At 39.4% G+C, this 54,589-nt stretch overlaps 5 protein-coding genes across 8 annotated transcripts; 3 read left to right on the forward strand and 2 right to left on the reverse strand.

Moving 5' to 3' along the window:
* Window positions 1–4,218: 4,218 nt before the first annotated feature.
* ldhba (lactate dehydrogenase Ba) lies at window positions 4,219–17,354 on the forward strand. 2 transcript variants are annotated; one of them, XM_085902254.1, is made up of 8 exons: window positions 4,219–4,296; window positions 10,696–10,831; window positions 11,496–11,613; window positions 11,679–11,852; window positions 13,537–13,710; window positions 13,837–13,954; window positions 15,674–15,797; window positions 16,732–17,354. In XM_085902254.1, exons 2-8 carry the CDS (start codon window positions 10,703–10,705, stop codon window positions 16,897–16,899), a joined length of 1,005 nt encoding a protein of 334 aa, XP_085758380.1. In that variant the 5' UTR covers window positions 4,219–4,296; window positions 10,696–10,702; the 3' UTR covers window positions 16,900–17,354. The 2 variants fall into 2 exon arrangements, with proteins under 2 accessions (XP_085758380.1, XP_085758381.1); XM_085902255.1 differs by lacking the exon at window positions 4,219–4,296 and adding an exon at window positions 5,047–5,365.
* Window positions 17,355–19,927: 2,573 nt separating this feature from the next.
* On the forward strand, window positions 19,928–33,659 carry gys2 (glycogen synthase 2). Of its 2 annotated transcripts, XM_085902211.1 has the most exons (17): window positions 19,928–20,146; window positions 20,851–21,032; window positions 22,548–22,739; window positions 23,195–23,380; window positions 24,020–24,164; window positions 24,233–24,350; window positions 25,599–25,719; window positions 25,808–25,914; window positions 28,066–28,125; window positions 28,205–28,283; window positions 29,935–30,048; window positions 30,170–30,296; window positions 30,576–30,671; window positions 30,754–30,917; window positions 32,079–32,159; window positions 32,703–32,956; window positions 33,406–33,659. In XM_085902211.1, exons 1-16 carry the CDS (start codon window positions 20,023–20,025, stop codon window positions 32,922–32,924), a joined length of 2,118 nt encoding a protein of 705 aa, XP_085758337.1. In that variant the 5' UTR covers window positions 19,928–20,022; the 3' UTR covers window positions 32,925–32,956; window positions 33,406–33,659. The 2 variants fall into 2 exon arrangements, 1 of the variants encoding a protein (XP_085758337.1); XR_015063121.1 differs by lacking the exon at window positions 33,406–33,659 and having other exon boundaries at window positions 30,840–30,917; window positions 32,703–32,770.
* Window positions 33,288–36,308, reverse strand: spx (spexin hormone). The gene is made up of 6 exons (XM_085902214.1): window positions 35,579–36,308; window positions 35,295–35,375; window positions 35,071–35,128; window positions 34,922–34,984; window positions 33,827–33,913; window positions 33,288–33,484 (listed from the first exon to the last, which is right to left on the reverse strand). Exons 1-6 carry the CDS (start codon window positions 35,657–35,659, stop codon window positions 33,420–33,422), a joined length of 435 nt encoding a protein of 144 aa, XP_085758340.1. The 5' UTR covers window positions 35,660–36,308; the 3' UTR covers window positions 33,288–33,419.
* A 152-nt stretch (window positions 36,309–36,460) lies between these two features.
* Window positions 36,461–40,456, reverse strand: strap (serine/threonine kinase receptor associated protein). 2 transcript variants are annotated; one of them, XM_085902213.1, is made up of 9 exons: window positions 40,036–40,456; window positions 39,244–39,379; window positions 38,755–38,836; window positions 38,609–38,681; window positions 38,436–38,535; window positions 38,217–38,354; window positions 37,455–37,591; window positions 37,148–37,297; window positions 36,461–36,928 (listed from the first exon to the last, which is right to left on the reverse strand). In XM_085902213.1, the coding sequence occupies exons 1-9, from the start codon at window positions 40,145–40,147 to the stop codon at window positions 36,870–36,872; spliced, it is 987 nt and encodes a 328-aa protein (XP_085758339.1). In that variant the 5' UTR covers window positions 40,148–40,456; the 3' UTR covers window positions 36,461–36,869. The 2 variants fall into 2 exon arrangements, with proteins under 2 accessions (XP_085758339.1, XP_085758338.1); XM_085902212.1 differs by having other exon boundaries at window positions 36,461–36,931; window positions 40,036–40,453.
* A 1,149-nt stretch (window positions 40,457–41,605) lies between these two features.
* Window positions 41,606–52,675, forward strand: LOC147040021 (protein bicaudal D homolog 1-like). The gene is made up of 11 exons (XM_085902759.1): window positions 41,606–41,836; window positions 45,968–46,180; window positions 46,350–46,502; window positions 46,852–47,156; window positions 47,232–47,397; window positions 47,848–48,330; window positions 48,690–48,868; window positions 48,995–49,388; window positions 49,494–49,688; window positions 49,886–50,037; window positions 50,340–52,675. The coding sequence occupies exons 1-11, from the start codon at window positions 41,612–41,614 to the stop codon at window positions 51,259–51,261; spliced, it is 3,387 nt and encodes a 1,128-aa protein (XP_085758885.1). The 5' UTR covers window positions 41,606–41,611; the 3' UTR covers window positions 51,262–52,675.
* The last annotated feature ends 1,914 nt before the right edge of the window (window positions 52,676–54,589 follow it).

Genomic DNA, 54,589 nt, shown 5'->3' on the forward strand with positions numbered 1-54,589 from the left:
AAGCTCAAATTACTTCTGCTTTTAAACATCCCATTGACCCCATGACACATACTTAAAAGCCTGGGTGACAAACAAAAACAAAGAACAAAGTCACTTTTTGGTTCTTTTATCACAAACAAGGTATTTTAGGTTGCTGACATGTTTCGGCATGAACTTCCGCCAACAACAATTAAGAACAAAGTCATCGTTGGGACGTGCACTCATGCGTTCATTCAATTGATTTGAAAGCCTCGTGCCATGAGGCTTTCGAGCATACTGGTATTGCTCTCGGTCAAATGAACATGGGGCCTTTTTGTGTGTGTGTGTGTGTGTGTGTGTGTGTGCGTGTGTGTGTGTGTGTGTGTGTGTGTGTGTGTGTGTGTGTGTGTGTGTGTGTGTGTGTGTGTGTGTGTGTGTGTGTGTGTGTGTGACTGGAGGTTGTTTTTCTGCTGGAAAAGTATGCTAGGATACAATGACAGTTGAGTCACCACAAAGACAAGCTTCTGGTTTAGTTTGGTTTGGTTTAGTTTGGGTTTTAGACTGAAGCTAATGCTAACCTTGAGTGCTCTTTTAGCATAATTTTAAGGTGCAAAAGAGAATATTAATTTAATTTTTATTCATATTATTATATCTTTTTGTTGTTTGTTTACATCCGGCTTTTAGCATAGATTATGATTAATAAACAAACCCCAAACAGCTATTCTTATACTATGTATGTATGTATGTATGTATGTATGTATGTATGTATGTATGTATGTATGTATGTATGTATTTATTTATTTATTTATTTATTTATTTATTTTTAAAGATAATTTATTGATGTCAAATCAGATTTTCTATGAATAATTCTGTTGAACCACAATTAAAAAACGGTGCTTGATTTTCTTTTGTTAATTTTAATTTAAAAAGCATTCATTTTTAGTATTAATGTGATTTAATGTTTGTTTTTATATCAACATCATTCTTATTCTTTCATTCCCTGACAACAATTTTGTCCCTGTGTGTATGTGAAAATAGAGAACATTTCAGGCATTGTGATTTGATGTTTGTTTTTGTACCAATATCATTCTTATTCTTTCATTCCCTGACAACAATTTTGTCCCTGTGTGTATGTGAAAATAGAGGACATTTCAAAGCCTGTGTACACGTCAGTACAAAAGAGAATATTAATTAAAATTTTATTAATATTATTATATCTTTTTGTTGTTTACATCGGCTTTTAGCATAGATTATAATTAATAAACAAACCCCAAACAGCTATTCTTATATTATTTATTTATTTATTTATTTATTTATTTATTTATTTATTTATTTATTTATTTATATTTAAAAAGGATTTATTAATGTCAAATCAGATTAGATGTAGTCTTTGTTTTTTAAAGTAATTCTGTTGAACCACAATTAAAAAACAGTGCTTGATTTTCTTTAGTTACCGGTAATTTTAATTTAAAAAACATTTATTTTGAGTATTATTGTAATTTTATGTTTGTTTTCATACCAACATCATTCTTATTCTTTCATTCCCTGACAACAATTTTGTCCCTGTGTGTATGTGAAAATAGAGGCCATTTCAAAGCCTGAGAATAAAATAATCCCGTGAGGCATTCCATGACTCTTTGTGTGGTTATGTAATAGCACGACAGCCCCGCCTCCTTCCGAGTCTAAACCCCCCCCCCCCATTCATCCCCTCTCGCTCTCACTCTTTGCATGGTTCAAATGCAACGGTCCTCAAACATCCACACAAAAGCTTCTGATGCAGCCTTTAAGAGATGAGCTCCCTCTAATCCCATTGGATGGAGAGGGAAGCGCTACCTCGGTTTCCTATTGGGTAGAGCCGCCATCATGGTGTGACGTGTGCAGCCTCAGCAGGGGGGTGCAGGGTACAACATGTTCCCAAGCATGGATGACACCAATGATGCAATGGCAGAGTTTGATGGGAGATTTACCAATTTCAGTCTATTATAGGGATGGGACTCTTCACCATCAAAGCGATACGATACATTGCCAACGATTCGATGCATTCACGATTGATTGAATTCCCTATGATAAGATGCGATACGATTCTCCCATCTCCTGCGATACAGTACGATTTCATTTTAAAACAATTCGATCCAGTGCGATACGATACGATGCGACTGCATTTTACAGGTCGTATCGATTTTCCGATGCATATCAGTGAATCTTCCCAACCCTAGTCTATTACAGTTCACCGGCCTATCCTACAAATAGAAAAAATAACTTTGAAGAAAAAAAATTCTGTGAATACATGACTGAGGGTGTCGACGCCAAGTATTGGTATCGGTTCATTCAAGGTAGCAGCAACTGAATAAAGCTACTGATACCAGCCACCAATAGTTAAAGGGACAATAAAGCGGGCCCAACATTGGCGCTTATTTGATAGGTCTGTATTAAAAACTGATGTCAATACTACGAGAAAAAAAGAATTCATAAGTAATTTTGCAGTATTTTGGGACAGAATGGTGGTGAATTTACTGATGCCCACTTTTTGGGCAAAGTCTGCTTGATTGACACATCAGCCTGACTACGCCAGAGAAGGAAGCAAAGACTGTTACTGTTATTTTCTGGTTTGCTTACTATGCTTAGTCAATGTCCTGTTGTTTTAAGATACAGTATTTTTTTTTTATGTTTAAGGCAGCAAAGACGCCATTGTGGATGGGTTTAGCAACATGCCAAAAGTCTACTCCAAAAGGATGAAAATATTAAGCTTGGCATTTGTCGTGTTCCAATTTAATTTAGGATAAATAACTGCAAGACAACCCCCGGAGGTTGGCTTGTTGGAAAGATTTGACAGCACCAGACTTCCACAACAATGGGGGGGGCGACCCTTTTAACTGAGTGTCGCCGTTTAAAGCGTCTCCTTTTCGGATAGGCGGAGGTGCTACGTAAACGTCAGGGGAAATGTCAGTCAATTGAATATATAACAACGTATAAACAATTCGGCTTACATAAAGCCTCTCTTATATAAAGTCATTGGGCAGTAGGCGGGGGACACCCTGAACCGGTTGCCAACCAATCACAGGGCACACAGAGACGAACAACTATTCGCACTTGCACTCACACCTAGGGGCAATTTAGAGTGCTCAAGGATGTGGGAGGAAACCTGTGCCCGGAAAATACCCACGCGGACACGGGGAGAACATGCAAACGCCACACAGGGAAGGCCGGAGATGGAATCAACCCGCACCATCCTAACTCTGAGATGGTCGTGCTAAACAATGATTTCCAATGGGAAAATTGTGATTGCTTCCAAGACATGGAGGGGAGGGGTGTGTGCCCATATTCCTAATTAGAAGTGGCCGTTTTTAAAGGCATTAGCTGTTTCATTATTTCTGCAAAATGAATTGATAAACTAGAACATGCTACCTTTTTTCATTTTCCTGATTAAAAAAAACCTGGGCTAGTTCATTAAAAAAAGTAACATTGTCAGTTGTGTGTGTCTTTAAGCACGTTTCCGTTGTTTATGTGACTTTGCTTGATAAGAGCGTCCAAACCGGAAATATTTTTGTCTCTTGCACGCACGCACGCAACACACACACACACACACACACACACACACACACACACACACACACATAGGTGTCAAACTCAAAGCCCGGGGGCCAGCTACGGCCCACCAAATCATTTTATGTGGCCAGCGAAGACAAATTGTGCATTGACTTCAAGTGTCAACACTGAAATGACAAATTGTCTTCACGCATAAAAAATAGAAAAATTGCTAGAATTATTTTAGCGTTCATCTTTTTCAAATATTTCAAAAGTTTTTACTACTCTCGGATTTCCAAATGAGTTATTTATCAGTTTGTTGTGTAGTCTATACTGTATATATACTATGACAGTCATAATGCCCCTTTCAAAGGAAACTATGACTACGATACGGCCCGCGACAAAAAATGAGTTTGACCCCCCCTGCCCTACACCATCAGCGCCTCCCAACCGCAAAGGAATTAGTCGCGATCCGTAAAGAGGAAGTGACGTCCTGGGATTTTGTTCAAAGCGCTCATTGGAATACTCCAAATATTTCAGAGGTGCTAAAACCCAGCCATGGCTTGCTCAGTAATCCCTACAAGTGACAATACGATATTGTCACAACTATTTACCACCCTGTCTGCCTTGGAAAAAAAAAAAAAAAGAGTGAATACCGTCACGTAGGACTGACTCCTCTTGCTCACGATCTCCCATATTGGCATCCTCCCAGCACCCGCCCCCCTCCTCCTCCTCCTCCCGCAATAGTTCCCCGCCAGCCTCCTCTCACTCGACACCTGCTTGAGACAAGGATTTTAAAAGCGCTAATAAAATGTAAGTCGCCTTATTATATATTAGAATGTTCAAACGCGACGTGTGCGCGACGCCTCACCAGCATTTATGTTGAAATGTGCTGCTAAATGACACATCACATAATCTGAGCACACGCGTGAGAAAATGTCAATAGGCTGGTTTGTGATGTTTTGATTATGACGCGTTAGTGTGTGTTCAGTTATTTTCTTTCAGGCGATGTTTTCTCTCACTGCTCGTATTTCGACTATTTGAACAAAAATCATGTATGATTCGCACATAAATGCACAGTAATGCAAATAGAGGGGGAATGTGACGCATTCATGCCAAATTTGCATCCTCTTATATAATTAAGATCAGTGGTATTTGAATATCAAACATGTAATAATCAAAGAATGTTTTTTTTCTTCATTGCCTTCTAGCCAATGTGTCCTTGAATGGTCCTAATCCAATGTAGTTGTGCGCCAAGTGTCCCCATTTTGTGACCAACACAGGCATGTGACCTTGATAACAAAGTTGAACCGTCACATGAATGACATTTGTATCATTTACGTGATCCGTGTCATTTATTGGCACATAAATAATATTTGCACAATTTACTTGATGGATTTTCTCTTTTGAGTAAATTTGCTTCAAAACCCATTTGGACATTGGACGTTTTGGGACTGAAGTCTGCTTAATTAGGATGCAGCCGCCTTAAACAAACCCCAAACTGTCACGCCCGTGCCAGAGGCCGCTCAGCCGGCAACTTCCCTTGGCCACACCCCTTCATTACAGCAATGACTGCTACCTGCTCCCTCATGTATTTAAACCCTGTCCGTGTGTTTCCTCTCCGTCGATGTCTACTGTTTCTTCCCGTCTGTGTCCGCACCTGGTGTGTAGTCGCGCCTGGTGTGTATTCACCGGGTCTCGTGTGTAGGCTCACGGTCAGAACCTCTTCCTAGTCTGCGCTTGGTACGAAGGGAATCCCGTTTTCCCCCTCGCTGTCCGTGAGCCTTTTTTCCGCCGGTTCCTTTGTTCACCTTCCCTTCAATGAATCCTGTTTCAAGCTGCATTTGGTCGCCTTGGCTCAATTCAATCTTGACACAAACAGGTAAAGGAACAATAGAAAATGAATGGAACCGATTTAGAAAGCGACAATAATTTGACTTTCAGTCTTTGAAGTGTTGTCACAGTCATATCATCATAGGCGGTCGCTCTGGGTCCAGTATGACTGTTCTCCTTCTTGGAACTTGTGGGTCTTCAGATGGGGGCAAAGAGGCCCATTCTGGAGACACATACTTTTGTGCAGTGTGGACAGGGATGGGCAGCGAGGGGCTGTGGGTCTAGGTGAAATCTTTTTGGTGGAGGCACGCTCCTTTCTACGTCTGCGTTTTGTCTTCCACACCAATGTGGAGATCGTCATTGTATTGTGCGGTTCCATCTCGGACAAGTTGTCTCCAGGACACTTTGTTGGTTGCTGTGGCCTCCCAGGTTTTAGGGTCTATTTGGCACTTCTTATTTGCTTTGATGTTGCCCTTAAACCTTTGCCCGCCAGGGGCACGTTGTCATGTAAAAAGCTGAGAGTATAGGACTTGTTTTGGAAGGTGAGAATTGGGCATGCAGAGCACATGGCCAGTCCATCGGAGTTAGTGCTGGGCGATGATGGCATTGATGGTGGGGATGTTGGCCTCCTCTAGAATGCTGGTGTTTGTGCACTTATCCTCAAGTATTTTCTTTCCTGAGGCATCTTTGATGGTATACTTCTAGGGCAGGGGTGTCAAATTCATTTTTTTATCGAGGGCTGCATTGTAGTCAGAGCTTCTTTCGGAGGGCCATTATAACTGTCAACCCAAATAAGTGTATGAGCACCTCATATTATATACAGTAAAAGCTACAAAACAAACTGACAAATAACTGGTCAAATATATATATAAAAAAAGATATTAAAAGTGAAGACAGTTTGCAATTCTAGTAATTACACAAATTTGATGCACAATTGGTCTTTGCCGGCCAGATAAAATGATGTGGAGGGCCATATCTGGCCCCCGGGCCTTGAGTTTGACACACGTGCTCTGGGGCCTTGAGGTTCCTACTGTATGTGGTCCAGCATTCTGATATACATTTATTCGCTGTGTTTGTTGTTTATGAGGATCCGTACATTTCTAGGTTCCAAAATAAATGTATGTTTCTGACCGCGTAGTGGTGATCCCTCTGGGTGCGATATCCCAGACAGGAATGTTTGAGATAGGCTGTAGGGCACCTTTTCTACCCCCCCTCCTCGACTGAGGTGAGTGGATCCTAAAAAGGGCTGCTCAGTAGTGGCTAAAGCTGTCGAATAGCTTTTTCCGCCCCATCCAAGAACTTAACAACTGATTCAACATCCACTGCAGAACTGAAAATGCTACTATTCATCTTAATTCTTCACGTTTACGAAAAGATTTTTACACTACAAAACAGCATGAAAAGTAAAAAAATATCCCCTCATCGGTTAAGTAGCAATTTAAGTATACACCATACGGTGTTCAAAGCGCTTTACGAAGTGCAAAACAAAGCTCTTCATGTGTTTTGTGGAAGGTTATTGTAGTTAACAAAAAGTGACGAAAAACTAATCATGACAAAACATGTTAACGAAATGAAAAGAAAAAAAAAAGAAACTCACTGAAACAAAATCTTATGTTTATCAAACTAACCTAAGCTAACTACCCCAAAAAATGTCAGTTGTCATCGTTGCCAGTCAATCATACATGAGATTCCAGAGTTATATTTTGGTATTGCTTTATGTCTGTACAGAAGAAGGAGCGCAAAAAAGAATAGACAAACATACCAAATAGTAAAATAAATAAATAATAATAATAACAATAAAAAAAAAAACTAATTAAAAATAAAGGGACAGTTTTTCTACATAAAAACAAACCTGGTTTAAAAACAAATTAAAACAAGTCAAAGAGAAATATTTACAATTCTATCTATGGGGTTCTATTGCGTATCACTGATGTAGACTAACCAATGTACGTTTGAAATGGGAGGGAATGACATTCTGACCGGTCGGTCACTGATCCCTCATGTAATAACTCAAAATTCATTTGCCTCATTCTGATACAGTCGGCAGCCCTCCTCTTCCTTCCTCTCCCATTGAGATGATTGCACAGAGCAGGGCGAGAAGCTCCAAAACAAAATTAGGCAAGGCAAATTTATTTGTAGAGCACCTTTCAGCAATCAGGCAATCCAAAGTGGTTCACAGAAGACATGAAGGCATCAAAGAAAAAGAAAACAGTAAAAGCATCAAGGTACAGTTAAAAAACATTCAAAACAGTTGATTCAAATTAAAATCAGTAAAAATCAAATAAAACAGGAACGGAGTTACAGTGCAGTATAAGTTAAGGTAAAATCAGCACTAGGGCGCAGCAAACAAAGAAGTCTTCAGTTCTGTCTTAAATACATTGAGAGTTACAGCAGACCTGCATGTCTCTGGGAGTTTGTTCCAAATATTTGGAGCATAGAAGCTGAACGTTGCTTCTCCCTGTGAGGTCTGGATGGTTCATAAGGGATCAGCAGGTCAGAAATATACTTAGGTCCTAGACCATTCATTATAAACCAATAAAAGTATTTTAAAATTAATTCTTTGGCAGACAGGCGGGCCAGTGTAAGGACCTCAGAACTGGAGTGATATGATCTATTTTTGTTTTTGTTTTAGTGAGAACTTGAACGGCAGCATTCTGAATCAGCTGCAGCTGTCTGATTATTATTTTTTATTTGATTATTATAATTATTTTTTTAGAAAAGCCTGTAAAAACCCCCTTACAATAGTCAAGTTTACTAAAAACAAAAGCATGGACAAGCTTTTGGAACTCTGACATAAGGCCTTTAATCCTTGATATGTTCTTCAGGTCGTAGTAGGCTGACTTTGTAATAGTTTGAATGTGACTGTTAAAATTCAATTCTGAGTCCATAACTACACCACGATTTCTAGCTTGGTTTGTGGGCTTTAACATCACTGAGTGAAGCTGAGTGGTGACTTTTAATCATTCATCTTTGCCTCCAAAAACAATTCAGTTTTCTCTGGTACATCCAGTCATTGATTTGTTCAATGCATTTAATCAGTGTCCGTATGGGATTATAATCGCCTGGTATTATGATATAAATTTGTGTATTCATTGCTCATTGCTGAAAACCGGTAGTCATTATTCCTGCCCCACCCCGCAGTGACGAGGTTCCTGAAAAATCACGCTCACTTTTTCGTTTTCAATCAAAGCTCATTAACACCTGGTTTTCATCATCAGTCGCTTTCAAAAACCGCGGCAACATTTCATCCAAAGCCTCCAAAGTACAGATTTCATTTTGTGGTAGTTTACTCCTCTGGATAGATTCCTGTGATTAAATTGTTTACTTTTCACTTACCGATCATCTTCAGGTGGTACAGTTGCAAACCACGCCTGCTCTTACCCAGCCCAGCTCGCAAATTGCTCGTGGACAAATAAATCTGTTGTGAAATACCTGTATTTGAGAGTTATTCTTCTTATTTTGGCTGCTGGTCACCAAAGAATTATTTTTACAGCATCTCATTGTATGTGCAAGTCAAATATTCTGATGATAGCTTGCACCTGAAAGTAAATTAATTTACAGTAACAAAGGACCAACACAATGTAGTACAAGAATATCAGCTAGCTAGTAAATACACAAATCAAATCATACAAACCTAAAATATAATGGAAGAAAATACCCAGATGAGAATGCCAACAAATGTTATCTATTTTTGCACACCTAGTACACTGCAGCTCTCCATATTGACAATAATAATATTGCCAATAAAACTGTCAAACACCAACATTTGTCTGTTAGGAATTTGCTGTTATAGAGATGGGGCAGAATTTTGATACCTTTGAGCAAACCTGCAAGTATGTTCTAGCCCAGTGTTTGTCAACCTTTTTTCATTCACGGCACACCTTTTCATTGGAAAAAATCTCGAGGCACACCAACAAAAATCTGTTAAAACCTAGCCACTATATTAACAATATAGTCATTCTTATCAAAGTGTCATGAATAGGAATCAACTCATAAATGTATTTTACCTTTTATATTTCTTCTTTCAAATAAAAAGTGTACTTAAAGTGCAATTATATTTGGGAAAGATTTCACTGTTACAAGATGAAAAGTTGCATGTACAAAATGTCAATCTCAGTATATTTTATTCGGTGTGAAACCTGTGCATGTTTGGATGAACACAGAGCTGATATCCGTAATTTGTTTTCAAAAAATATTTTTAGACCAATTAGGTGAAATTGGATAATTTTCCACGGGACATCTGACGATCACTCACGGCACAGTGGTCGACAAAACTCTGCTCTAGCTTACTTACAAGTAGTTTTGCTATTAGGTATCATAGCACATCCGTTCAAGCTTAGCGTAAGTCCCGAGTCAACAAAGACTTTTTTTGGGTAATAAAAAGTGCCTTTATATTTGTAATAAAAAGAAACTGTATTCTTAAATGTCACTGTAAAAACGCACTTCCAATTTGTCAGTCCAAAAAAAACCTAATCCTCTCAGGTTAATTCAAATCAATTGATTTTTTTTTTTTTTTTTTTAATCTGCTTTGCTTTGGTAAAAGCCTCTGAATGAAGATACTTTTACATAACCACTACAGGTGCAAAAGTGTGAATTTTTGCGTGCAAGCTAACACTGTTAGGAGGCAAATGGCAGCTGCAGGCAAGCTGACTTTCTGTCTTTGGTTTGCGGTCGTTCATTATCCTGACAAGCTAATCCCAGTGGGAAAGGTGACGGTTTTTCGCAGCAAAGCAAATATTCTATGAAAACAGGTGAAATGATTTCCTCATTAAAAAAGACAATTAGTTCAAGTTCTCCCCAAAGAGCTCATTTTGTTACACAGCATTGAATCATTGAAACTTTTTACTAGCATAGTAAAACTGCCACATATCGCCACTTATTTCACATAATGCATTGCGTGGCGATGGACGAGCCTGCCACATCATTTTTTCACTTAGATGTTTGGGGTGTCTATATACTGAGCCCTCTGTAAGCTGAAAACTTTTATTTCCATCAAAAGATGTGGCATCCTTTTGTTCCTGAGACAAACTGTCCATATCAGTATCGATATCCAACTTTTTTTTTTTTTCACCATTGAAATCTGATGTGTTTTCTAAGTGTTCCTTTAATTTTTTTGAGCAGTGTATGTGTGAATATAAAAGCCTGATTATATCTCTTTTTTAAAAAAAAACTTTCTGACTGTAAATTTGTTTTCTACATTGTGACGCTGATTAGACAGATAGAATACTTAACTACCTAGGCAAATAAAAACACTGCTACAACGGTTGCGGCGAACCAAAACAGCAGCACCAGCAGAGCTGAGATTTTCAGAAAGATAGTTACTAAAAGTCTAAAAAAAAATAATGACAACATTGACTCATTTCCGGGCCTTGTCTGCAGCTCCAATATGTCGTCGGTGCTGCAGAAACTCATCAGCCCTCTGCCGGGTAGCTCTCCAGAGCCCCCCAGGAACAAAGTGACAGTGGTCGGGGTGGGCCAGGTGGGCATGGCCTGCGCCGTCAGCATCCTCCTGCGGGTAAGACACGAAGCATCAACAATACTGTGATGATGGTATTAGCATTACAGCGACAAAGCCATATAAAAAAACCCATAGACATCAATTTTACTTAGGAATGAGCAAGTACCAATACCAGGTACTGATATCAGGCCAATATTGGCCTTAGAGTATTTCAAGGTATCGGGTACTCATGCAGGCTGTTGATACCAGCCACTTACCCTAATGGCAAAAACATCTGACATCGAGAAGGTCCACAAATTTTTGTGCATCAAAAATAAAGAAAGGTCTTTGTTTACTATTACATTTGTTATCATGTGAATTAAAATGTTATGTATCAGAAGGACTAGTGCTGTTGGTAATCTTGTTATTTGACCAAGTACAGCACATAATCACATTTTTGCAGTATTTTGTCACTGAAATTGTAAGGGAGTTTCAATTATTTCATATTTTTTGTCACACAGCTTTTTCTTATCACAAGTTGCTAGCGGACTTTTAATAGGGAGGGTTGCGCCACAATGGGAGTGGTCATAAACAGGCCAATCAAACCGCCTGATTGGATTCACCACCATATATCATATACTTATATCGTGTCTTACTATAGCATTACCACCCAGTTATATTTGAAAAAAAAAATCTCTCGATTGAATATGACGTATGTCGATTCTTGTGTTCACTTTGGAAGGATCTGTGTGATGAGCTGGCTCTGGTGGATGTGATGGAGGATCGCCTGAAAGGAGAGGCGATGGATCTTCAGCACGGCAGCCTTTTCCTTAAGACCTCCAAAATAGTCGCAGACAAAGGTCGCGACGCATTTCTTTCACAGTCATTACACGTCATTACAAAGGCTCTCATTCTCTTCCTCCAGACTATGCAGTGACTGCCAACTCTCGCTTGGTGGTAGTGACTGCTGGAGTCCGCCAGCAGGAGGGCGAGAGCCGCCTCAATTTGGTACAGAGGAACGTAAATGTCTTCAAGTCCATCATCCCTCAGATAATGAAGCACAGCCCCCAGTGCACTCTCATCGTTGTCTCCAATCCTGGTAAATGAAACACAGCTGAATGCGATTCGCAGTTTTCTTAGGAATGGGGTGAATGCTGCAAGCATTCACACACACCATTTTATTCTCCTTACTACTTTGACAGGCTTCTACTTTATATATATATATATATATATATATATATATATATATATATATATATATATATATATATATATATATATATATATATATATATATATATATATATATATCCATTTTCTGAACCGCTTTGTTCCCACGGGGGTCGCTGGAGCCTATCCCAGCCGTCATCGCCATCGGGCAGTAGGTGTCCCGGTTGCCAGCCAATTGCAGGGCACACAGAGACAAACAACCATCCGCAGTCGCACTCATACCTAGGGACAATTTAGAGTCTTCAATCGGTCTACCAAGCATAGGATGTGGGAGGAAACCGAAGTGCCTGGAGAAAACCCACGCAGACACGGGGAGAACATGCAAACTCCACATAGGGAGGGCCGGAGGTGGAATCGAACCCGCACCCTCCTAACTGTGAGGCGGACATGCTACACAGTGTTCCACCGAGCCTCTCTCTCTCTCTGTCTCTGTCTCTCTCTCTCTCTCTCTCTCTGTCTCTGTCTCTCTCTCTCTCTCTCTCTCTCTCTCTCTCTCTCTCTCTCTCTCTCTCTCTCTCTCTCTCTCTGTCTCTCTCTCTCTCTCTCTCTCTCTCTCTGTCTCTCTCTCTCTCTCTCTGTCTCTCTCTCTGTCTCTCTCTCTCTCTCTGTCTCTCTCTCTGTCTCTGTCTCTCTCTCTCTCTGTCTCTGTCTCTCTCTCTCTCTGTCTCTGTCTCTTTCTCTCTGTCTCTTTCTCTCTGTCTCTCTCTCTCTCTCTCTCCCTCTCTCTGTCTCTCTCTCCCTCTCTCTGTCTCTCTGTCTCTCTCTCTGTCTCTCTCTCTGTCTCTCTCTCTGTCTCTCTCTCTGTCTCTGTCTCTCGCTCTCTCTCACTCTCTCTCTCTCTATCTATCTATCTATCTATCTATCTATCTATCTATCTATCTATCTATCTATCTATCTATCTATCTATCTATCTATCTATCTATCTATATATATATATATATATATATATATATATATATATATATATATATATATATATATATATATACATACATACATACATACATACACACTTATATACTTATATATATACTTCCGAGCTATTACTTTTCACATTTAAAAAATGTATAATTTTCCAACAATTCCACATATGTCGCCAAGAAATTTCCCATTCATTTCCAAAGACACGTTCAACATAACCCATTCACGTCATTTCCATTCAATATTCAAAATGTTCTGGTAATTCAGTTCACCTTGGGAAGGATTTTCAACATAATGAACATTCCTACATGCCACATTATTCACCAATACAACAGCATTCCGTATCATTCCATATTTTTCAATATTGTTCCTTCCATATTTCTCACCAACATATCCCACATTTACTTACCACCAATATCATTTCACATCATTCCACTTGATTCCATATCATTTCGTGTCATTCCACATTTTCCACCAAAACAATGTCTTTGAACTACAGTTGATATCTATCGTAATATTGGATTTGAATATGGTTGAAACATTGGCGGCAATCCCAATTTGTGTCACCTTAACATCATTCCACTTCTGTCTGCTTACTTGTCATTGTTTGATTCTCACAAACCCGTTCACAGTTGACATACTCACCTATGTGACCTGGAAGCTCAGCGGCCTGCCCAAACACCGCGTGATCGGCAGTGGCACCAACCTGGACTCTGCCCGCTTTCGCTTCATGATGGCCGAACGCCTCGGCATCCATGCTAGTTCCTTCAATGGCTGGGTGCTGGGTGAGCATGGAGACACTAGTGGTGAGTGGCCACAAAAGACACAACATTCCTTCAAATATTTTGGAAATGTGGACTCAACAGACCCCACAGCACACTTTTCTCAGATGACCTCGAACCTAAAGAATGATTGCGCTTTTTCTATTCCAGTGCCTGTGTGGAGTGGTGCAAATGTCGCCGGGGTCAATTTGCAGAAGCTCAATCCTGACATCGGCAGTGAAGGTGATAAAGAACAGTGGAAGGCCACACATAAAGCTGTGGTGGACAGGTACGCCGTGTGAACGTTCATCCCTCCATTTTCTGAACCGTTTAGTCCCCACGGGGGTCGCGGGCATGCTGGAGCCTACCCCAGCCGTCACCGGGCAGTAGGCAGGGGACACCCTGAACCGATTGCCAGCCAATCGCAGGGCACACAGAGACGAGCAACCAATCCGCACTCGCGCTCACACTTAGGGGCAATTTGGAGTGCTCAATTGGCCTCCCAAGTATGTTTTTGGTATGTGGGAGGAAACCGGAGTGCCCGGAGAAAACCCACGCGGACACGGGGAGAACCTGCAAACTCCACACAGGGAGGGCCGGAGGTGGAATCCAACCCGCACCCTCCTAACTGTAAGGTGGACGTGCTAACCAGTGCGCCACCGAGCCGTGTGAACGTGAAATGCATCATTTTCAAATGACTTCTTGAACCCATCAAATCTTTACCGCTAACCCAGTTGCGAACCAAAATATCAACACCTACATAAGCATTTTATTCGCTTTCTTTAATTGTGTTTTGCTATTTTAGCACAATATCGTTGATCAACACCGCCTTATTTTATTTTATTTTATTTTTTATTATTGTTGAACAAATGAAATGCAATTGTGCAAAACTGACAAAATGTATTTGTTTTGTGGTATTTTGTTATATGGCATTTCCCGGTACTGGCTTAGCATTTCATGAATGTAGTTTTATGAACTAATAATACGATTATAAAGTTGAAAGTCTTGTGTGATGCTCACACATTCCTGGATTTCTACATGTACCTGTTACGGTTATTCCAATAATAGGCAAAATCCTTCCCCTCACTGTTGAGGCGCCAAATTCTAACTACCATCTCTGTACTGGATGTGTTTATTATGCAAAAGGATTAGTTCGGCCCTCTTATGGCCCCTCCTCATCCTGGCAAGAATTTTCTGTGGTTCATTCTCAGTAAAAGGTACCACCGAGTTATGTTAAAAACATTTGAGACTGTAAATTGTACTCACAGTTGACAATAACTTGACGAGTAAAAACTACAAAAGAACATTTGGGCTAAATTCCCTTGATGCATTATGTGAAAAATTCCTACTTTTAAAATCAATGACCAGTTTTTTTTTTCAAAGCTTGCTCCTCGCAGTGTGACTGTGTGCTAACTGTTTTGGTTTTTTTCATGACAAATTTTAACGCTAGAGGATAGTATTAGTTAACCTGTGTACGCTTGTCTCTGTAACTTAGTGTCGTAGAATGGCAATTGAATGATCGGAGTGAATGTTATGAACTTCTGTTTCCATGCAAGTTTCATATTGATGAACAGAAAACTAGAAGAAATGACAAGCATAATCATTATATAATATAATATTTCTGTAAAATTATGAATATAGTTTTTGATCAAGCTGTATATAATGTCTTCTACTCACTGAAATTTTGATCCAACTACTGTGGTTAGAGAGCAAAGAGTCAATAAACAATCCGATTATGTTCACAGACAGTCAATACATGAATTGACTGTATTTGATGTCGCTGTCTGTGGGGAACGTAGAGTGCCTTTGACATTCGAGGTCAAATGGTCACGTACAAATGGTCCCGTGGGGTTTTGTGGGAGGTTTAATGTGGTAATTAGAGCTGGGCATTAAACACTTGTGCAATTATTAAACACTTAGCGGTAATGGTTTTCTTTTGCTCTGAAAATGATTTTCATTTGATTGTGCATTGTTCAATGACAACATGACTTGTTACATTATGTGCCAGTGCCTATGAGGTGATCAAGCTGAAGGGTTACACCAACTGGGCCATCGGCTTGAGCGTGGCAGACCTGACGGAGAGTATTGTTAAGAACATGAGTCGTGTTCATCCAATTTCCACCATGGTCAAGGTCAGTCACACACGCACACTCATTCACTCACAGTGTCCTTTGTCATTTTTTTCGGTGTATTTTCGTCAAATGTGTCTTGGAAATAACCAAAATAACTTGCCTCGTCGCAGAGTTATGCCACATGCTGCACTGGATTTACAGATGAGGTTTTTGCTAGTCGTGGGACTTCATTAAAATCCCTTCGAATCCTTTTTTCTCAAATACCTTTTGATCTTTCCCAACTTTATTAGTCTTGACTAGTTAATACTAGATGCTTCATTTCTTATGAGTCATTTACCCAAAGACTTTAAACCAAATGGATGTGGTCAGCATAAAATGGCTTAATTAGTCGCATATTTCCTATTTTTGAGAAAGGTTGGAATTAATGATTTCATTTCAAATTTGGGCTGTCATAAACAACATAGTTCAAAAAATGATTCAAACTAAAATTGAAAAACTAGAACAAAAATCTTTACAAAATAAAATACAAATTGAAATCAATTTCAAAATCTAAAGTATTGCCAGAATAAAATACAGCACATAAAACAAAAGTTAACTGACTCTACATCTTAGATCTTAGGTTTATAAAAGTAACCATAATTATAGCAAAAATGTTTTTGTCTTTCTCAATTCATATCATATATATGAGCTTTCCAGTATAATTTTAAATTCATTTATTTATTTACAGAAAGAAGGTCAATTGATTGAGAATCAAATGTTTTTGCACAATAGTTACTGACGTCAACAAAAAAAAAAGGAAATAGTAATCCATGTAGTTAGGAAAAAACACAATCTAATACTAAAACGAATTAAAACGGAACTTAAACCAAGCATTTTCAAGATGAAAATAACTCATAAAATTGGTTTCCATAGTAATTAAATTGAATAAAAAAAATAATTTACTGTAACCTTGATCCAAATACTTTTAAAGCCAACTCCACATGTGTCTTCTTAGGGCATGTATGGCATCGGGGAGGAGGTCTTTCTGTCTCTGCCCTGCGTTCTGAATAGCAGCGGCGTGGGCAGCGTCGTCAACATGACCCTGACGGATGATGAAGTGGCTCAGTTGAAAAAGAGTGCTGACACTCTCTGGGGCATCCAGCGGGACCTCAAGGATGTTTGAGGGCCATGAGACCAACGTGATCCAGAGAGAAGCCTGTCATGCACATTTCTCATTTGATTAACTTCCTCTTAGCATTACTTTAGAGCACAATGTGTTTTTAGATGGTGTCATGGAAGCTTTCCTTTCAAAACACAAGCACAACCTAAACTAGTAAAAAACATTTGATCAGGATAGTCTATCTCAGTGTACTTTAAGCACAACCAAACTGGGTCACGATTTGTCCCCTCTTTCCCTGGTGTCAAAGAATCACAACCCAAATGTCTAGATCAGAACCCAAAACTCAACATGTGCAATTTTCCTTGTATTTGTATTATCAAGCAAAAGTTCTAGAGAACATTTCAGTCTTTACAAAAGATTCTGAATGAGTGTCATAGAACCCTAAGCACATCGTCTTTTGAAGAATGCACTGTTCGTATCGTATTCTGTAATGAAATCACTGAATAAATTACTTTAACCCATGGATAATGAGTGCTTTCTATATTATTTTTTACATTATTAACATGACATTTCTTTCAAATATAACATTTGTATTGACAGCCCACTAGTGAGTTCAGTCAAACATAGATTTGGAATGGTTGAACACAATTTAAAATCGTAGTTGTAGTTGTAGTTGATATGGTATCAGTGTAATAATCCTTTATATTAGTGTGGTGTTTTCAATACTTTTCAATACCTGAATTTTTTTTTTTTTTTCACCAAAGTTGTCATTTGGGTTTGTTTCATTGCTGGAAATAAATTACTATGAATTAATGAAAAGAAGGTGAAAATAATTGATTGAAGTGACCCTTAATTAATTAATAATTGGCCTACAGTACAGTATTTAAAAAATCAAAACAAAACAGCAACATTAACAAATAGATGACGCTGAAGGGCATTTTACTGCCACCTTGCGTCAACTTAAGTCACTACACAAAGTACCGTAAAGCTTTTGAATAATTTTACATTGCTCTTGATTGTTCAATAATTACTAATATTATGTATATTTTTTTATTTTTTCACATGATACATTATTTAGAGTTTTACATGGGAAACCCGTGCCAAAATCAGCCTCAGGTCAGCACTTCCAGTTGTCGGGGAAAGAACGTAGGAGGTGAAAATCTGTTTGTTCTGTCTCTTTTAACAGCTTTCCTGAAAATTGAAGCATGGTTGTAGCGCTTGCCGAAGCGAAGGGCGAATGCGTTGACGTTGAATTGATTCCTGCGGTCGTTGCACAGGAGCTTCTGCTGCTGGGTGTCGTTTTCTCGCGGGGAGAAACACAGGTTGGGATCTTCCAAAAAGTCCCCCACCGCGCTTCTTCTGGAACGGACGGAACCTGATGGATTTGCCGGAGAGTCAAGCTCAGCCTCGTTTAAAAAAAAAACATGTATCATCCTGTCAAATTTAGTCCTAAAATAACTAGTTTAGTTACAGGATATAACAGTCGAACCCCAAATTTTAAACAAATCGAATAAATAATAAATGAACTATTGTTGTTGTTATTTTTATCACTGTCATTGCCATTTCTGTTGTTATTTATGAATGAATGTGATACCTAAATGGAATAAATAATAACAAATGAATTATTACTATTATTACTGTTGTTATTATTTTTATCACTATCATTGCCATCTTTGTTGTTTTTTATGAATGAATATGTGATACCTAAATTTGTATGGTTGTGACACCATACTCTGTTCACTAATTTTTCGTTTTAATGTTATTATACAACCATATATAATTATCTACATTACATATGTTTATTTATAGTAATAACAGTGTGTCATAAAAAAAAATAGCATTCTATCAAAGTCACGTGGTTTAGTCACACTGGATACAAATTGAGATAAATGATGAATGTTATTGTATGTTATCATTCAATCATTGTTATTAGTTCCAGTTTTATTGACTTATCTTACTATTTATAATAGCTATTTGATGTCTGTACTTGTTAGCTGTGATGTAATTTACTCCAGAATTATTACATGGTTATTTTCATTGCCATACATTACATTTGTCTGTGTTTCTTAGCCAACTGATGCAATAAAATCAAAATTCTGATGTCATAGTATCCAGTATCTTACCCGTTTCCTGCAATTCATTCTCAGGTCGAAATCCTGCCAGAGATGCTCCAAGACACCCTTCATCTTGACCAACAATCAGCCCACACATCATAACTACAACTGCAAACTTCATCTTGGGAGGGAAAAAAAAAACTTATTCTTCCTCTCTTGTGTGCTGAAAGCTTCAAAATATGTTGATATTTTACCGGCCGTCATCCGTTTCGAGTTGTTTTATATCCCACTCGAATAGGTGACCTCGCGCCCTGGTAACTCACAGCCAATCCTGTTTGTCGACGTTTTCAGACACCGTACGTAAATTGCGGAGCAGAAATGCATCATTCATTTCTTTTTCTCAGAAATGTTCACATCCCCGTTTGGGTTCACCCATTTGGATAAGTGACCGAACCAGTCATTCAAAGCTGCCGGCCGTAATGTCATTGCTGGGTTTCAACATTGACATATGCCAAGACAACTCATTTGAAATCATTCGAGTAAAATGCAAAGACATTTCACATTCAAGTCATTTATTGGAAATCAAACCAAGTAAGAATCATTATTTTTTATGATGCTACAGATTTGTTTACTGTTGTATACCAGAATCAGTTTCACTTGAGTTTCTTTTACATACTGATCTGCACAGCTTACAAATTTCGATGCAGCTCTGTTTACCTTCTGGTTTTTAACCTGACGGCACTTGTATTGCTGTCTCTCAAAAGTTAAGTTCCGATTTTAAATCACCGTTTTGGCCCTCCCAACAAATACAAGAGTTAACTGAACTTTCCAACTTCATTTCACAATCTGCTTTATACATGACATCACTAAACCAAAATTTGCTGTCACGTGGTGTGTGCGTGTGAGTGTGTGTGTGTATACGTGTGTGTGTGTGTGTGTGTGTGTGTGTGTGTGTGTGTGTGTGTGTGTGTATACACGTGGGCTAAAGGTTGGCAGCAGTAGGCGGGGCGGCAGTTCTTTACCCTCTATCTCGTCCTACTGTCCCCTCAAGGTCTAATACTGAGTCCCCAAATTTGAAAAATCTCCACAAAGCTTTCTGCAATTTGATCAGAGAAATTTTTTGGGATTGAAGATGCCACTGTCACGGTCTTTGTCGATGACATCTTTAAGTGGCGTATTGCCAGCTTGGGAGGAGGATGAGTTGCCTGTTGAGGATCTGCTGCTCTTCGAGGTTGCCTGGGAAGTTACCAATAAAGGTGAGATATCAAATTTCAGGATTTGGGTTTTCAAAGGTAAGAGGAATTGTTACAATTGTTTTTTTTTTGGTCCACATTTGCTTAAAATTTAGTACACCGTGTTTTCCATTTAAAAAGAAATGTTCAATTCAATTCATTTGAAGAATCCAGATTTTGCGACTAAGAGTAAATATTGAACGACAGAGAAAGTCAAGCCAGTCCAATGCCTTTGAAAAGTTACACATTAAGCGACCAGCCGTTCTTTTAGGTGGACTTCACTATTTCAATGTGGTAGGTTTTACTAATAACATATAAGAATGAATAGGTAAGTTAATTGAATAGAAACTTATGTCATAATTGTGTTGTAATAATGTAATCATCAGAATGTATTCCGTCAGTTTTAAAACGGGTTAAATTTTTTAAAATTATTTTTAATGATTAATTATCAGTATTTTTTTTAACTGGTCACATTGTCCAGTTCAGAGGCCATTCAGGTGTTTATGCTGTCCTCTGAGATTAACGTCATTACAACGTCATTGTGAGCTCAGCAAGCAGGAATGGTCTTTCATAACAGTGATGTTTTTTTCCAAGTCAGATAGTGGAGGTGGAAAAAAAAAAACAAACAAACACTTGCACATGTTTTTAACCTGTATACTGGACCACGTGAGATATGGCAGTTGAACAATAGTGATCCATGAAATATGTTTTGGTTTGCGTTGGTACAGTCGGAGGAATCTACACTGTGATCCAGACCAAGGCCAAGATCACGGTGGATGAATGGGGGGAGAACTACTTCATGTTGGGGCCGTATTTTGAACACAACTTTAAGACACAGGTGGAAGCTTGTGAGCCACCTTTTCCTCCAATCAAGAAGGCCATGGATGCTCTCATCCAAAATGGCTGCCAGGTGAGCAGAATTTCTTGACAGACATGTCCCAGTATGAATAAAATGATGATTTTGGAGTTGAGGATTCTGCCAGCAATATGGAACTATTTATTTATTTATTTATTTATTTATTTATTTGAAATAAATTAGGGCGGCTCGGTGGCGCACTGTTTAGCACGTCCAATGGATGGATTATAATTAAACGATATATCTATGTTAAAAAAATCACTGGGTTTAATAACAATAATAATACAACACGTTACATAATAGCAACATATTTGTATAGGTAGTTCTATTTTAATGGTCTCTTCTTATATGATGTCGTTAAACATCCATCCATCCATTTTCTGTACTGCTTTGTCCCCACGGGGTTCGTGGGTGTGCTGGAGCCGATCCCAGAGGTCAATGGGGCAGTCGGGGGGGGGGGGGGGGGGGGGGGGGGCTGAACCGGTTGCCAGCCAATGGCAGGGCACACAGAGACAAACTGTCGTTAAACAGTTAGTATTTATTATTTATTGAATTATATAATATTATGAGATTTCTTTCACATTTCTTTCTTCAGCTATACATTTAACCACTAGATGGCAATTGTACACCATGGATTACCTTTACAGTAGGCGTTCTGCTGTCTGCTGTGGCTATATGTGAGGAGTAATTAAATCTATTTAAAAGAACAAAAAATTGCCACCCAAAAAAAAAAAAAAAAATTCTTATTTGAGTTTGCTTTTTTAAAAATTTCTACAATTTGGACTGATTCAATGGCGGTTCGGTGCCGCACTGGGTAGGACGTCCGCCTCACAGTTAGGAGGGTGCGGGTTTGATTCCCCCTCCGACCCTCCTTGTGTGGAGTTTGCATGTTCTCCCCGTGTCCGCGTGGGTTTTCTCCGAGCGCTCCGGTTTACTCCCACATCCCAATAACATGCTTGGTAGGCCGATTGAAGACTCTAAATTGCCCCTCGGTATGAGTGCGAGTGCAAATGGTTCTTTGTCTCTGTGTGCCTTGCGAATGGCTGGCATAGGCTCCAGCATGCCCGTGACCCCCGTGGGGACAAAGCGGTTCAGAAGATGGATGTATGGACTGATTCAAACCCTTCCAGTTTTAATTTTCTCAGTTTACCCTTACTGATACCAATATATCCCACTCAACAAAAATCAAACATTTTCAAACTCAACATACCCACAAAAAAATCCAAATGATTATTTTTAATTATGTTTTCTATTCTTTTGACCAATTCAACTTTAAACTATTCAGTTGATCCCAACCGACGCCAATAATTCATTTACCAAAAATACAACATTTTCCGAATTAAAATACCCACAAAAACAAAATATATTATTCTTAAACATTTCTACATCTTTTGACTGATTCAAACCATTCCAACTTTAAACTGCTGAGTTTATTCTTAAAATGCTAAAAACTCTCACTTACCAAATGTTCTACATTTTCACCTTTAAAGTACCCACCAAAAAATATGAAAAATGTATGATTTGTATATGTTGACGCTCAAGTGACTTTTTGTTGTTCTTTGTGACAAGGTTTATTTTGGCCGCTGGCTAATTGAGGGCAGTCCCTATGTGATCCTTTTTGACATTGGTTCTGCCGCTTGGAACCTGGACCGCTGGAAGGGAGACCTGTGGGAGACCTGCAACATTGGCCTGCCATACCAAGACCGAGAAGCAAACGACTCTCTCATCCTCGGCTCACTGATTGCCTGGTTCTTCAAAGAGGTCACTAGTATTTTTTTCTTTAATAGCCAACCAAACATCAACATAGTTAGTATGTTTCAATTAACTGAGGCTAATTCTATTTTTGGAAACTTGAGTTTATTTTCTCAACACTCAAGTCTGATAGAACTATCTCTAGTGAAATCGGCCTAAAATAAGCAAAAAGCTGCAACAAAATGCCACAATCCAAAGAAGTTCAAGAACAGCATTTTGGGACACGGTATGTCTCTTTATGTCTGACGTAACATAGCATTTCAGAAAAAGAACATCATAAGTCAAACATTGTATTGGTAGTGTCATTTTCGGCTGCTTTGTTACTTCTGGGCCTAGACGAGTGAGTTGGTGGAAACAATGAATTAATTCTACTCTAAACCAGAAGAATCCAGGTAGTGATATTATAAACATATGAAGTGAACTCCGTCCAGGGTCGAAAAAGAATTTAGCTTTTTTGTTCCCAGTTAACAGATCAGCTTGGAGACAAGCCTAATGTCATCGCACATTTCCACGAGTGGCAAGCAGGTCCGGGCCTCATTCTCTGTCGCTCTCGAAAGATCCCCATGGCAACCGTCTTCACTACTCACGCAACTCTGCTGGGACGATACCTCTGCGCCGGGAATGTTGACTTCTACAACAACTTAGATAAGGTAAAGTTTAAGTCAAGGTTACGAGATCACCCCAAGAAATTTATAAGGAACGTTTCCATTGTCATACGCATTATTGTTGTCATTATTATAGTTCAATGTTCCTTGTAGTGTTATTTCATGTAAATTGACCACAGACTGTGGACCTTTACAAGCAGAGTATTGTGAAATATTTTGAAATGTGTGTAAATGGGTTGGAGTGGGGTTTTGTAATTGGCCCATTGGAAAGGTCAACATGGAGTTAAAGGCCACTCACCGACTGAGTGGATAATTGACAACAAACTTATACTCTTCGACCTGAACAGTGAATGCACATTTTCTTCATCAGTTTTATGGATGGAATCATTTGCCGTATATGATCCATTTTCCCACTTTATTGTGAACACAGTCTGCTTCAAAAAGTCTTAAGGTATTTTGTGACAAATGTTGCTTGAGTTAAGACAGATTGTCACGATTGTCACAATACATAGATGGATTGATATGAATTGTTCGGACCAATGCAGTGTGGTTATGGCGCTAGTATTAGATGGAAATAGCATCTTTACTCCTCCAGTCAACGCTGCAGTGCATAAGTATGTATGTTCAGCATCAATTCATTTTAACTTTCACTTTTTTTTTTTTAACGTGTGTGTGTGTATGTAGTTCAACATCGACAAGGAGGCTGGTGAACGTCAGATCTATCATCGCTACTGCTTGGAGAGAGCTGCTGTCCATTGTTCTCATGTCTTTACAACAGTTTCGCAGATCACTGCTGTGGAGGCCAATCATATCTTACATAGGAATCCAGGTAGACATGAGTTTAACTTTACGATAATGGATGTGAATTTGATAGATTATTATGTGTTTCTGGAACAGATGTGGTGACTCCTAATGGACTAAATGTCAAAAAGTTCTCAGCCATGCATGAGTTTCAGAACCTACACTCCATCAACAAGGCTCGCATCCAGGAGTTTGTCAGAGGACACTTCTATGGGTAAGGTGACTTGTTGATTGAATATCAAAAAACACTACTAATACTTGTCCTTTCATTATTTTTGTTGGGTTTTGATGTGACATTTCAATTTGATGACAGGGTTTTGATGTGACATTTCAATTTGATGACAATCACAAATCATGTATGGAACATTCTGTGACACGGCAGTTAGCGTAGCAGCTAGCATAGTGACAAAGCTATTGCCCACGCAGCTTGAACAATACAGTTAAGTCACCAATAACGGAAAAAGAAACAAAACTTCCCAAGGGTCTTTATATTCATTATTGAGTCAACAAGGCTAGCTACTATACCTGAGGTACAATATTTAAGGCTAGCTACTATACCTGAGGTACAATATTTATTGTTAATTTTCAAGAAATTGCAAAGATTTCAAAGTAGGTATGACTGACGACGTTTTTTTTTTTTAGGACACGAGCCGTCATTCGACCATGTTTTGCTTTGACCTGCAAGCGCAGACTTGAGATAAGAGTATTGTATTGTGGCAGTGAACTAAACTCAACAAACTTTGTACTATGTGTCACTCTAAAAGAGGCTTCGAACGGTTGTTAATAATAATAATAATAATAATAATAATAATAATAATAATAATAATAATAATAATAATAATAATAATACATTTGATTTGTAAGGCGCCTTTCATGGCACTCAAGGACGCCGTACAAAGATAAAATAACATACGCAATCACATATAAAAACAGTATAAAAGCAAGGAAACATCTGCAGCAGAATGAGGGGTTCAAGTATATGCTTGCTTAAAGAGGTGGGTTTTTAGGTGGTATGCGAACTGTAAAATGGAGTCAATGTTTTGAATGTCAGGGGGGATAGAGTTCCAGAGACGAGGGGCAGAGCAGGCGAAGGCTCTAGCTCCCATAGTGGACAGACGGAATGGGGGGACGGTGAGGGTAATAGTAGATGCGGACCTAAGAGACCGGGTGGGAATGTTAATGTGGAGGAGGTCAGTCAGGTATGGAGGGGCGAGGTTATGGATGGCCTTAAATGTATAGAGGAGGATTTTATAGTTAATGCGGTGTTTTATAGGAAGCCAGTGAAGTTGGAGCAGAACAGGAGTAATGTGATGATGGACAGGCGTTCTGGCGATGATGCAGGCAACAGCATTTTGAACCAATTGCAGTTGATGGAGGAGTTTGTGGGGGAGGCCAACAATTGTCACATTGAATTGTCACATTATAATTTGTATAAAAAAATAATAATCATTTATTTTAACAGACATCTGGACTTCAACCTAGATAAAACACTATTCTTCTTCATCGCTGGCCGCTATGAGTTCTCCAACAAGGGAGCAGACATGTTCCTCGAGTCACTATCCAGGCTGAACTACCTGCTTCGAGTGAGTCTTCATTCTGAGAGCAATTCCTCTGTTTGGACCAGTCTGCCCACTGTGTAAATTGTTTCTTTTTGGTCAACCTCCTTCACAGGTCCACAGAAATGATGTCACAGTGGTCGTTTTCTTTATTATGCCAGCAAAAACCAACAACTTCAATGTGGAATCCCTGAAGGGACAAGCTATACGCAAACAGCTCTGGTATGTGATGCAGTTGTTTAATTTCATGTTCAAGATTTTTAATTTGTAAATTGTCATGCATAGTGGATGGAGATGCATTAACTTCTGACCAATCTCACGACTGAGCTACATTGTTGACCGTCAGTGTTTCAAATTCCTCCACCCTCACTCTTGCCCCTCCATCCCCTTTATTCATGTAAATACGTGTATTGTCGTACATGTTGTGTAATACTGTAACATCTAAATCCGTAAATCATACATATATATAAAAAAAAAATGTTTTCGTTCCATTTTTTCAAAAACAGGACATTATTTCAAATTAGTAGTGCAGAAAAATATGAATTATGATTAAATTATTGGTTCAGTCTGATTAGTTGTCAATTAATCATTGTACTTTTACTATGAATAATAACTTGAAGTCTGAGGGAGACACCTTTTAAGCCCGTCAGGGTTTCTAGTCTTCCTTGCGCATGACAATTTTTATTTTTTATTTTTTTTTATTCATGTGACATTTGTGTTATTTTGTGTGTGCTAAATAAAAAAAATAAAAATTAAAAAAATGAACAGAAGCTATAAAAAAAAAAGTTACATGAAGTGGTTGATCGAGAGGGTTTCTTTTCAATTACCCTCAAAGTTGATGTGACCTTGAACAAACGGTTAGTGCGTTTGGCTGTTAACCGAAATGTTAATTATTTATGTCTGTTATGACATCTTGAATTGGGCTGTAAATCTAATATGTAACATTATTTTACAACCCTCGGTGAGTCTGGCAAATATAAGCAATGTTTAATCGTTTGACCCCTGCCACAGTCACTCCAATTGGCCATTGTCAGATAACAAATCTTTAGAAGGTGAATCAAACTCTCAGCAGGGTACCTCTGTGGTCCAACCAGATAGTACATCTGACTGTTAACTGAAAGGTTGGTGCTTCAACCTCACACAGGAGCGCTGATGTTTACTGATGGCAGTGATTGATCTTTGAATCATGAGTCAACTCTGCCTATGAATTGGAACAAAACAGCTATACTTCCTGGAGAGCAGGGGATAGCATGTTCTGATGGTCATCAAATGGTTGTGACTGCAGTCCACCCAGTGATGTCTTTGTGTTTTGACCACAGGACTTTATCTTTGAATCTAATGAACAAGGCCCCGATGAACTAGGCTTCTCAGACCTCTATAATTGAGTCAATTATATGCAAAAAGTTGAATCTCATTTTGCATAGCACTCGCTTGGAGAGTGTCACTTGTCTTGAAAAACTGAACAATACTGCTCAGTCTCTGTGGCGCATTCGGCTATAAACTGAAAGGTTATTGGTTTGAGGACATCCAGGAATGCCTCCCTTTTGTGTTGGGAAGACTTATTATTGAATCTGGGTCACAGAGTCAACTATCCCTGTGGATGGAAACTATTGGTGAGTTGAATATCATGTCGTATGCCATTGGATATGGCCAGATCACTATCCTTTAAAAGCTGAATCAGTCTCTGTGGCGCACCGGGTTAGCGCATTCGGCTGTTTACTGAAAGGTTGGTGGTTCAAGTCCCCCCAGCCATGTATATGCTGTCTGAAAGCAATACTTAAATTTTGGTTCGCATATCTGACTCGAGATGGAAGCGACACAAATCTTTTTGGTTCGTCTACCATCTGGTTCTCAATTCATCTCTCTTAGACACTTCATTTACACACAATTTCTGCCATGAGTTGAATCACGTTGCTTTTGTTCCGACTAAACAATATGACATCACAAGCATTTAAATCAGATTAAAATACTTGGCAGCATGTCTCTGTGGTGCAATTGGTTAGCGTGTTTGGCTGTTAACTGAAAGGTTGGTGGTTTAAGCCCACCCAGGGATGTTTCTCTTTACTGACGGCAGTGATTGATCTTTGGATGATAGAGTCCAAGAGTCAACTCTGCCTGTGAATCAGAACAAAACAAATGGATATACTTGCTGGAAAGTAGGTGTCAGCACGTTTGGATGTCCATTCTTCAGGAAGGTCCTCCTGCTCCTCTTCCATGTAGCGTTACTTTTTTTTTGGTTCAGAGTGACCCGACTACATCTTTATTTGAGGAGAAATTTGCATTTGGATGGATATAACATATTGGGCAAACCAAAATAAAAACCACATAAGCAGACAAAATGGTGACTTACACATCACTATTTCTATTCCACAGGGATACTGCTCACATTGTGAAAGAGAAGTTTGGGAAACGACTCTATGATGCTTTGTTAATGTAAGTAGAGCTTGTTTGTAAAATGTCGTTTTCAATTCTGTTCTAAATTGTAGACATAAATAACTGGTGTTGTAATCAGAGGTAAGATCCCTGATATGGACTCCATTCTGGACAGAGATGACTTCACTATCATGAAGAGAGCCATCTACGCCACTCAGGTACTGTCCAACTTCAGGCCCAGTCCTGGTTTGCTCTTCTGCTGTATCTTGAGTTTTCTGCAAGTGTTGTCAGTGCTTTTCTTCTTCTTTTAAATGTTATGCTGTATCGATAGCATTTTAGCCATTCTCATTTCAAATAACAACTATGTAAAATCCATATCAATCTGCCATAGTGCTCCCTGAACTTATTCTTTTAAGATTTCATCATGGCAACATAATGGCTGGCATGTTAGCGTTTCCGTTCCTATATTTTGTAAAGGTCAGGTTGTCAAATGCGCTCAGGTTGCTATCTTGCAATGTTAGTATCGCAACTGTTTGCCTTTTAGCATTTAATCGATTCTCATTTGTGAACAATGACAGCGCACAATGTAAAATTGTTATTGCTATGCCTTTGACCTGTCTGTACTCAGGTTAGCGTGTTGAGATTTAATGAATTCTTTCATGAAATATGAGCAGTATGCTAATGTTAGCGACAAAGAGCAGGCCAGTTTTAAGTGACAGTCATTCGAACTACATATTGTATGCCGAGTGTTCAAAGTTCAAATACCTCAATAGCCTTATCTCTATCTATTTTTCTGAATGGAGTAAGCATTTCCTTACTAGCGATCAATGAAAGTGATGGTGACCCCTGCTACTGAGTTATTGAAAGCTGTATGGGGGTAGATCCTCATGTGTGGTAAAGCATGAATGAAGTTCAGAGCCTTAATTACCTTCTCCTATCCCAGACTGTGGTTTAATAGACTGGTTGTGTCACTGTGATGTATTTTACAACAGACAGTTAAAATCCAAATGCCTATTAAAAGCTCTTTCTCAATTCAATGGATTTATGTTAATGTCAATATTTCTGAGGTATGAAATTGAGTGCAAATGGAATTGACTAAAAATGTCTGGTAGGGATGATAAACTGAATGTCCTCATGGGTACTTTTAAAATGAAGTGCTGTGATTTGTAGTTCTTCATTTGCTGTCTCTCCCATTTTCTCACTCTTTTCAATAACAGCCTTGTTTATTTCACAAGTTTCACAACCATTTACTGTCAGGAATGTTTCATGCTGCAGTCCAGGGAGGCAATACAGCTTTAAATGTCAGCTACCTCTGCAACAATTCTACACTTTAATATTTCATTTCACAATTTAACCAGTGCTGTTCAGGTATTTTATTCAGGCAAAAAAATGGTTTGGGGTTAGGATTTCAGAATTTGGAGTTGAAGTGATCTGTTGAATGACATGAATCTATTTTTTGTAACACGTTATCAGTAAGCTTGGTCAAACAGTATGAGCCCCAAACATTTTACACCAGGAATCACAAAAGTACTCTCCTGAGTACCACCATAATGACCAACAGTAAAATTGTTTGTTAGCGTATGGAATATATTACCCCAGCATACCATAATAAGAACCCTGACGATTCGTAACGATGAGACAAATGAGCAGGAATTTGATGTGCTGACAAAAATTATATTGTGAATAATTACCAGTTGACTGGAAGTAGAACGAAGACCTGTTAAATCACAAGATAATTAGAAACTTTCCTAGTTTTTACAGTGCATTTTGCATGGTGACTCATCAGACCTCATTCGTTCGAGGTTTAGATCATGTGTACTGATCCATCAATAAATCAATCAATCAAGAAAATGACTCTTTGAATTACAGAGACACAGCCTCCCCCCAGTGACAACCCACAACATGCTTGATGACTCGTCAGATCCCATTCTAGCCAACATCCGACGAATCGGCCTCTTCAATTCCAGGAATGACCGTGTCAAGGTACTAGAATGCGTATCAATTTCTTCTCTGAATTGAATTGTACTTGTCTTATTGCCCATTTGTTGAGTTATCGGATTTGGATTTCAGTCAACTTGTGTTCTTAACTGTTTCTCCTTTACAGGTCATCTTCCATCCTGAATTTCTATCCTCTACGAGTCCTCTACTACCACTGGATTATGAGGACTTCGTCCGTGGTTGTAACCTTGGAGTATTCCCCTCCTACTATGAGCCTTGGGGATACACACCGGGTATGGTTTGAAAATGTGGCAAAACGTGGTTCCTTTTGCGTATACCAGTTAGATCAAGATCAGTTGTGTTTGTTAGCAGTCTCAAGCCAAAAACTGCAAAACCAACAATTTACATTGTTACTGTCAACTGTAACTGATCAGATCCAACAAAAAGAGCTGGAATGGAAAGTAGCGTTGTAGTCAACACCACACCAACGGAGATCAAGACATCATCGAGACTAGAGATAATCAAGACGATTGTGGTGACCATATTTCCTGAATCTTCTTCTGCCTCTTCAGGTGAATGTACTGTAATGGGCATTCCCAGTGTGACAACTAATCTTTCTGGTTTTGGGTGCTTCATGGAGGAACATGTATCAGATCCTGCTGCCTATGGTGTGTAGACACATACGCACCTACATCGTGTAATTGCCAATAATCCAGACAAACTAACATCTTTTCCTCACTCTGTTCTCAGGTATTTACATCGTGGACCGGCGGTTCCGTTCTGCCGAAGAGTCCTGTAACCAGCTGACTCAGTTCATGTTCAATTTCTGCCAACAGTCACGGCGTCAGCGCATCATCCAGCGCAACAGAGCAGAGAGGTTGTCTGACCTGTTGGACTGGAGATACCTAGGACGGGTTTGTTCATGCAAAACACTTAGGATTCAGTTTTATGGATCATTGGGAATTGGAATCTGCTCTTTGGCATTTCAAATGATAAGCTCTCCAACTTTTGCCGGCTTTTCTTACAGGTTCTTTTGATAGTTTTTTTTTAAATCAGATAAAAATACTTGCTCTATGGGGTTTAAGTCTGTAGATTCAATCTGAAACTCATTTAGCCATTCATTTCTTATACCGCTATCCCATCTGATCTTGTACAGCAGAGGTGCTCACACTTTTTCAGCATGTGAGCTACTTCTAAAACAACCAAGTCAAAATGATCTACCTACACGCCACAAAAATGCAAAACATAGAACTATTTTCAAATGTATGAAGGATTCTTTGTATGTACAATGTATGTTGATGTAACTTGCGTAACTGAATAGGCCAATATTGCACAACACACATAATAAATATTTCATTTTTATGTAATTATGTGATGATAGGCTGACAAAAAAAATTTTTACGTCACGCTGCGATCGACCAGTACTGCCTTCGACCGACGTAATGAGCACCCCTGTTGTACAGGAAGCAGGCTCCGACCTGGACGTTAGACTTCTCGAAGTTGTTGCTGATACACTATGAAGTGACTAAACCATATATATAGTCGCTGACGAACGGAGTTAGGACGTGTGCCTTTGCACTTGACGCAGTAAGCAGACAGAGAGTTTGGTTGGTGTAGGTAAAGAAAAGACGTAGAGGTTTATTTTCCAAATGAAACACGGCAAATAACTCATAACATAAATGTAATCAAAATAACCACGTATAGTTCTCACCGTAAACACGAATAGCTCCAATGCATTGACACAGTCGAAAATTGTTTACTTCCTGTCAATCCCACCGGTGTTCAAATTCGCTGTGGGTTTTATAGCAATTCAAAAATAACACAAAAGGACAAAAATGGCTCATAGACATTCCAAAAGTATTTTTTCTGGGTCACTTGATGTTTTTGTCATCAACTGCTGTTCTTTTCCTTGATCCAACTGTCCGGTGTACGTTGCTTGCTTCTTTAAGGCCAGTCCAAACGGATATGTTTGCCATATTTTGAAAGGCATTACATTCTAAGTGTGTTTTGAATTTTTTTTTTTTTTTATAAAATCAATGACAATTTTTCTTTTTTTTTTTACTTCTCATTTACAGTTCTACATTCACGCACGCCTCCTTGCACTCAGCAGAGCTTTCCCTGACAAGTTTAAAGTGGACCCCGTGGCACCTTTGAAGGTCAAATCCAAGGCTCCAAATTAATAATGTATTTGGGTATTGAAAAAAAAAAAAATCTCACATTTATTGCTAGATTTTTGTTTAAATGTCAATGCAATGTTACGCTGCTTCACACTAGTCGAGCTGTATATATCTTGTGAGCAAAGAATGGAGTGAAAATATAATATACTGGGAATAATCCAGAGAAAGAATTGTTTGCTTACCTTCCATTCATGAATTTTTGGAGCCACGCTCATGTTCAGGTGCAGGTGGTTGCATCTGACCCACATTTGTTAGGCCTTAATTGGCAGCTTAGCATTTGGAAGATTGACAAGCCATCACTTTGGCGTGCATTGACACTACGACTATGAATACCAAGACTTCCTTTTGCTCAGATTTTAGGGATATATTGATCTTATACATTTGATACACAGAATGTACATTTGGATAATGTCACAAAAAGAGTCGTCTTCTTTTTTAGTGACTTTGTGACAAAGTCTTTTGATTTTAGATGGTGTCTTTTGACTTTAGAATTAACCATCAGCCATTTTTTCCTCTCCACAGACGGAAGGTTTCCGCTACCCCCGGCCTTACTCAGTGCCCCCCTCTCCGTCCGTGTCTGTCCACTCCACACCCCACCACAGCGACGTGGAGGATGACGATGATGATGAACCCTACGATGAAGACGAGGAGGCCGAAAGGGACCGACTGAACATAAAGGCTCCCTTCGTCCTGGGTGCTGCGCCAGAGGGCAAGAAGAAACAACCAGGGGAATCTGGAAACTGAGATTTAACTGATTTCCAGGATTCCAAAAGAAGGTAAATTGAGATTATGCAGGTGCCAGTACAGATAATTAATGTTTATTTTACGTTTTACATTTTCACCTGTCCCTTTTAGCGAACATATAAAGAATCTCCATTTTTGTTTTCTGGAGAATTCTTGGGGTATGTAAAAAAAAGAATATTTGCGGCGACCCCATGATCCCTTGATGAAGGGGGGACAGAAAACAACTTTCTAATCAGGGTGGTGGGAATTTGGGGAAAATATCTGGCCTATCTATTTCAAAGCATGTATGGATAGAAATGCTGTAAGTTCAATTCATGAATGCAACTTCAGATATTGTCACAGAATTCATGTTTTCAGGTTAAATTCTGTTTATTAAAACACCACATTTCAAATATACAGTTTTCAGATTTGCTGATAGAGTATACAAAAGACCTTTTCTTCTCCTCCACACAAAAATGAATAACGACATCTTTCAAACTAGGAAGTGGAGCGCTTTCAGAAGTATTCTCTCTTCCACATTGGCATTTCTTGAAAGTACACCTCCTCTGGATTTTCATCAGCTACACAAAAAAGAAAAAGACAAGATGATTAGATTTCAGTGGGAACAGTGCATCAGTTCATTCAAATTGTCTGATTTGTTTTAATATGCACTTATCTCTGGATGCTAAATGTTGCTACAATGACATTGTACTTACAACTGTAAAAAATAAATAAAAAGATGAAACCCTAAATCTATTTGAGATCATTACTGTAAAAAAATAATTTCAGTAACAATCATGCCTGTGTATAAAAAATCTGAACTAATGATGGAACCTGTTGTTTCTTGGCCTGAATAGACAATAAATAAATAAATAAATAAATAAATAAATGAGAATAAAAAACATATTTCACTCTGTTTTTACCTCCATTGCTGGCCTGCTGCAAAAAGTTGAGCAAAATGGTGGCAGCTTGGTCCACGCTCAGCTTCTCTGTGTTCTGACTGCGGGTCTCTGTTGAGAAACAGATATTATTCTGGAGTGTTTAAATTTGTTCCAAACAAATAATATTTAATTTTGGTTGTTTTAATTAACTTTGATTACGGTTTCCAATACCATATTGATGTGACTCAAAAATATGTGGTCAATTTTTTTTTTTTGCAGAAACGACGTGTAATTGGAATTTATTCTCTTAGCAAATGTTAATGAAAATATTTTTCTCAAATTATTTTTTATGAATTTAGGGGGGGGGGGGCGGAACCCTTGTCTATGAGTGTTCTTCTAATGGAATAGTTGACAAGTGAAACGTTTTGTGACGTTTACGTGATAAATGTGGAATAAGTATCCTTGCAAAGTGGGTTGGCGTTATCGTTGGGGTCGTCGGAGGGTACGCACGGCGGACGAGGCTTGTTCATGGTTGCTAGCAGAAACGTGGTTGGACTACCACGAGGTGGCGGTGTTGGCTGCGCTGAAGCTCCCAACGTCATTTGTATCGATAAATTAAATAAAATATAAATAAAAATAAAATATACATTGTATTGATAATGTTGATTCATGTAGATTGTAGAATGTCAAAATGCTAAGGTTTGGTAATTTTAAATCCACTATAAATGTTCGGTAGCCTTCCCAGTATATTTTTCAAAATAAGTTCTCTAAACAGCTTTCTGAGTAACATTGCTCGTTATTTGATGTGAAATCCCAGCATAAATGATTCGACTCTGAATATTTTAGAAGCCAGCAAAAATACCGATGCATGTGTAACTATTGGAAAAAAAAAAATCAAAACTTATTTTTGTTGATTATAAATTGTCATCATGTACCTGTGAAGCGATTTGATCACTGTTTGTAATAAATAGAGGAATCAAAATATTTTTGTTATCCGGGAGTCCAGGATTTTGGGACCCGTAATAGTGATGTTTTTTTTTTTTTTTTCCTTCATGTCAACTGTTCTTTTTAACTGTTTAGCAATGACAGAAATATTTTACCTTTCACTTTTACTTATGTAGTAATTTACACTGGTACCTAAATGTAAAGTGTCATACACGTCTCCCTCTTTCCGGTCCTCTGAGATGAACCTGCGTCCTTCTGAGAAATTGCACAGAGTAAAGCATGACATTTGCAGAATAAAACTTTTAAAGTAACTAAAATATAAATTTAGCTACAGTACGTACGAGTGCCTTTAAGGTACAACATAGCCTGCGGTGTCCAGTTTCTCCTTTGGAAAGAGCCCTTAAAGTTAGAAAGAAAAAAAAAAAGATTGAAAAAAAATGAATTATACACTCATACATATTTGTTTAAATAACACATTTAAAAAAAAAAATAAGACAAAAAGATAGATTGGGCATTGTTCATATTTCTGGTAATTTAAGAAAAACGTAAAGAAAACAAACCTTACCTTCGGCGCACTCTGGCTTTGCGTGACAAATGCAACCAGTAACAGAGTGAGAATATAAATTAAAGTGACGGTCTTCAAACCCTGTACAGAGGTAAAATCATTTAATATACAATGTCATAACGTAATTTTGGATTATAACACCGTTTGCATATTATGATTTGGTTACGAAACATTCAAAATATCAAAAACCGCTGAAAACTCCAGCCACAATAAATCAATCCAAATGCAACATTGTTACAAATTCAATCTTCCAAAGTGTCACTTGAATGAATCTTAATACTTACTTTCATGGTGAATAATATCTCACAAATTTGGGTGTCCAGAAGCCAAGCGGATACGGGTGAAAAGGTCCTGAAGGATTTCATCTGCTCTTCCCCCTCCTCGTATTTATATCCTCAAGACGGCAGAACCTCCCAGTGGCTCCCCTTTTCTTCATGCTTGTTGCAATAGGTCACGACAAATTGATGAACGGGGTGGGCGGGTGGCCAAGGCGCGAATGAATGGAGCCTACCGATCAATTCAACGTGTTCATTGACTGGATGTAGTATGCTGTAAATATTTCTGAATTAAAAACGCTGCTGTAAGCAAATCCAGCTTTGCCAACGGTGCAATTTTTTCAGAATGATATTTAGGGTGCGGGGAAGGAAGACCAATAGAAAATGAGTCAGTTGATGTCAATAGTGTCCCACAGACTATTGCGCATAAAAGCAAACAATGGAAGAATGAAAGATGGGTCTTACGCAACTCCAACTACCAAACCATTCAATGTACTTGCAATTCTGTTCAAAGTGGGCAACACAATGATTCTATTTGGTTTATCGTATCAAACCCCATTTTTAAGGTTCCATCATAAAATCTATGCAATACTTAATGGTAACATTTGTCACTTTCATTCTCAAGAAATAATTTGGAGTATTGTCTGGCTTTGGTTGCATTACATTGAAATAAAACAGCGACACTTCTTTATTCAACCACTGGTTAATAATAATCAACCAAAAAAGAAAACGGTGACATTTTTTCCCCTCTCCATTTTGTCACAAAACATCCATTGACATTTACAATTGTCTTTTTCATAAAGAGTACGCCATCGGTGATTCTTTAAATCAATTCAAGAAAAGCTCTTTAAAGTAGCAAAACAGGCCTCCTGCATTGTGATTGAACTGGGGGAAAAAAGCCTGGGTCCAGTTCATTAAATACTGAAATCGAACCAAAATTGAACTGAGCAATGTTGACATGGTATAAATGTTGCACTAAACACGCAAACAAGGCTGATCAGAGAGAAAGCAGGCAGCTATGAATGAGCGACACACATGTATAGCTCTACTGCTTGTCTCTGTAGCCCTTATTGTCTACATGCCTGCATAAAACCGTGTGTGTGTGTGTGTGTGTGTGTGTGTGTGTGTGTTTTATGACAGACGAGTCGGCCATATTTTCCAACATCGGTTCCTTATCCATGGAGATGCCCTGGACTCTTCTTCTCCTTGCTGGGCCCTCATGGAACTCGACCACCATGTCAGTTGCGTCTTCCTTGTGTCTTGTTTTTTCGACCCCTAATCAGCAGCACACTTCTTCTCATTAGGCTTTGATTTCAGGCGGTGAAGTGTATATCTGCTCCGTGTTCTCTGCCCCAAGTTCTTCTGAAAGAAAATGGACATGATTCGGGATTGGCTTCAGGATATTCAGAACAAATGTATTCAATAGTCTTGATACAAAGATCTTCACAGAACCGAAGACTTATCGGACTAATGGTGAAGAGTCTTCAACAAACAGTTGCCTCCATTTAGCGGCTAATCTACCTTTCCCAAAATAATAAATTGAATTCAAATTCCAAAGGCTGTAAAGGGAAGTATTACCAGGAAGAACACATTTCCAGAGGCCATAGGTTTTCCCCACTGCTGTTTGCCACAGACGAAGTGTGCCGTCTTCAGAGCCGCTGGCGTACAGCTCGCCGTCCGGACTGAAGCGGACACAGTGCACAGGACCAAAATGACCTTTATAGGATTCTGCGGATGGAAGGAAAAAAAAAAAAAGTATAATTGTGTCGGATGCAGAGAAAATATGCTCAGTGATATGCTCGCTTTTATATGACGAATGAAGCTTCAAATTTGCTTCTTAAACCAGATGTATTTTGGACTAATTGCTAAACAGTAAAGCTCTTACCCAGCTCTTCCTTGGTGCTGTAGTCAAATTTATAAAGCTTGAAGTCCTCTCCACCGGCAACAAAAAACTCCTTGTCTGGGTGGAGGGATGCAGAGTTGATGGTAGCTGGGGCATCCACAGACTTGATCAGGTCAAGGCTAAATAATTAAATGGCATCTTATTGTTACAATATAATATTTGTATTGTAAAAAATGGAATGAAATCAGAGGCAACCTTTATTGCGAATTGTGAGATTTAGCTCCATAGAGCTGTCACTATATATTTTATATTGTAATATTTTTTAGAATTGATTATTGTATTATTATCATCATCATGTATATATTATATACATTTTTATTTTGCATGAAAGTGTATTACCAAACAAATTTCCCCTTTTTTTATTTATTTTGTATTGTTTCATGATTAAAACAAGTAAATCATTAAACAATATTGCATAATAAGGATTAATGTGTACTCCCCAAGTTTTGGATTGTTGTGCGGTTATTGTTTTCCGTAGTGAAAGCAGACGTTGCAAATGTCTTGTTTTGATTATAAACAAATGACAATACAAAAATGAATTGTTAAGAGGCTGACAAAAATGCTTGTAAATGATTCATCGATTCTTAAAAGTTGCCAATTAATGTGATAATAAATTAACAGCTCTTTTGACAGTTCTACAGCACAAATAGATGATTTTAAAAGGAAAATGGATCAGATGGTGCTTTCCAGAATTTTCTTTTTTTTTTTTAATGATATGTTTGCGCCAAGGCTTCACTGACCTACCTGAGAGCGTTGTAGAAAGCGATCGTCTTTCCGTATGTGATCACGAGAATTTCACCGTCGACCACATACTCCATGCTGCTCACTGACGTGTCAAACGTCAACGTCTTTACCACCTCCATTGAAGTCCTGTCCCACAATCTGGTATTGTTCAAAAAACGTTTGATAACTAACTGGAGAATGATTCCATGTCAACTAAATGTAAAGTTTCATTCCACTGACCGTATGGTTTTATCCTCTGCTGCCGACAGAATTTGTTTGTCGTCATTACACCACAGGGCCTTCTTGATTGGCGAGGTATGACCGGCGATTTCCTGTGGTGCTGGAGACACAACATATGTCCTCGTAAATGTAAATAAAAACAGAATTTCATTTTTATTTTATTTTTTACACACCTGCTTCTGGGCTACTGAGATCGTAGATCCGCAGGAGCTTATCATTTCCTCCAGTCAATAGACAGTTACTGTCCTAAAATGAAAACGCTTGACAGAGTTACATGAATTTCTACTACAACTGTTTGACAAAACAGATCCACACTCACCTGAGTAAAGGTAACTGTCTTGACGATATGTTTGTGAGCCAACGTGAGGACTTCATCACCACTAACTGCATCCCATACTTTCCTGGAAAGCATATTAAGTACAGAACACACAGAATACAAGTTATCCTTGTGATGTATTACCAATTCATATTTGAAATCCAGTAGAAAAAAAAAATCGCTAGACATCATAAACTTAACAACTCCAACCCTTTTAAGATCATTGGATCCCATTTTGACGTTTTAGGCGCCGTTTTGCCACAGTAGTGCTGAACCACAACAAACAGAAGGTTGTTTATTATTCTAATTCCAGTCTGTCTGATTTAGGTGATTTGTTTTTACAAAAGATTTGTAGCCATGGTAACAAAAGACACAAAATCATTGGTGTCGCAATAGAACGGGTGCGGTGTTATTACTGCCTCCTCAAAACAGGACATGTTTTAGAAGGTTTCAAATAATTGTATGAGGTTATTTTGATCACATTTCACTCACGCTGAGAAGTCGGCCGCAGCAGTGGCTGCCTTGGTGGCGTCGGTGTTCAGAGTGGCTCCCCAAACAGCACCTTTGTGACCCAGAAACGTTCCAATCCAGTCTCCTGTGTCTCCCTGGCGCATCATGGGCTTGCCATCTAAACAAACAGAAAATAAAGTTTCTGGAATGTTGACTTACTCCAGACAGAACAAGAGCGATCTAAATGAGAAAGCGTCCTTTTATTGAACGGGACATAGATCTGACAGTGGAAGAAAATTTCTTAAAATGGAACCCAAGTTCAGATAATACAATGAATACAACAGAGGCCCCAAAATGTAACCCTCTGGAACACCATATGACAATGAGGAAGAGCAGGACTCAGAGCAACCAAGGCATGTAAATGACAAATCAGTCACTAGATCAAATCACATGAAAAAAAGATGACCACAGATCCTATATTAGAGTGATTTCAACTAGAATGGCAAAATAATAAAATCTCCATGTCAACCTGGCTGTAGTCTCCAGTATCAGGTTGTCATCTAAGAAGGATTTCAACTGAGTGTACCACGTTTTCTATTTTTTAGAATTTTCAAATTGAAAGGCAGCTTGGAAATGGGTCCATTTTTTTGACAAAACACCTTGATCAAGACGAAGTTTCCTGAGCATTAGTTGCAGCACTGCATGTTAAATTTGTTAAAGAACTACACCAGAATACATACTGCAGTTGATAATGGCCAAAACGGATTAGAAATGATGAGAAATAACGATAGGTGAGTTCCTGTAATACAAATTAAAAAGAAAATCTGGTGTCACCTTTGCAGGCGCTGATGAGAAAGTAGCCATAAGGAGTGATTCCACTGAAGGCCAAATCCACCACAGGCCTAGTGTGACCGGAACAAGTGAGCGGTGTCTGTCTCATCGCCATGGTCCTCCAGTTGGGTAGATGACGGTTCGTACTAAGAGGGGGCAAGAACCGGGTGGCACTTTATCTGCTAGCTAGCTGGTGAAGCTAACAGGGGAAGGGAAACACGCTCTAAGTTTACTAGGCGATATGCGTTGTATTGAAGTGCCAGCTTGTGACTGTTTTAAAGGCACAAAAAGGAGAAAATTCAGCGTCTTTTTTAGGCCAACTTGAACGGCGGGTTTCCCTTCCCAGCAAAGGAATGGCTATCGTGCTAATAGCTACAACATAGCAACTAACTAGCAACGTGCAATGCGTTGGAACGACTGCGGGGTTGATATAACCCGGTATTCCGCTTGCTACAGCGAGGTTACACTTCCGGGCGGTGCAGTTTCAAAATAAAACGTTTTTTTTATGCGTATAGTATGACTTAACACATTGTACATGGCGAGTCATGCCGATGAAATCTCTTACGACCCAGCCGATTCAGTTACTAGACCCTCTCAAAAGTTAACCTTTTTGCAAATTGACCCATTTTTTTAAATTTATTTTGGCTTTTACAAATCCTAATAATAATTTCTAATATAAATATCTTTTTTGCCATAGGCTCACAATTCAATGATTTGTGGATGTATTTTGTAGTAATTCTAAAATATTTGAATCCAACGTTAGAGTTTTCTTCTAATTTGTATTTTTTTTAACGACACCAACGGGATAAGTTTGATTTTGAGGCGGCCTCTCCCAGTGCTTTTGAGTTGACGTCTTTCGCCCCCTTCTGGACAGTATGATGCTCACGAAATACGTTACATTAAATTTGAATGTATGTACAGTTGCAACAATTTATGACGACTATTTTTTTTAACTGACCCAATTTTTAACCCAATTTTTTTTAGAGGGATCATTTTTTCTTCAAAACTATGATTGCTGCTGCGATGTATTTTCCTCACATATGGGCTGTTTTGTTACAAATTGCATTTTTTATTTGAATGAATAGTAATCTCATTCCAAATGTATTTTTGTAAGTTTTTTTTTTTTAATTCAGTGAGTAGTCTTTCATATTTGTTCTGAAATCTATTACAGCCGTTCATGCCATGTAAACGGGCGTGCGGTGTTACTCTAGGCAGCGCGCTGTAGTCCTAACTGTAGTCCTGTAACCTGTATCTGCAGCTGGATTAAACAAAGGGAATGTCCTGCTTCTCGGCTGCGAGAACAGATGGCGGCTGGAACCTGGTGAATAAGCAAAAAAAGGAGGGAGTGGACGCGGATGCGGATCATGAGGGCTGCATCACTTGAAGCGTCATGTGGCTGGTGATGATTCAATCTGGCGTTGAGGATGAGAGCACTTTGTGGATATTTGGTTGTTTTCTACGCGCGATTTGAAGCAGCTTAATCCTCAAAGGGTGGCGGTGTGGATTTCTAGTCTGCTGTGTCTCCCTCCTGCGGACGCGCAGTTCCGCCCATCCGACGCAGGGAGGGAGGAGAGGGGCGATGGCCGCCGGTGGAGCAGCGGGAGGATGCGGAGACACGGTGGAGCAGTGTCGGGCCGAGGTGGAGCGCCTGACTCGGGAGCTGGCGGAGGCCAACCGCGAGAAGATCCGGGCGGCGGAGTGCGGACTAGCGGTTCTGGAGGAGAACCAGAGCTTGAAGCAGCAGTGTGCCGAGCTCGAGGCCGATCAGGAGGCTCTGAGGCTGGAGTTGGAACAGCTGCAGGAGGTGGGCTCAGCAGGGGTACGGTTTTGTTCCTTGGAAAAAGTAAAGAATTGGTATAGATCAAAGGAGAATCATTTTAAGTTTCTACATACTTTCATGAAATAGCTTTGAGTCATGTATAGGTTGACTCATCACAGACTGGCAATTTGCCTCATCAGCTTCAAATATTACTCTTGAATAACAGATTGAAAATTGCAAAAAATGCAGTAGCTATAATAGTTTTTGAACAGCGCCAAATTAACCGACAGAGTGTATCTAAGAGTGTACAAAGGGATAAAGCCGAGGGAAAACTAATAAGAAAAATCCTATACAATTCCAAGACTTGAGTCGAGCGGCCATCAAGGCAATTACATTTGTTGGCATCTTTTTCCATTTGCACGCAGCATAACAGCTGATGCACCACGTTTGCTTTGAATTCTGGGCTCCACTAAAACAGTCTGCTGACCTCACAACGGCGTTGCTAGAAACTTCTAATAAGACAAGTAAAGAATATCAAGCCTAATAACCTGTAAACAATTTTGATGGAGAATCAAATGGTTTAAATGAACTAAAAATGACTGTACATGGTTCAAATACTTTTTCGATGTAGAATGCATGCATTCATTTGTCTTGTGGGACTTTTACACTTAACTTACTGTAATGCCCTCACAAGTCACAAATCACAAAAAGTCACGGTCACAAATGCAGTTACCAAATCTTTATTCATTGGAAGAAGAGTAAAACACAATGAGCACAATCACGCAAGAGCTGCCACAGCTCAGATTTACTTCCTGTCTAATTTTACATTTTGTAATCAAGTATGAGTAAAGCTACAAAGTTAGCCAAACATAAGATTTAAGTCAGTGCCTGAACTTATGCTCACTCATTCACTGCCAGTCCACCCCAAAAATATGTTTGACGTCTATTCTCGCCAATGGGAGTTCAAGTTAAGTGTTGAATGACCATCAAGATTAAAATCTTGCTTTCTAAACACCTGCAAAATTCAACTTTTTTTAAAAATATATATTGCGGAGGGGATTATTCAGTCAGTAGCTTTTTAATTCCTCATCCCAAAAGAGCACATCTTACAAATTCTGCCTAAGGGACATACTATGGCAGAGTAATGGAAAATAAATGGATGAAGGGAGGAGGGATAATCAAATTTAAAAATACTTCATTCCACTCCCTTGGCAATGGCCTTTTGTTTAACTGTCCTCATCCTGTCATTGCTCCATTGTTCTCAACACTACTCCTGACATGAGCAAGACAACAATGTTGTTTTCATCCGTCAATTCGAAACTCATTAAGGGAAAATATTGGAGCTTCCTTTCATGTATGAAATTCCTCATCATTTCATTCACCTGTATTTTGTTTTGATACAATACAAAAATGGCATGCCAGAAAATTGATGATGCAGAGACGTGTACTAGACTGGATTGGTCATCTGGCATGCAGGGCAGATGCCCAGTGGGTCGGCGCCTCATGGGGCAGGATGCGGTGCTCTCAAATGATTATTTTTCTTCCATTTTTCCCCCAAGAGACCATCCCACAATTTTGAGCGTGCGGCCCTTTAATTCATTTACAATAGGGACAGCTAATTAGCTAATCAACATCAGTAGCGGAGATATGTGGAAGCCCGGGGTTGTCAGGAATCAAGTCAAGTCAAGTCAAGTTTATTTGTATAGCTCTAAATCACAAGCAGTCTCAAAGGGCTTCACATAGACAATCAATTGACAATTATTCTCAAAGCATCCCCTGAATCATGTCTGAATACAAATTTTATAAGAATCTATATTTCGAATAGATCATTGTGGAGTAGGGCTGTCACTATCGAATATTTTTAGAATCGATTATTCTATAGATTAATTTATCAAATCATCGGATAACATTTTATTTGCACGAAAGTGAATTTCAAAACCATTTTTTCCCATTTACTATTGTTTATTTGGTATTGTTAAGTGATACAAAATAACTAAATCACATTCAAACAATATCACACAAGAGGTCTTAATTTTTTATTAATCAATTAATTTTGACAGCTCTACCGGTGGGGTACAGCTCGGAGCAACTATTAGATTTCAAATCATATGAAAATGGTTAATTTGTGTAGTTGCAGTAATATTAGAGTGCCTCCAGAATACACCCACACAGTCTGGATCTAGATCAAATTTGGGCCAAATTGCTTTTCTGTATTTCAACAAGGCGTTAACTTAATAACTCCATGAGAGAGACACTCATGTGGTAACCCGAGATCTAACCGATCTGCTATAGGAGTCATAAAGCAAGACTACTAGGACTGACGTAAACTTATTACGCGTTTTCATTTCAGATTCAGATTTCAGTTCAGCAACATCAGAAGATTTTTCATTTATATTGTCTATAGTTTAACAGAAACCTGAAGTTTAATATAAAATCTATATTATATAAACAATGACATTGAACATTCAAAATCGCTGATGAAATTATCATGACCTCATCGTTATATATAATTCATGACGACGCTTCCACACGTGCGTATGCTATTGTGAGTGTGTGCCGGGCAGGCGCATTTCCACACATGCATTTTTTAGGCAGCTAGTCTGCTCTTGAGTGCTTCTGCTCTGTGGCTCTGTGTTATTCATAACCAAAAGAGCTAGAGACCTGGAAGTTACAGCTCAAAAACATTCATAGAGACAGGTCAAATGATTAAACATAATAAAACGCCAGAGCACTTGAACTTCACTGAGAATACCAAAATGAAGCTCATATTGTCCTAAAATTGTCCTTGCTAGAAAGCTGACCGACAGTCCCCAATGACGTCATACCAAGCAGAGAGGCGTGTCATTGACAGTGACATAACAGAAAAGTAACGGAACAAGTATTCCTTCACCTTTTAACACTGATGCTTCTGTTTGGTGCATTCTTCATCAACACTTCACTCACCATAAATACATCACACACACACCGCCTATTGGAACACCTTTAAGATTCATTCGAACAAGATCGAGGCTAAAGATCTGGAGAAAGAAAACAACACTCATTACATTACAGTATTGATTTATACCAGACAGACTCATTATTGATTATGCTCTAAATCCTCATTTGGTGCACTGGGCAAAGGTTGGGCACAGTACTGTGAAAAAATCTCAAATTACCACTAGATTTGTTGTTCTAGCAACTCTATAATGACCAAGAAGCAAGAATACAAGAAGCACAAAACAAAAGGAAATGAAAACATATGATTTTTTTCAATTGTAAATAACCATCAAATTTAAAACATATTTTTCAACTGTTATCTTTATAAAATAATCCAAAAACAGATGTGGTGCCCCTAGAGGCGCTGGAGGTTAATGCAGTCGTTAAACTTGAGTTGTTATTAACTCAATCACTGCCCAGCCCAGTTAAAATGGATCTTTAACGTCAATAGGAGTGTATGGGAGTGAATGAGTTAATTGGCAATCCATTCATTTATGCTACACTATTATACCACCACTCTCCACATATACCATATTGACCCGAATATATGACGACACTGATTATAAGACGACCCCTTCTTTTTCAAAACTCAAGTTTGAAAAAAAGACTTTTTGAACACCAAATTTAATTTTTATATTTTGTGCTCGTAGAAAAACTTACATATGCTCACTTTTTTGTTGTTATGTATACTGTAAACACCAATTATGTTAATATTAACCAGACTCATTTTAAGTCCTGTAATTTTCCTCACTCAGACTGGCCTACCAATGTTTTAAAGAAGACAAAATTGTACCTTTATATTAGTGTATCAAACTAATTTACCAACATTGATATTCATATTTTATTTGATAAAAAATCAAAACACTTAAAACAAGGATGCCTTAACAAACACAATTCATCAATTACTTTTCTAACTTTAATAACTTTACGATCGCCGCATAAGCTTTCCCAGCGTGCTTTCCTTGTGACTGTGTACAGTGTTTAAGTGTTGCTCTAGCTTAGCTAGCTGGTTACCGTTGTCTTGTATATTTAATAGAGAATAGCTTGTCGCTTCAGCTTTCCCAACACTGGTTAAGACAAAGACATAACAGACTGAGAACAAGACAACATGTGTGATTGATTGATTGATTGATTGATTGATTGATTGATTGATTGAATGGTCCGAACAGCTCATGCTTTACACTCTCTCGCTCCACCCAGGCATTTGGTCAGGCCTACACCACCCAGCGTAAGGTAGCCGAGGATGGCGAGACCAACGAGGAGACACTGCTTCAGGAGTCTGCTACCAAGGAAGCTTACTACATGGGCCGGCTCTTGGAGCTTCAGTCCGAGGTCAAGCACAGCCAGGCCACTGCGGCCAATGCACAAGCCGACAATGACCATCTGAGCTGCCTGCTACAGGAGTTACGAGAGGTAAAGTGCACAGTTACGCATATGGAGTGACTCAGAACAAGAAAACACATGGATTTAAATCCAATTGGATACTAAAGCCAAATGCTGTAGTTTTAAGCACACTAATAAGTCGAATCAAAAGACTGTAATACAAAAGTAGCCTTTCTTTCTTCTTGCTTTGTCTCAGCAGAGTAATGAAATGTTGGAGCTACAGCGTAGCCGCATGCGAGAAGAGATCGGGGAGTACAAGTTTCGAGAGGCAAGGTTGATTCAGGACTACACGGAGCTGGAAGAGGAAAACATTTCTCTGCAGAAACTGGTTTCAACCCTCAAACAGAATCAGGTACAGATTTGTACGTGCATCACGACACAGCAACAAATTATTTGGAAATTTAGAAATCCCACGGGGTGATTTTTAAATAACTACTGACCTACACGGATGTTCTGTGACCCACCCCCCCCTTTTTTTTTTCTGGTGGAGTGGAGTGTAGCTTGGACTTGGAGCAAACATTACATTGAGAAATGTATAGTTTTCAAATTACCTAAGAAACTTGTTTTAGGATTTGTGAATAAACCCACACAAGGACAAGGAGAACATGCAGAGATTTGGAATTTTGATAATCTAACTGTGACTCATTTACATATTGATAGCAAATCAAACTAATTGATTTTTACCTCAATTAATGATTCAGGTGGAATACGAAGGCTTAAAACATGAAATCAAGGTTTTGGAAGAAGAGACAGATGTTCTTGACAGCCAGTTGCAGGATGCGCTGCGTTTGAAGGACATCTCTGACTCCCATCTGGAGGAAGCACTGGAGTCGCTGAAGAGCGAGCGTGAGCAGAAGAATCACATGCGCAGAGAGCTGGTTCATCATCTGAGCATGTGTGATGTGGCGTACACCGGCAGCGCACACCTGACGTTCACGTCGGCACCACCCAGCGGCACAGCTACTCCTACAACTTTGCTCTCGCCAACCGCAGAAGATCCGTTAAGGTATTACAACAGAACCTCTGAAAAGTCAAACCATTGTAAGATACATGTCAAGAGCCTTTTATTCTGAACCTACAGATGTAATGGCCATGTCCAAGGTGGAACACAAATGGCAACAGCTTCAGCGACGGTGGCTGGTGTCAACAGAGAATGTCGGAGTAAAACCGAAAGTGTGGCGACGTCAGACCTCTTCAGCGAGATGAACCTGACAGAGGTTCAGAAGCTCAAGCAACAGCTGTTAATGGTGAGATCCTTTAAAGTTTCTTTTTGTAGAACCGACTCGGTATCCTTTTTATCGTGAGTGTCATAATGACGTATGAGATGATTTCAACATCTGTTCAATTCAAAACAGAACGTTCAAATTTTATTTAAAGCCAAACGCTGGTGAATAATTGAGTGTAAAACGATGCTGATGGACAGCATTCCCACTGTGCACACTTTAGTCTCTGAGCCACAGATATTCATTCACTTGTCCTTTTTTATTCCAACATATAATTCCCTACATTAGGATACCGTACGTTTCAAACCACCGTGTACCAGATAAAATCTTATTTATTTCCCATTCAACTGTGCCATCGACTACAGTCCAGCAGTGTTTGCTTTTATTGCTCATTCCCCAGGCTGATAAACTTTCATTCCAAATCGCCCTTCAGGTTTTGCATCTTAAAAATAGGGTAACTTCTGCTCCTTTCAGGTGGAACGTGAGAAAGTAGCACTCATAGACAGTTTGCAGAAATCCCAGACGCAGCTCAAACACACCCAGGGTGCTCTGTCTGAACAACACGAGAAGACACTCTGCCTTAGCCAAAAGGTCACCGCCCTATGCCGTGGACAGCAAGGGGCCCAGACCAGTTTAGATTCTCTGCTCAACCCCGAAGATCTTAAGGGACTTGACCATGAGAAAATCAAAGTTGGGGACGAAAATGAGGATGAGCATGGCACAGTGTGTAAAAGTCCGGTATTTCCATACCAGCCACCAGGTTTGGAGATCTTGCAATGCAAATACCAGGTGGCTGTGACCGAGGTGGTTGAGCTCAAGTCGGAAGTGAAAGCCCTGCGGGACAGGTTGGGTCAGTGTGGGGAAGCACACGAGAAGCCAAGAGGAAATGCTCTGCAACAGAGACTGGAGAGGAAGGTAACAGCATTAGAAAAGAGCTGCCACGAGGGGAAAGAGAAGGTAAGCTTATATTCTCTGTCTTTTTGTATTACTATAAATCCACAAATGTATTGAGATTTGACAGCTAATCGATCTTGTGTCTCAAATTGTCGTGTAATTTGACCCCAAAAAATAAAAAATAAAAGTCTAGTGGACACATCCTTTGTAACAACAACATTCAACAACAACATTCTGCCAACAATCAAACACTGTCGTGGTTTGGGGCCGCTCTGCTGTCGAGGACCTGGATGACTTGCTGTGATTAACGGAACAATAAATTCAGCTGTGTATCAGAAAACCAAACATTTGTCCATTAGTTTGTTCCCTCAAGCTAAAGTGCTCTTGGGTTATTCTGGAATGACTGAGATGTCCCATGTCAGATTTCTAGATTGGAGGCTGAGTTGCAGGCGGCTCAGTCGGCAGCCGGTGAGAGCCAAGGGGCTTTGAATGCTGCTCAGGATGAACTGGTGATGCTGAGTGAGGAGCTTGCCCAGCTCTACCACCATGTCTGTCTCTGCAACAACGACACACCCAACCGTGTCATGCTGGACTACTACAGGTCTCACGCTGGTTTTAGTCGCATGTATTTACACCATCAGCCATTCTGGCAAATGATAAAGCTCTGGTGTAAAAACGACCTTAAACTCCACTTGAAACCCCCGAGCATCTCTATTTTCTCTTCTAGACAGGGCAGGGGGCTCAGGGGCCTTTCCGCCACTCTCAAAGCCATGTCTGCCGACAACAGTAAAGTTCTCCTCACGCCACGCCTTGCCAGGAGACTGGCCACCGCTACTTCCACAACCTCAACTTCCGGGGAGTCCCGGAGTCCTTCCGAGTCTCCGTCCAAAGAACCACTATCCGGTGGGGATAGAGGGAGAGACGGTAAAGAGGGGGACAAGGAGCTTATTCGGGGTCAATCGGAGCAAAGCCTGACTTCCTACAGTCCTCCGACCCGGTCACCTAGCATCAGTGCCTCATCATCGTCCTCGTCGTCCTCATCGCCCGCCTTGGAGCCAGCTGGTGAGCTACGCAGAGAGCCCTTGAACATCTACAACCTCAACGCCATCATCCGAGACCAGGTGAAGTTGACTTTACAATCTCTTTATTTTCATTTCTACTACTCTGTACTTTTTCCCTTTACCGGATTTGATTTATTTCTAAAACATTTCAATCTCGATTCTTAGGTAAAGCACCTGCAGAGAGCAGTGGATCGGGCCCTTCAGCTGTCCAGGCAGAGATCTGCAGCAAGGGAACTGGCTCCTTTGCTTGACAAGGACAAAGAAAGCTGTTTGGAGGAGATCCTGAAGCTGAAGTCTCTGCTCAACACCAAGAGAGAGCAGATAGCCACTCTCCGGCTGGTCCTCAAAGCGAACAAACAGGTGGGGGGTTCGTTCGGGTTGGCGCAATAATTGGGAGCACGAGACAAATGGGACGGGACAAGCACTGCAAGGATTCAAACCAGATGTTACATTTCCTTAGTTTTAGCTAGTAGCCTTTTCTGATCACGACCCTAAGCAATTATTTAAACATTTTGCTGATGTTTCGCGTGATGTGTATCTGTGTGTATTTTTCACAGACAGCAGAGGGGGCTCTTACTAACCTGAAGAGCAAGTATGAGGCAGAGAAGTCAATGGTGACCGACACAATGACAAAGCTAAGGAACGAGTTGAAGGCCTTAAAAGAGGATGCGGCCACTTTCTCCTCCGTACGAGCAATGTTTGCCACCAGGTCAGTGAGCCGATGCAAGCAATGAAAACAATTCAGACGCCAAACCACATTGTCGAGTTGCTATACAGACCTGAACAGTGACACAAAGCACAGGATAATCAAATGTCCGGCATCATCCAAATCCAGCAGATAAGGGTCCAAGATAATATTTTGAGGAAGAGCCTGATAATATATTCTGTCAGCCTTGAGTCTTTTGCTGAAACTCTCATTGGGAATCAATTCTCGATTAATTTTCCAAGGCGAGCAGTCAAATTCTCCACAAGAAAACTTGCAAAGTTGAGCCTAATCTTTTTATCCCTCAGGTGCGATGAGTATGTGACCCAGCTGGATGAGATGCAAAGACAGCTGGCCGCAGCTGAGGATGAAAAGAAGACATTGAACTATCTCCTGCGAATGGCCATTCAACAAAAATTGGCTCTCACCCAGCGTCTTGAGGACTTGGCATTCGATCAAGAGCAAACACACCATAACCGTGGGAGCAGGGTGACCCGCAGGAAGACCAGCACCCCCAAAGTAAGTCTCGCAACCTCAGCTTCAGCCTCGGATTTGGTGCAGGGCTCTGGTTCAAACTTGGTCCCCAGTTGCTCCTCCCCTTCCTGCCTTAATAGTCCAACATCAGTTGTTTCTGCTGCTACAGACTCGTCCTTAACTCTGACATCCCCTATATCACACATAGCCTGTCGCAGTCCATCGTCACCAGCGATCGCCTCGACAGTCGAAACTCCGATGGTAGAAAGTCCCCCGTCACTGGAGGTGTCAACCCCGTCCTCAACCCCTCAAAGGCTTAATCAGTCACGGTGGAACCTTGGATTGCGAACGCTTGTCGTTGATTCCCATAGTTTCCGAATTACATCTCCTTTCTCCCGTAGCGCGACTCCTTTAAGACATGTCACCCCAGATACTCAAACCACTACCATGACAACAAGCAGACCTAACCAAGCAGGCTCCGCCCCTTCGCCTCCCTATCGATCCCCATTACTGGGCCTCAAACGCTCTTTGTGGAGCCCATTACCCCGGACTCGTCCGTTGTCCAGGCTGACGGGTACCTCGGTGCATCACATTCCCTCATCGTCCTCTCATTACTCTTCTTCCCACTCTCCGTCTTCCTCCCACAGTTATTCACCCACCTACTACAGCCCTTCCGGCACGACATCATACAGCCACTCTAGCCACTATACTCCTCTCTACCCCAGATATTACAGTTCCTACCGACCCAGACACTGACCCTACATTGTTGTTCCTCCTAAAACTTGCTTAAGTTCTCTTTTTCTGTTACCTGAGTTGTGTGAGTTCACAGAGAGGAGGAAAACATATGGCGTCCCTTTTCTCGTTTTCTATTTTCCTGTGCCTACACTTTGGCCAATGGATTTGGAATATTTTGTGACATCTCTCAGGGAGTTGATATCAGGAGCACAAGTGGCCCTGCCTTCCATTTCTTTCTGTGACGGCTCATTCGTCGAAACGGGGACGTTAACATAATTTTTTAGCATTTTCAGTTGGCAACTCACATGCAAGATTTGTTAAAAACAAATTCTAATATTCACTGGACCTTTATCAGTGTGCTATCCAATCTGTATGAAACGATATTGAAACTCACATTCTGTATCCACAAATGGTCATCTGCAAGTGTTTTTAACACTTTGAAGTGAAGGACTAAAGTGTGCTGTCTGTGACGAAGTTGGTTCATCCAGCCAACACACTTGAATGTGGAAATCCTTTCAGTTGTCTATGTATTAACCAAGATGATTTTATTCTTAGTGAGAAACGTGTAAAAAGATTTCTAAAAGTGTCAAAAAGCAAGTCCCCACCCTGCCCCTCCTATACGCTCAATCAAATTTCCAGTTAAATAAATGAAAAAAATCTACAGCCACTAAATGGGAAAATTTGATAATTAGTGTTCAGACTTTTATTCTGATTTTTGTTAAGTTTGTTTGTTTTGATTTTTCTGGTTTTGTGTTTAATCTAAGTGTATTTATCACTTCCAACACTGACATGCTTTATCACTGCAGTATTTATTAATTTTGCTGTACTGAATAAACTAAAGAGGACAAGCTATACAAATGAATGAATTTCCTTCACAATGACAGCCAGTCATGCACAAGATGGTGCATGAAAGTTTATCCTAAAAATAAAAAAGAGATGGAAATGTCAAGAAGCGCGTGGTTGTGTGCAAATTGTACAGCAAAAACTTATCTCCAGAGCAATTATGTTATGTATTAGCATTCGCATATTGTAACGCACATGGACACCGGAGCTAATGTTAGCATTAGCCATCTGACGTATGGAAAATGTTGAACGTATATTGGTGGCATTCAATGATTGATGCAGCCAACGTCATACACCTTTTGATGTTATTTACATATTTCATAATTTGTAGCATATCTTCTGTTAAATTTGTTTCTCTGCTCTTTTATTTTCATTTTTCACACTTGCACTTGAGGCTATATTGCTGTTGCTACACTGATGATGCCTATTATTCTGAAATATTTTGTATGGCCTTGATTGCTTTCACTAATGTATATGTCCAAAGATATTTGAATTGTTCTTTTCGCAACACAGACAACTGCTTACAACGTGTACAGTATGTGCCTTTTTTATTTTCCATCAATGGAATTTTTAAATAGCACCTCTCTGTTATCCTTTCTTGATACAATTTCTCCAAATGCAAAAAAAAGTCACATTTAGCTGTGTGACAGTTTTTATGTTTTCATTTTTATTTGCTGTTATTAATTGAAAGATGGACATCTCATGAACATCTCGAATGATTAAACCTAATCAAACATACAATTAATCTTAACATATAATACAATTTGATTGTTTTGACACAAGAAAAATAATCTAAGTGAATTCACAATATACAAGCATTTACAAGTTTAAAACTTAAGGTGTTCAAAGTTACACTTACTTAATTTGCATTACATGTTATTTATTTATCCTTACAGTTGATTCAATTGATTCAAACTTTAATATTGGGAAGTTTGTTAACCTCCTTTTATACGGCTACGCTCGGTAAATATTTTCTAATATTACATTTTGCAAGTTCAGTGAATATAATGCTATTATCAACTATGATATCAACTAATGCAATTAATTGAGAGCAACATTTTTAATGTGAAATTATTCAATTTGATTTGATTTTTTTTATTTGCACTATTTCCTATGGGTGTATGAGCATTTTACCAACACAACAGGTCCAACTGGGAAGAGAACCAATCTAACCTCCTTTCTGTGATTGCTCAACACACTCCATCGTCAATTCACTCGAACACTATTTGTGGAGCACCATTTTAAACTAATTGGAAGAAACTTGATTTCTGGAAAACTGACTCGCTGTGATCACCCCTGTCATTGGAAAGTTGCTTCTAATTATTATATTATATTTTATTACATTGTGATTTGAATCACCAACCTTTCAGTTAACAGCCGAACGCACTAACCAATTGCACAACAGAGATGTAATAGCAACTGGTTGATTTAGCTTTTAAAGATTAGTGACCTGACAATGTCAAATGGCACCAAAGCAACTTGAGACTCAACTAATTGCATAGGATTGGCCAACTAACGGAAGTTAAAAAAAAAAAAACAAGTCATGGAGCATTTCCCACGAGATCCAATGACCAAATCCTAACGACAAAACAAAGAGATATAAGTGGGTGGGCTCCAAAAACTAGACTCAACTCATGGAGCATTTCCCAGTGGATCCAACAATCAAGTCCTAGCGACAAAATACAGAGACATCACTCTGAGATTCATTAAACATGCCAATTCATGCTAAACATAGTGGATTGATCTAAGTGCTGTGCATAAGAGCACCAGGTGGCCTTCTCTTCAGCAACCATAACAATTTGTATTGGTTCCATCAACAGTCTGATCTGAATTGTGAAGTAGTGCAAAGTTTTGCTTTCAAAGAGGAGAAACATCCCTGGGTGGGTTCGAACCACCGACCTTTCGGTTATCAGCCAAATGCGCTAACCGGAGACTTGCTATATTAAGTTTGATCCAGCTTTTAAAGGAAAGTGGTCTGGCAATATCCAATGATATTCAACTCAAGGAAATGTTATGATTCACAGAAGCCTGTAAAGAACAATGAACGGTTACCTGCCTATTAGATCCAAAGCTCTGATGTCAAAACAGAGAGATGTTACAGGATGGGCAACAACCACCAAAACTTTCGTTTCAGAGACAAACATGTAAACCATGATCTATGACTCAGTGATCCAAAGACCAACCAATGCCATCAGTAAACTCAAGCACCCCTGGGTGGGTTTAAACAGCCTACCTTTCAGTTAACAGCTGAACGCGCTAACCAGTTGTGCCACAAAGACTTGCTGCTACCATTCTCATTCAGCTATTATAGGATAGTCATCTGGCAATGTCCACTGGCAAACCACATGATATTAAACTCGTAAATTTTCTGATTCACAGAAGCTTGTAAAGAACAATGCATGATTACTTGCTCATTAGATCCAAAGCCAAAGTTCTGATGCCAAAACAGAGAGATGTTACAGCATGGGCAATAACCACCAGCCTTTTGATTAAGAGCCAAACATGC

Source organism: Syngnathus leptorhynchus, chromosome 21, assembly GCF_054491065.1.
Source record: "Syngnathus leptorhynchus isolate UIUO chromosome 21, UIUO_Slep, whole genome shotgun sequence".
NCBI classification, from domain to species: Eukaryota; Metazoa; Chordata; class Actinopteri; order Syngnathiformes; family Syngnathidae; genus Syngnathus; species Syngnathus leptorhynchus.

What these genes read in the sequence shown, in the direction of transcription:
- ldhba (XM_085902254.1), top strand. Translation starts at nt 10,703, where the DNA reads ATGTCGTCGGTGCTGCAGAAACTCATCAGCCCTCTGCCGGGTAGCTCT. An exon ending in CATCGTTGTCTCCAATCCTG is followed by an intron (nt 11,853 to 13,536) that starts GTAAATGAAACA and finishes ACCCGTTCACAG; the next exon opens with TTGACATACTCACCTATGTG. An exon ending in CATAAAGCTGTGGTGGACAG is followed by an intron (nt 13,955 to 15,673) that starts GTACGCCGTGTG and finishes ATTATGTGCCAG; the next exon opens with TGCCTATGAGGTGATCAAGC.
- gys2 (XM_085902211.1), top strand. Translation starts at nt 20,023, where the DNA reads ATGCCACTGTCACGGTCTTTGTCGATGACATCTTTAAGTGGCGTATTG. An exon ending in TATCTTACATAGGAATCCAG is followed by an intron (nt 24,165 to 24,232) that starts GTAGACATGAGT and finishes TTTCTGGAACAG; the next exon opens with ATGTGGTGACTCCTAATGGA. An exon ending in GAGCCATCTACGCCACTCAG is followed by an intron (nt 28,284 to 29,934) that starts GTACTGTCCAAC and finishes TTTGAATTACAG; the next exon opens with AGACACAGCCTCCCCCCAGT.
- spx (XM_085902214.1), bottom strand. Translation starts at nt 35,659, where the DNA reads ATGAAATCCTTCAGGACCTTTTCACCCGTATCCGCTTGGCTTCTGGAC. An exon ending in GTATGACACTTTACATTTAG is followed by an intron (nt 33,914 to 34,921) that starts GTACCAGTGTAA and finishes GTTTCTCAACAG; the next exon opens with AGACCCGCAGTCAGAACACA. An exon ending in GCAGCAGGCCAGCAATGGAG is followed by an intron (nt 33,485 to 33,826) that starts GTAAAAACAGAG and finishes TTTTTTGTGTAG; the next exon opens with CTGATGAAAATCCAGAGGAG.
- strap (XM_085902212.1), bottom strand. Translation starts at nt 40,147, where the DNA reads ATGGCGATGAGACAGACACCGCTCACTTGTTCCGGTCACACTAGGCCT. An exon ending in TCTCAGTAGCCCAGAAGCAG is followed by an intron (nt 38,536 to 38,608) that starts GTGTGTAAAAAA and finishes TTGTGTCTCCAG; the next exon opens with CACCACAGGAAATCGCCGGT. An exon ending in CAGCACCAAGGAAGAGCTGG is followed by an intron (nt 37,298 to 37,454) that starts GTAAGAGCTTTA and finishes TTCCATCCGCAG; the next exon opens with AATCCTATAAAGGTCATTTT.
- LOC147040021 (XM_085902759.1), top strand. Translation starts at nt 41,612, where the DNA reads ATGGCCGCCGGTGGAGCAGCGGGAGGATGCGGAGACACGGTGGAGCAG. An exon ending in CAACCCTCAAACAGAATCAG is followed by an intron (nt 46,503 to 46,851) that starts GTACAGATTTGT and finishes TTAATGATTCAG; the next exon opens with GTGGAATACGAAGGCTTAAA. An exon ending in TCAAGCAACAGCTGTTAATG is followed by an intron (nt 47,398 to 47,847) that starts GTGAGATCCTTT and finishes TGCTCCTTTCAG; the next exon opens with GTGGAACGTGAGAAAGTAGC.